The following is a 60,060-nucleotide window of genomic DNA, read 5'->3' as shown; positions in this document are numbered from 1 at the left end:
ACCATGGATCCCATCAAGAAGGATGCTCCTCCATCATTCATCTTCCCCTTGGCTGCTTCCAACAAGGACATTGTGCCTCTTGTTCTGCAAAACACAGGCATGTTGGTGTCTCTCTCCATCCACAAACCTTCTGATCCAGGCACATTTCCTTATCTCCGTTGCCTTTCCTGTTTTTCATCCTTAGACAGGCAACCTTTGAGCTTCCCAAAGAGCTCCCATTGGCTCCTCACCGGCACATTGGGGACCGCCAACGACAGGCAGTCTGAGGACAAAGTTCCGGGGATTCCTCCATCCGCATCCCATTGGCCGCCCCACAGGAAAAAGGTTACAGCCACATCAATAAGGTAGCCAAAGGGATGATGAGGTCAAAGGCATAGGACGATGGGAGTATGCCTAGCAAGGGACAAATATAAATATATATACAGTATGGGGAGATAAGGAAGAAACAATACAATTTGGAGGAAGGCAGGTCAGGTTGATTTCAACTTCACTGTGGTTTTTGTCTTCCTTAGCATCACACAGATTCTGCTGAATTGCGTTTGTGGGTTTGTTTTTAGGATGTTTGTTTTGTTTCATTTGAGGGGAGCATTTACACTGCAGAATCATCATCATCATCATCAACATTTAATTACTTATTAATCGCCCTCCATCTAAGATGCTCTAGGCGATTTACAAGCTAAATTGTAAAGGATAAAAATACATACATACAAATACAGCAGAGTCTCACTTATCCAATGTAAACGGGCCAGCAGAACGTTGGATAAGCGAATATGTTGGATAATAAGGAGAGATTAAGGAAAGTCTTATTAAACATCAAATTAGGTTGTGATTTTACAAATGAAGCACCAAAACATCATGTTATACAACAAATATGACAGAAAAAGTAGTTCAATACACAGTAATGCTATGTAGTAATTACTGTATTTACGAATTTAGCACCAAAATATCATGATATATTGAAAACATTGACTACAAAAATGCGTTGGATAATCCAGAACGTTGGATAAGTGAGTGTTGGATAAGTGAGACTCTACTGTAACTGTAATAGTAAAAATATTGATTTATTGTTTGTTCAAATTGTCATTTGTCCACTAGATGGCATTGGAAATTAACCAAAGACAAGACTCAATTTTATGAGGATGGGATCCAGCAAAGTGTAGTGCTTTGACTGTTGAACTGAAGACCCTTCCACACAGCTGAATAAAATCCCACATTATCTGCCTTGAACTGGAATATATGGCAGTGTGGACTCAGATATCCCAGGTCAAAGCAGATATTGTGGGATTTTCCGCTTTTATATTCAGAGTTATATATAGCAGTGTGGAAGGGCCCTGGGTCTCTGGAGATAAGGATTCGAATCCCTGCTCAGCCATGGAAGTCCATTGGTTGACTTTGAGCAAGTCACATTCTCTCAGCATTAGAGGAAGGCAATGGCAAACCTCATCTGAATAAATTTTGCCAAGGAAATCCCATGACAGGTTCTCTTAGGGGTCATCATAATTGAAAATGACTAGGTAAAGGTAAAGATTTTCCCTTGACATTGAGTCTAGTCGTGTCCGACTCTGGGGGTTGGTGCTTATCTCCATTTCTAAGCTGAAGAGCCAGCGTTGTCTGTAGACACCTCCTAGGTCATATGGCCAGCATGACTGCATAGAGCACCATTACATAATAATAATAATAATAATAATAATAATAATAATAATAATAATAATAATAATAATAAAGAAATAATAATAATTTTGCTGTAAGAAAATTGCACAGACAGACTACAAACAGAGGCACAACTGTGTGGCCCAAATGATCCATTGGAACTTATGCATCAAGTACCACCTGCCAGCAGCAAAGAACTGGTGGGATCACAAACCAGCAAAGGTCGTGGAAAATGAACACGCAAAGATACTGTGGGACTTCCGAATCCAGACTGACAAAGTTCTGGAACACAACACACCAGATATCACAGTTGTGGAAAAGAACAAGGTTTGGATAATTGATGTCGCCATCCCAGGTGACAGTCGCATTGATGAAAAACAACAGGAAAAACTCAGCCGCTATCAGGACCTCAAGATTGAACTTCAAAGACTCTGGCAGAAACCAGTGCAGGTGGTCCCGGTGGTGATGGACACATTGGGTGCCGTGCCAAAAGATCTCAGCCGGCATTTGGAAACAATAGACATTGACAAAATTACGATCTGCCAACTGCAAAAGGCCACCCGACTGGGATCTGCACGCATCATCCGAAAATACATCACACAGTCCTAGACACTTGGGAAGTGTTCGACTTGTGGTTTTGTGAAACGAAATCCAGCATGTCTATCTTGTTTGCTGTGTCATACAACATCGTTGTGTCAATAATAATAATAATAATAATAATAATAATAATAATAATAATATGCAAGGAAACCGATGAAACCATTGATCATATCCTCAGCTACTGTAAGAAAATTGCACAGACAGACTACAAACAGAGGCACAACTATGTGGCCCAAATGATTCATTGGAACTTATGCCTCAAGTACCACCTCCCAGCAGCAAAGAACTGGTGGGATCACAAACCTGCAAAAGTATTGGAAAATGAGCTCACAAAGATACTGTGGGACTTCCGAATCCAGACTGACAAAGTTCTGGAACACAACACACCAGACATCACAGTTGTGGAAAAGAAAAAGGTTTGGATCATTGATGTCGCCATCCCAGGTGACAGTTGCATTGACGAAAAACAACAGGAAAAACTCAGCCGCTATCAGGACCTCACGATTGAACTTCAAAGACTCTGGCAGAAACCAGTGCAGGTGGTCCCGGTGGTGATGGGCACATTGGTGCCGTGCCAAAAGATCTCAGCTGGCATTTGGAAACAATAGACATTGACAAAATCACGATCTGCCAGCTGCAAAAGGCCACCCTGCTGGGATCTGCGCGCATCATCCGAAAATACATCACACAATCCTAGACACTTGGGAAGTGTTCAACTTGTGATTTTGTGATATGAAATCCAGCATATCTATCTTGTTTGCTGTGTCATAATAAAATAATAATAATAATAATACGAAATCCAGCATATCTATCTTGTTTGCTGTGTCATAAAATAATAATAACAACAACAACAACAACAACAACAACAACAACAACAGCACTTTATTTTTCTATCCTGCCTACATCTCCCCACAGGGACTTGAGGTGGCTAACATGGGGCCACCAAGCCCAAAGAACAAACAGTAAAAAAAAAAAAAGCATAAACATCATCAAACAGGTAAAATAAACAAATTAAAACCACAAAACACAATATACTACAATAAAAACAATAAAACACAGATATGATGACCAGCAAAATCCACCACTTAATGGCAAAATAGATAAAATGGGAGGGCGGTCTGTGAATTGTAAACACTATTTGGTAGGGTGAATAGACAAAGTGCTGAAGTATTCTCCAGGAGATCTGGAGTTGGATAGGAAGTCTAGTTACTCCTGGAGCAGTACCTAGTGATCTACTAACATTTGCATGTTTTCAAACTGCTAGGTTGGCAGAAGCTGGGACTGACAGTGGGAGCTCACCCTGCTCTCCGAATTCGAACCACCAGCTTTTCAGTCAGCAAGTTCAGCAGTTCAGCGGTTTAATCCACTGCACAACTGGGGGCTCCTGAAAATGACTACACTGTAATAAATAACACAATGCTTACACTTTAATTACAACTTCTGTTATAGAGCTCTAATAAGCCTACGATAATGTAGTCTGAGCTCATTCAAAGCAAGACCTATAATCCACTTTAAACACCTTTGCAGAATCATATGAAAAGCGCTGTTGTATGTTTCTGGGCTGTATGGCCATGTTCCAGAAGTATTCTCTCCTGACGTTTCGCCCTCATCTATGGCAGGCATCCTCAGAAGTTGTGAGGTACCCCACAACCTCTGAGGATGCCTGCCATAGATGTGGGCGAAACGTCAGGAGAGAATACTTCTGGAACATGGCCATACAGCCCGGAAAACATACAACAACCCTGTGATCCTGGCCATGAAAGCCTTCGACAACACCATATGAAAAGCTTGGTCTCTCACTGAATATCAAGAAAACCAAAGTGCTCTACTAGCAGATCCCAACCAATCCCTCTGCAATGCCAGAAATAAAGCTTAATGGTGTAACGCTAGAAAACTTTGATGATTTCTGCTGCCTAAGCAGCCACTTCTCCACAAAAGCCAACATCAATGACAAAATACAATACCATCTGAGCTCTGCGAGTGCAGCATTTTTTTTTGAAAGGAGCAAAATGTGTTTGAGAATCGGGACATCCATAGGGAAACCAAGAGGTTTGTTTATAAAGCTATTGTCCTTCCAACTCTATTGTATATACATGAAATACATGGACCACCTACAAACGTAACTATCAACTTCTGGAATGATTCCATCAATGTTGCTGTCAAAAAAACCTTGCAAATATCTTTGGAAGACAAGCGGAAAAATATCAGCATTCTGGAAGAAACAAAGACCACCAGCATCAAAGTGATGATCTTCCTCCATCCACTTCACTGGACTGAATGCCATACTTCCTGACTGGAGGTCAGCTGTGACCAAGAGTGCTGTGGAATCCGAAGAGGCACAAATGGAGGGCGAAAGGGAGAAACGTGCCAAGAGGAAGGTTTGTCAAGCAAACCGTTGTCGGGACCACCTTCTGTCTGGAAATGTATATTCTCATTTTGTCATTGATATGCAGATCCAGAATAGGTCTCTCTACAGTCACTTATGGACCCAATGCCAAGACTCTAACCTTGGAAGACAATTTTTCTCAGCCAGGAAGGACGGCCACATTTTATGTGGATTTCTGAGCTTTGTCATTTAGCCAAGTTTAAGTACAGTAGAGTCTCACTTATCCAAGCCTCGCTTATCCAAGCCTCTGGATTATCCAAGCCATTTTTGTAGCCAATGTTTTCAACATATCGTGATATTTTGGTGCTAAATTCATAAATACAGTAATTACAACATAACATTATTGCGTATTGAACTACTTTTTCTGTCAAATTTGTTGTATAACATGATGTTTTGGTGCTTAATTTGTAAAATCATAACCTAATTTGATGTTTAATAGGCTTTTCCTTAATCCCTCCTTATTATCCAAGATATTAGCTTATCCAAGCTTCTGCCGGCCCGTTTAGCTTGGATAAGTGAGACTCTACTGTACTGGGAATTCGAAATGCCCTACAAATCCCAGGATCCCATATGATGTTTTCATGGAATAATAGTTTTGTAAGCAGTATAGCCCCGGTGGCGTAGTGTGTTAAAGCACTGAGCTGCTGAACTTGCAGACCGAAAGGTCGCATGTTCAAATCCTGGGAGCGGAGTGAGCGCCTGCTGTTAGCTCCAGCTTCCGACAACCTAGCAGTTCGAAAACATGCCAATGTGAGTAGATCAATAGGTACCGCTCCAGCGGGAAGGTAAAAGTGCTCCATGCAGTCATGCCAGCGGCCATATGGCCTTGGAGGTGTCCACGGACAACGCCGGCTCTTCGGCTTAGAAATGGTGATGAGCACCAAGCCCCAGAGTCAGAAATGACTGGACTTAACGTCAGGGAAAACCTTTACATTTAAGCAGGATAGGGTTATAAACCCCTAAAACCCATCCCAAGAAAATTGACCAGATGGTGCATTCAACACTTCTCTTTACTCAGCATTTCAGCTTCTGTTTTTAATCACTTCCCTCATTTTACAGAAGTTTCCTGTTTTGAAATCAAATAGAAGTGCGCTGGAATTTCACGATACTTTCCCACTGAAATGTGAATCAAAGCCCTTTATTTAAGGAGGTCTGTTCTCAATGGCAGAGAGCCGATTTAGTTGTACGAGTATTGTCCTAGGGCTCCAGGAGACCAGGGTTCAAATCCCTATTCAGGTTTGGAATACCACTGAGTGGCTTTGGACAAGTCACACTCTCTCAGCCTCAGATCAAGACTAGGGGAAAACCCCTCTGAACAACTCTTCCAACTCTGTCTTTCTATGATTCTATAAAATCTTACCCAGGAAACCCCGTGATAGGGTTGCCTTAAGTTTGCCTTAAGTTATTAGAAACTTGAAGGTAAAAAAATAATAATTGTCTGCCTCAAACAGACAAGAGTTCTTTCTCCCACCCTGGACATTATTCCACATATATATAAACCCCACTTGCCTAGTTTCCAACAGACCTCACAACCTCTGAGAATGCCTGCCATGGATGTGGGGGAAACATCAGGAGAGAGTGCTTCTGGAACATGGCCATACAAACCAGAAAACTCACAGCAACCCAATAACACAACCATTTTATTTGGGATTAAGAACTCACTATATGCCTTCTGGACATTTAGGAAAAGGTGCAAAGGTGACATTAAGACACTTCTTCCATTACTATAAGTAATAGCAAAGAGGTTGAATATCCCTTACCTGAAATGCTTGTGACCAGAAGTGTATAGGATTTGGGATTTTTTTTTTTCATGTTTTGGAATACTTGTATTTGCATAGAGAGAGAGATCTTAGAAATGGGATCCAACTTTAAACACAATTTTCATTTACTGTATATACTCGAGTATAAGCCTAGTTTTTCAGCCCTTTTTCTAAGACTGAAAAAGCCCCCCTCGGCTTATACTCGGGTGAGGGTCCTGGTTGGCTTATATTTGGGTCAGCTTATACTCGAGAATATATGGTACATTTATTATTTTTCTCTATTATTACTGGTATTATTACATTTATTATTTTTCTCTATATTGTTGCTACTATTACATTTATTTTACTCTATTATTATTATTATTATTATTATTATTATTATTATTAATAATAATAATAATAATAATAATAATATATTTAATATTTCACTCTGATCTTATTATTATTACATTTACTATTTTACTCTATTATTACATGTATTTTTCCTGTATTTATTATTATTATTATTATTATTATTATTATTATTATTATTATTGTTACATGTATTATTTTACTCTATTATTATTAAAAGGATACATAAGCACATTTACTTTGAAGAAGATGAGAATAATGATTTAATCAGAGTTGGACAGTCTTATCTTAAATGTGAGCTTTATGTAATAAAAATATTTAACCTACTGATGCCTCAATTAATGTAATGTTATTGGTATCTATTTTTATTTCTGAAATATACCACTCTCGGCTTATACTTGAGTCAATGTTTTCCCAGTTTTTTTGTGGTAAAATTAGGTGCCTTGGCTTATATTCGGGTCGGCTTATACTCGAGTATATACGGTATGTTTCATATACACTTTATACACATGGCCTGAATGCAATTTTATACAATGTTTAAAATTAATTTTGTGAATACAACAAAGTTTGTGTACACTGAATTATCATAAAGCAAAGATGTCACTATCCTAGCTATCTATGTGAACACATTTTTGGATGCTCATTGCTCAACCCATACTGAGTGGTGCTGTTTTCTATACTTGCCATGATTACTAAGTAGTTTTGTTGCTTGGTTTGCATTTACTTCTGTCAAATGTGCATCTTTTGGCTACATCTCATGACCTCTGTCTTAGCCCTGAGATTAGTATGAGGTGTCACAAGTCAAGTTTGTGATGTTAAGGCATGGGAAGAAGACCTTTTTTAGCAGAAGTGACAGCACAGTTTTAAGGAATGAGTCAGCTAAAAAAACAGAGGAGGCGATTGAGTTCTAGAAGGCAAAATCTATGATTCATCACAATTTTTCTTCTTCTTTCATCTAAAGGCTGATATTGTTAGTTTTGCTATGCTCTTTGGCCAGCTAACAATATCTCAGAATGGCCCAGAATCGTCCAATGATGTGAATAATCATGTCAGATAGCTTTGCTTTCTAATGTTGTGTACAATATTATTACAAACACAGGTTGGGCATGTCATATATGGAATTTTGATACCTGAAATATTTCAAAATTCAAAATTATTCACATGACTGGATGGGATAGTGACATTTTTGCTTCCTAATGGTTCCATGTGAGCAAACGTATGTACAAAATTATTTAAAATATTCTGTATGAAATTATCTGCAGATGATGTGCATAAGGTGTACATGAAACATAAATACATTGCGTGTTTAGACTTAGGTTCTATCTCCATGATATCACAGTGTGTATATGAAAGTATTCCAAAATCCTAGAAAATCCAAAATATGGAACAGTTCTGCTCCCAAGCATTTCAGATAACGGGGACTCAATTACCTTCAGGTTATATGTATTGGAGGCTGTGCCGCCGCGCCTAGGGCTATAACTCTTAGCGAAAGAGGCATGGACGTGACATCTTTCCCCAGGGGATTGCTTCTTGCCCTCCTTTAGGGAAACTGGAACTCCCGAGGACCAAAACACTGTAGATAACTCAAAACTGGTTTTATTGTTCACAAAAGGTTATCCCAATAAGCTGGAAGTTTCAAAGGGGTAAAGAAAAATATACATTACAGTCTTTGGTTGTCTTAAGTCCAAGGAGCTTTGCAGCTGAGAAGCTTTCCCAGGTCCCTCTTTCTCAATGGCTATGAATGCCGGAGCAATCCTCAGCCTCAGTCCAAATGGCCTTTGTTTGAAGACACAGTCTTCCTCTAATGCCAAAGAACTGATTTGAAGGCGCTTGAGACTCCTCAGTGTCATCCAGGTTGGCACTGAACATGAAGCATAAGTGTGATGTCTCATGGGCCATGTAGTCCTGTTCCTAGTATTATTGTGACAGATGAAGAGGAAAACTTGGGTTTCCCACCGTTTCAGCCAGAATTGGAGCCTTTGCACCTGCAGGATATTTGCCCTCCAGAAGTCAGCCAAACAAGCCTTGAGCAGAAATCTCCCCCTTTTTCTCGCCGAGATTATTATAAACAACAACGAGGCGCTCAAGAGGCGACTCGCCGGAGCGCTAGGATAGCTGCCAAGCAATTAGCTGATTAAGTCTGTTTCCCTTGGGAAACTTTAGGGAGTCATACATCTGGACACAGAATGGCTTTCGGTTCTGGTTCCCCAGAGAAGTGTTCTTTGGCGGGAAAACGAGATCCTATTTAGGTGTTTGCCCTTGTAGGAACCTTGCGGAGTCAATTCGTCAGCTCGTGGAGTGAGATCGTGTGTGGACATCGTACTCCAGTTCCCAGCTCCTGAATCAAGTTCCCAGCCCTGCCTTGTTCCACGGATTTCTATGGACTCATTTCTTGTTCCTCGTTTGCCTTGTTTCAAGTTGGACCTTGTTAAGTCTCAAGTCTTGCCTTGCCTTGCGCTTTAAACCACGGACCATGTCTTTCGGATTCAAGCCTTGTTTTCCATTCCTTCGGATTTACCTTAAGCCTCAAGACTATGGACAGTTCCCCACACTATTGCTTGCCAAATAAGTGTGTGTTTCGGTGAAGTGGATTATAACTTTGGGCTTTAATTTCATATATTGGACATTGTTTTCCTGGACTATATTTGACCTTTCCTGAAAGGTCTATTTCTGAACTATATTCTACACTTGTTTTTATTGACTTTATATATTCCCTTAATAAAGATATTAGATAGATTCTGGCCTCTGCGCGTGGTTATTGGTGCTCTGCAGCCTGGGTCCTGACAATAAGTCTCAAGGATAAGAACCTCAGAATTGGTGCTGAGAGGTAACTTAATCAAGGGCTTTTAGAGCCAAGTCTCTCTTTCACGTCCATCTGGTAGAAAACTTGATGGTGGAATGAAAAAGGAAACACTGTCCTATTCCAGGAAGAGGTGGAGCTGAGGGAGCAATATAACTGGTGCAAACAACATTGATTGACAGCTATAAATAACCAATCAGTCCAACTACATTTACAGGGTAAAAACAAAATCAGGCATGATTCAACAATTCAAATCTTGCAACTTACAGTTTGATGTATAAATGGCGCCACACGCGACGTCACAGAGGCATAGCATTTCATACTTGGTTGTCATTTCATTATGTAAAGGTATGCAAAAACAGGTGTTTCAAAATACAAATAAAAGTATCCAAAATTCAGAACACTTCTGATCTCATAAGTACAATGTATACTGTGTTCATTTTCTGATTATGAGCTTCCCAGAAGCAACCTTTGGATAACCGGGGAATTTTGAGAGTTGTGGTTTGGTTAAACACCAGCAGACTTTGGCAGAGAAGACTACAGGTCTTGTAAAACTACAACCGCCATGATTCCATAGCATTGTGCCATAGCAATTGAAGTGGCGTTGAACTGGATTAATTCTACAGTGTAGCTGCACCCCAGGGCTCAGCTCCTTCACACAGGCTCATAAAATGGGTCATAAAAGAAAAAGCAAGAGATTATGATTTCGCCCAATCCTCATGCTTACAATCTTGGCTCATGAACATGAATTTACACACTGAGTTATGCTACACTATGCTTCCTTTCTCTGCTTGTATGTTTGAATCTTGAAAGGCTACTATCAACATGCCTCTCGCATCGCTGCCTTTTTGAAAGCTTGTTGTGTTTTAGAAGAGTGTTTAAATTCTTGAGTGTGATGGCCCAAAAAAAAATACTCAAAAAGCTCTTCTTTACAAATAAAAAGTTTTGGATGTCAGTCAAAAAGGGGACATGCAAAGCTTTCAGTTTTGGTGCAGAGTGTGGTATAGACTACCAGAAATGAAAGCCTTTCACCAAAATTTTAATCTGCAGAAACTATTTCCCAGAAGTTCTCATTTGCAAATGAGAACTGGGGCATTTTTAGGTTTTCTTCTGTTTCTCAATATCAACTGGAAAAATACAGACAATAAAACTGGAGCAACCAACCTTTCTGTTGAGAACTGTTTCAAACAGAAAATAGCAACATGCAAACCTTCAGATGATATTGCATTGCTATTGGGTAATTTATGTTACTGCAAAATCTTGAGTTTGGAAGCTCAGTGTGTCTAGCTATCCCAGAAAGCAGAATTCGGATATGGATAGGTTAAAACCAGAAAGAATATCAGCGGAATCTGCGCTCCCAAAGACTGACATTTTGCAATTGTGAATACTGTTGTAGCCCAGCCTGAGATGGGGCCCATTCAGCCAGTGATTGTCCCTGCACCAGCTTTGCCAGAAGACTCTGGGTTTGGGCCTGAGATACAGCCAGTCTGTCCCAGTGGATTCTGGGACCAGAGACAGAATGGTTGCAAGCAGGCATTGTGAACCACATTCCTCCCAGCAGTCAAGGCCAGATCATCAGGTGTCACATGGACATTCTAGTTTGGAGGAGGATAATGATTTTGACAGGAGAGCAGCGATAACTCACTGGGGGAGGGAAGAAGAATGTTTGCAAAGAAGCCATCGGTTGTTTTTGAAGCACTCTAATGACTAGTTTTCTCATGAGAGCAAGACCTTGGGTTTTCCTTAAAATGCCTTGTTTTCTCTGCCACCGCCAAAGGTGGCAACTTTGCTTATTCAAGAAAGAAGGATCTTTGCTCCGTGTTCCTGTATCTTGCTTCATGTATCAGCCTTGCCGTGAATCCAGTGGAATATTCCAGTGACTTCGCTGTTTGACGTTTATTCCAGTCGAGACCTTTGCCTGGGGTTTCATCTTTGACTTTATACCTTGGAACTAACCCTGCATTCGAGTCCTGTTTTCCTGTTCCTTGTTTGTGTATCATCATTGACTTCATACCTGGAACCACCTTGGAATTAATCCTGCACTCCAGTCTTGGTTTCCTGTGGTTATCCTTGATTCATGTCTTGGGAATAATCCAGTTTTGGACTATGCTCTTATGGATTTTAACCTAGTTTACTGACTCAGAACTATATTTTGCTTTTACTTGCATATAATCATCAGTAAACAACTTGCTTGCTTATATTCTGGGGCTTCAGTGTAGTTTTAAGGTGCCTATGCAGCCTTAATACAATAAATACAGAGCATTTTTATTTCATTTGACAGCTATTCAAGAAACCCGCATCAGTTCCTGACTGGCTGAGAAGCCGTCCAGTTGGGATCTGCACTTTGGTTGGCTGAAGACACCTTCACTTGTTGGCTCTTGATGGTGGCAGGAAATTCAATAAACTGCCATTGGACTATTTGAAGTGTCAGTCCATTTAATGGTCTGCCCCTGAGAGGCATGTGATCTAAAGGAATATAATGTGGCAATATACAAAAGAGTCTGTGATGGGTTTAATGGGTTAGTTCTGGTGGGTACAATAGGGTGAGACCTCTGTACACAATGGATACTTGTGGGTGATCATTATTTCAATAGGTGAAGCTGGCCTGAGACATGGGTGCCCGATCCTTTACACAGTTTGATGAGATTCAATTGGAGCAGGAAATACTCTTATGTATATTCATTAATTTCCCTTCCTCTGAAGATGCCAACCACAGATGAAACACCAGAGGAAAATGCTGCCAGGAAACAGCCATAGGGCCCAAAAATTACACGACACCCCAATTTCCCCTCCGTCTCTCAATTTATTGTGAAGAGATTATGAAGATCGAGGCAGGGGTCTTGCGTGCAACTGGACATCATTCCAGAGATTATTTATGAAAAAGGATATGGAAAACAGAAGGCATAGCTTTCTGGATCTTGCAGAGCCATGGTTATCATTTCATATAATTTGATAGAATTCATGATTTGGGGAGTCCGATTTCTCAATATCATTACAACACCTCACCATAACATTGTCTGCTGAAGGCAAAATAAACCAGTACATAGTATTCTGCCCAGGACTTTAAATGCCATATCTATTAGTAGTATATTTCCTTTGCCCACATTCAGACTATCCACACTTTTTTTCGCCCTTTTTCGCTTTTTCGCATGAGCTCAGCCATGAAAACAATGGTGAGATGGTTCAGTAAGTTACGACTTCACTACTGATCACATGGCTGGTACCTCATTCTGGCTCGTCTTTGGCTACTTAACCTCAGAACGAGAAACTTCACCGGGTTTTAAAAAATTACATTAAAGCCTTAGAGAGAAGCACTTTCATTGTATGTTGCTTGTCCCTACAAAATAAAGATAGAATAGGGTTTTTGTTTTGTTAGTGTGGATGAAGCCAAAGATACGGAACAGAGATCTTATCCTTTTAATATGTAAGAACTGAATTTTCAGCAGGCCTAATGCTTTTGACAAAAGAAGCAGGAACTTTTCAAAGCTGTGTTGCAAATGCAAGAGAAAAAGAAAATGAATTGGTTGAAATGTTTTTTAGGAAATCATACAACCCCAGGATGCACATGACATTTTTTGCTGAATTTCACGTCGAAGCAGTAGTCATTGCAACACAATGGAAAAAGAACATAAGTACCAAGACATTGGTGGTCCGGGTATGGCACATACATACCCATGGGATTTTGATTTCTCTGACCTTTTGTTTAGCCAATGCCCAAAGTTTGACAGTCCTCAGAAATAGCTGATGGGAACAAAACATCAATGACATCATGGTGACTTCATTCCTGTTCCAAGAGGCTTATAGGAAATCAGAGAGGTCATGGGGAAAGTATATTTTGACAAAAATGGTCTTGGTGAAGGTGGGCAACAAATGAGCCTAGATGCACAAGGCTACATGTTTATTTGGAAGGAAAGCAGAATGGCAGTCTATGGCATGCAATACTTCACTTTCCATTTTTGCAGTCCAGGGGTTCATCCACAACTATAGAATATTATCATCATCAGAGGAAGCCTTTACCTTTGTTCTGTGTATTTGGATGTCATTTTTATTCCACTGTATTAAAAAGCATTGAATGTTTGCCTATCTGTGTATGTTGTAATCCATTCTGAGTCCCCTTGGGGAGATAGAGTGGAAAATAAATAAACTATTATTGTTATTGTTATTATTATTATTATTATTATTATTATTATTATTATTACTCTGCCTTTCTCCCCATCAGGACTCAAGGTGTTTAACAATCATAGTAAAGGTAAAGGTTTCCCCTGACGTTAAGTCCAGTCATGTCTGACTCTGGGGGTTGGTGCTCATCTCCGTTTCTAAGCCGAAGAGCTGGCGTTGTCCGTAGACACCTCCAAGGTCATGTGGCCAGCATGACTGCATGGAGCGCCGTTACCTTCCCACTGGATCGGTACCTATTGATCTACTCACATTGGCATGTTTTTGATCTGCTAGGTTGGCAGAAGCTGGAGCTAACAGCGGGCGCTCACTCCGCTCCCGGGATTTGAACTTGCAACCTTTCGGTCTGCAAGTTCAGCTGCTCAGTGCTTTAACACACTTCACCACTGGGGCTCCTAACAATCATACACCACAGTTAATGCAGTTTGATGCCTCTTGAACTGCCATGGCTCAATGTTATGGATTTCTGGGATTTGTAGTTTACTAAGGCACCGGTACCTTCTCGGCCGTGGCTCCCCGACTCTGGAACTCCCTCCCCAGGGAGATTAGGTTGGCTCCCTCTCTACCTTCCTTCAGGAAGCAACTGAAGACTTGGATGTTTCGGCAGGCCTTCGGAGATAGTCATTAATTAATCAGCCCCAGTGGGTTTTTAATAATTTATCCTGTTTTTATTACGGTCTTACCATTTATGTGTTTTAAATGAAATTTTTATCTTGTATTGTTTATATTGATATATTGTATTATTGTTTTATCTTTTTATATTGTGATTGTATTGTGTTGCTTATATTTTGTTCTTATGTTGTTTGGGCCACTGCCCCATGTAAGCCGCCCCGAGTCCCCGTGGGGAGATGGTGGCGGGATATAAATAAATTTTGGAGCACATTTGATACTAATTGAGAAATACATCGGAAACATACATTTGTAGACTTCAACATATGTCTTGGAAGAGGTAGACTTTAGTCCACAAAAAACTTGTTACCAACTTCTTTTTTGCAATACTGATATTCCAGACTTGCAAGGCTATCTTTTTAAATTCTGCACAGAGGACTTTACCACACCAGGCTGACAAAGGATAAAGGTGCCTTTGAATAATGAAATTATGCCTCCCCACAGTTGTACTGTACTTGGATCATGATTGGATCATCTGTATTTTAAATCCATAAATTGGATCATGCTTGGCTCATCTGTATTTTAAATCCATAAATGAATCCATCACTGCTGTTCTGTCCCTCTTTGGTGTGTGATAATTTTCCTGTATTACAAAGTGGACGAAATCCTTGTGAGAACACCAAAATTGTGTCATAGTGACAAGATGGAAAATGAAAAAGCAAAGAAACCACAGTACTCATGCACTGCGGGCTTTTTCACACAGCTATATAATCCAGAACATTAAGGCAGAAAATCCCACAATATCTACTTTGAACTGGTTTATCTGAGTCCACACTGCCATATATTCCAGTTCAAAGCAGAAAATCTGGGATTTTTTTTTCAGCTGTGTGGAAGGGGTAGGAAGCAAGGCTGTTCATGGAAATTCATATCAATAAAGTGCCAGCGTAGTACAATTTCCATGAGATGATGGCTCCAATATCAGTTTTTTTTTTCTATTTGCTTAAACAACACGATTGCCAGATGACAACAGGCCAGTATGATAAAATTCAGAGTCTTATGACATCTGAAAGAGGGAAGGGAGAACAAAGTGCACCTCAAAAGGCTATTTGTCTGTCCCTCACTGACTCCCAATGCAGCTTTATCTCAAAATGCTATCTCCTGATGAAACACCTAGGGTGTTTCTATCTACACTGTAAAACAGTGGCATGGGCAAACTTCGGCCCTCCAGGTGTTTTGGACTACCAGCTGTTAGGAATTGTGGGAGTTGAAATCCAAAACATCTGGAGCATGGAAGTTTGCTCATGCCTGCTGTAGATGAACGTAGTTTGACACCACTTTAACTGCCAAGGATGGCTCTTCCAACTCTAGGATTCTAAGCTGCAATATAATATGCTTGCCTGGATTTAAGTCCAATTCAGCTCAATGGGCCTAACATCTGAATATGTCTAAAAACCTTATAAAAAGTAGCATACAACAGAACTGATTAAAAACATGGAAGGACAGAAAATAAATTGGAATCTAAAAGTAAGTTATGCATCTCTAATGCTTGGGACCAAAGAGTTTGGGATTAGCTCTGTGTGTGTTGTATTTGTAAGCCGCCCCAAGTCCCCCTGGGGAGATGGAGGCGGGGTATAAAAATAAAATTATTATTATTTTATTATGACACAGCAAACAAGATAGATGTGCTGGATTTCATATCACAAAATCACAAGTCGAACACTTCCCAAGTGTCTAGGACTGTGTGATGTATTTTTGAATGATGCGTGCAGATCCCAGTAGGGTGGCCTTTTGCAGTTGGCAGATTGTGATTTTGTCAATGTCTATTGTTTCCAAATGCCGGCTGAGATCTTTTGGCACGGCACCCAATGTGCCCATCACCACCGGGACCACCTGCACTGGTTTCTGCCAGAGTCTTTGAAATTCAATCTTGAGGTCCTGATAGCGGCTGAGTTTTTTCCTGTTGTTTTTCGTCAATGCGACTGTCACCTGGGATGGTGACATCAATGATCCAAACCTTTTTTTTCCCACAACTGTGATGCCTGGTGTGTTGTGTTCCAGAACTTTGTCAGTCTGGATTCGGAAGTCCCACAGTATCTTTGCGTGCTCATTTTCCAATACTTTTGCAGGTTTGTGATCCCACCAGTTCTTTGCTGCTGGCAGGTGGTACTTGAGGCATAAGTTCCAATGAATCATTTGGGCCACATAGTTGTGCCTCTGTTTGTAGTCTGTCTGTGAGATTTTCTTACAGCAGCTGAGGATATGATCCATGGTTTCGTCGGTTTCCTTGCACAGTCTGCATTTTGGGTGATCGGCTGATTTTTCGATCTTGGCCTTAATTGCCTTTGTTCTGATGTCTTGCTCCTGGGCTGCAAGGATCAGGCCTTCTGTCTCCTTCTTCAGGGTCCCATTTGTGAGCCAGAGCCAGGTCTTCTCCTTATCAGCTTTTCCTTCAATTTTGTCAAGGAACTTTCCATGCAATGTTTTGTTGTGCCAGAGTACTTGTATTTACAGTATGTGCATAATGAGATAGATCCAGGGAAGTCATGCTCCCCCTCTATTCTGCCTTGGTCAGAACACTGTGTCCAATTCTAGGTACTGCAACTGAAGGGTGATGTTGACAAGCTGGAAAGTGTCCAGAGGAAGGTGACTAAAATGATCAAGGGTCTGGAGAACAAGCCCTATGAGGAGCGGCTTAAAGAGCTGGGCATGTTTAGCCTGCAGAAGAGAAGGCTGAGAGGAGACATGATGAGGGCCATGGATCAAGATGTGAGGAGAAGTCATAGCGAGGAGGAAGCAAGTTTGTTTTCTGCTGCCCTGGAGAATACAACGCAATGGAACAATGGCTTTAAACTACAGGAAGGAGATTCCACCTGAACATTAGGAAGAACTTCCTCACTGTGAGAGCTGTTCAGCAGTGGAACTCTCTGTCCCAGAATGTGGTAGAGGCTCCTTCTTTGGAGGCTTTTAAACAGAGGCTGGATGGCCATCTGTTGAGTGTGCTTTGAATGCAATTCACTTGCTTCTTGACATAATGGGGTTGGACTGGATGGCCCAGAGGTCTCTTCCAACTCTAGGATTCTATGGTTCTAGCTTGGAGATGGGACCTAAGTCTAAACATGAAATTCATTTATGTTTCATATACACTTTACACACATAGCCTTAAAGTAATTTTATGGTTTTATAGCGACAATAGAACCCATCTTGTAAGGTAAGTAGGGTCAGCTCTGGTTAGTATTTCACTGGAAGAGTGCCAAGGAACACCTGGCTATATTTTAGAGGAAGCAACTGAAAAAACTACCTCAGAGTATTCCTAGACCGAGAAAAACCTGTGGATCACTATAAATCAAGAGGTGACTTGAATGCACATGAGCACAAAAGGCATTTCAGCAAGTATTGCTTCTGATCTGATGATACAACAAACGCCTGCTGAAAATCCCATTTCTACACAGCCATGAAAATAATAATAATAATAATAATAACAACTTTATTTTTATACCCCGCCCCATCTCCCCGAAGGGACTCGGGGCAGCTTACATGGGGCCTAGCCCGATAAAACAATCAAATATCAATAACACAGCAATAAAACAATTATACCAATAAAAACATCAATATCAGTAAAAAAAAAAATCGCTAAAATCAACAAGAAGCATACAATATTAAAACAGGAGACTAATTCATAAAGTACAGGAGTCTTCTCCAATTTTAAATCTAGCATCCCTACCAGTGCAAGATGAAGATTAAAGTTTTGTTGTGAGCTAAGTTAGTTAAGTTAGTGAACAAAGTATTTCTGTGTGTGAAAAGAGTTGACAGGAAGAAAATAAAAGCATTTTAAATGTGCTAGAGAGGAGTTGCATGGATGCCATGCAATTCACAAAACAACAAATGAATGCGTCTTTAGTGTTAATTTACACTTTTAGAATGAATACAGTCTGACATAGCTTTAACTGTGATAGCTCAATGTTGAGGAGGTTGTCACATACGGTATTTTGCACATGTCATAAAATAAATATGACTCATGGAGGGAATCGCAATAACGTTTGTTAAAGTCGAATGCAGTAGGAAAAGAAGAAGATCACATAACAAATGAATTGATTCAATCAAGGAAGCTTCACCTGATTTGCAAGTCCCAAACAAAAGAAAACAATGGATGATTAGGAATCCTGAAGGTCTCTCACTGTTAAGAGTTGCCATAAGTCAACGTCAGCTTGATGGCAAATAACAACTGAATAAAATCTCCCTACTGTACTTCCCAGGAAAAAACTATTTTATTGCTGTAGACTTTTAAAACAGAAAGATTTTGCTTTTGGTTGTTTTATTACTTTAACAAAACTGTTTTAAAAGGCTTTCCCATTGCATTTTGTCCTTTTTATCCAGAGCTAAATTGGTTTTAATATTATGATTAGATCCATTATATTTTAACATTTTACTTTTTGTCTGTTTTTATTTGTGTTGGTCTTTAAAATTGAGCCAAGCTGGCTCCCAATCATGGGTGATAGAAGAGTGGGATATAAACAAAGAAATAACCATAAAAAGGCAACATGTTGTTGTTCTTGTTTTTTAAAAAAAATTTATTATTCTCAATTTTGCAGGACTCTGAATAACAAGCCTTTCATACCCTCTCACTCTAAAAAAGCTCTGCTGCAACCAATGTATAAGTATAATGCCATTTAATCCTCTCCGGTCAAGCAGACCTCCTGGAAATCAACTGAGTTTTACTTAAGAGTTAGGAAAATATTCAGGGCTGGCCCTGTTGACCTTACAGCTGAACAAAACTAATTCCAAAATACACAAAAGAGCATGTCTTAGGCCCCTTCCACACAGCTATATAAAATCCACCTTGAACTGGATTGTATGACAAGGTGGACCAGGGCCGGCCCAACACGGAGGCCACGTGATGCGGCCGCCTCGGGCGCAGGGCCCGGGGGGCGCCGTCAGGCTTCCCCCCTCCCAGCGGGGACCATGAGCTCGCTCGCCGGCGAACAGGAAGGCCTGTTCGGTGACGAGCGAGCTCTCATGGCCGGCTGGGATGGCCCTGGATGGCCGGCCTGTGCGCCCTGGCCCCGCCTCTCACGTTGCGTGAGAGGCGGGGTCGGGGTGAGCTGCGTGGGAGGCGGGGCCAGGGTTGGCCCTGCCTCCCACGCAGCTCAGCCTCACCCGTCTGGCCTTTTCCAGGTGGGCAGACTGCACCGGAGGTCCCTACAGGCCGCGATCGCGGCCTGCAGGGACCTCCGTTGCAGTCTGCCCGCCTGGAAAAGCCCAGGGCGCGCGGGGCAGGAGGCAAGGCCCCGTCTGGGCGGAGCCCTGCCTCCCGGCCTGTGCGCCCCGGCCCCGCCTCTCACGTTGCGTGAGAGGCGGGGTTGGGGTGAGCTGCGTGGGAGGCGGGGCCAGGGTTGGCCCTGCCTCCCACGCAGCTCAGCCTTGCCCGTCTGGCCTTTTCCAGGCAGGCAGACTGCACCGGAGGTCCCTACAGGCCGCGATCGCGGCCTGCAGGGACCTCCGTTGCAGTCTGCCCGCCTGGAAAAGCCCAGGGCGCGCGGGGCGGGAGGCAAGGCCCCGTCTGGGCGGAGCCCTGCCTCCTGGCCCGTGCGCCCTGGCCCCGCCTCTCACGCTGGGTGAGAGGCGGGGTCGGGGTGAGCTGCGCGGGAGGCGGAGCCAGCCCTGGCCCCGCCTCCCGCGCTGCTCGCCGTGACCCCGCCTCCCACGCTGCGTGAGAGGCGGGGCCAGGGAGCAGGAGGCGGGGCCAGGGAGCAGGAGGCGGGGCCCGCCGGCGCTGCGGTAGGCGTGGCCATGTGCCTCCCGCGGCACATGGCCACGCCTCCTGCGGCGCCGGTGGGGGGGGGGGGCGCAATTTCCCCCCTCGCTTTATATATAAATTTATCTCCGGCCGGCACTGAGGTGGACTCAGGAAAAGCAGATTTTGTGGATTATCTGCCTTGATATTCTGGGTTATATGGCTGTGTGGAAGGGCCCTTAGTGGCTAACAAAAGGCACAAATCTCATCACAGATGCTTCAGAGCTGCACTGGGTTCAAAGATGTCTTTTAAAAATGCCATACAAGAGAAAGAGAAAAAAAAAGGGGGGGGGGGGTTGTGATTCCAACACTTTCACTCCTCTGATTTTTCCCCAACAGCTTTTGTTGGTGGTTTCAAAGGCTTATAAGCCAGGCGATGGCGCAGGCTGGTTAGCAACCAGCTGCAACAAATCACTCTGACCAAGAGGTCATGAGTTCAAGGCCAGCCTGTGCCTGCGTCTTGTCTCTGTCTCTGTTCTATGTTATGGCATTGAATGTTTGCCTTTATGTGTGCAATGTGATCCGTCCTGAGTCCCCTTCGGGGTGAGAAGGGCAGAATATAAATGCTGTAAATAAATAAATATTTATTTATTGCTTCTTGGCAGGGGGTCCTGCTTCTTGGCAGGGGCTTGGACTGGATGGCCCATGAGGTCTCTTCCAACTCTACTATTCTATGATTCTATGAAAGAAATAAATAATATGTGCTTTGTGCATTTTTCTTAACTTGTCTGTTATTGAGAAAATGGAACCCTTACATAATGAATAATTATGAATGAATTTACATTAAACATTCTCCCTGCAGTCTCACATTGCCAGGACTGCCTTCCTCTGTTTCACAATTTTGATGTCGCCGAGCAGACTCTTCCTACTACGAACGAACCAGAATCGTTTCCACTGATAAAACTCCCATTTCATTGAGACATTTCCTGTTGCCTTTGAGAGGTTTTCCAGCTTTCAATCATAATACCTGGACTATCCACTGCTAGGCATCAATGCACAAATTGAGGGCAAAGCTTAGCCCACTGAACTGTTGATCAGTTGCAGATACTCATTGTGTTTACTGAACTATCTCTTTCTGCTCACCTGGACCAGGTCATTGAGTTAATCAAAGACTTTCACATATTGCCCTGCCACATTCCTGAAGAGCTGTCAAAGTGAATAAAAATTCTTTATGTCAGTACTTTGAGCACTAATTCTACTAATATCTTCACTGATAGCTTTCACCTTCACACCCGTCTGCGTTTCATTCCATCTTCTGTCTGCATTACAGGCCAGCCCTATGGACTTGTGATTTAGCTAAAATCACTCAACACATCCAGAAAATTGCTTTTGGGAGACAGTCTGTAAGTGCATCTACAGTCTAGAATTAATGCAGTCTGATTCCACTTTAACTGCTCTGGCACAATGCTATGGAATCTTGTGAGTTGTAGTTTTGTACAGACAAGAGGCCACTACAGCTAGAAATGTAATCCAAAGATATGCACTATACAACAGTAATTAAACCAAAATATAACCCATGTGTTACCAACACATATACATTCATAGAAAGTAAAACTCTATATTCAGAGTTTGTGAGTCCAATGCCCACCAGAGTTCATGTTCCACATGGAGGACTGCATAAATCTCTAATTGTGAGTCCCAATTTTAAACATCCAAGTAAGTGAATCCTTTTATGAAATCTAATGTTTTAAGAAAGTCCAAGGTTGGTCACCATCCACGACCGGTTTCGACTGTGTAGTCTTCCTCGGGTGGTGGTTATGCAGGTATGGAGAACCTGGAGTAGTCAATTTCATTCTTTGAGTATATAAATTCAATGTGTCATTATCAATAACTGAGTGGACCTACATATGAGTGGCTAGAAACACTTTGTCAAGAGTCAGACGCCAGTTACAAAACAGAGTTTATTCCGAAGATAAGCCAAAAAATAACATAAACACAGGAAATATCCTTGAAACACTTCACTTACCAGTGTTTCGAGAGTAGATTGGACAATAGTAACTCAAAAACGAGCCACGCTAATTTCCCATGCTGGCATTCAATAAAAAACTAAATAACGCTTCAATTCAGCTTTGGAAAACAAATAGAGTTAATTGCTGGAAAATAAACAAACTAGGAAAGCAGTAAAACTGCTTCCACGGTGCAGCTAAGCCGAGAGCCTCAAAGGGATGATGAATAGCCGTCGTCAGAAGAATCCAAGGTCAGGTCAGGAGGCAGCAGAAATTCCGAAAGACAAACCAGTAGTCAGAAGCCGGGAAAAGTAGTCAGTCAGAGGGCGAAGACAGAAGCCAGGTCAAATACCAATCCAGAGTCCGAAGAGGGTGCAGTCATCCAAACCAGGTCCACGAAAAGGCACAAAGATGGTATCAGCAGATCCGAATCACAGTCCAAGTCCAGCACAGAGATCCCAATGGCGCCTCAGCAACACCTTGCCACACGCAAAGTGCAGTGGCCAAACATTCCCATTTTATTCCCCTTCCTCCTGGGTGACCAAACACTCACACCCAAACACCAGGTGTCCCAAATCTACTCAGAGTCTGAACTCCACACAGCTAGAGCTCGTGGATCTGGAGTACCTAGCAATTCGTCGGAGTCCCAATCATCCTGCCCACACTTAGCCCCATGAACACTTAAAGAACCATCCTCCCTTCTCCAAGCATCCCAATTGGGATCAGCTCCTGCAGAAACCCCAGGTTCAGAAGTATCCATAGACCCCAAATCCCCAGACATCTCCGGTGGCTGTGCCCATTCAGTGCCCACTTCCCCAGCCACCACCTGTTCCTCAGCATCCATCTCCCCATCTGAATCTTCCTCAGAAGATCCCCCATATAGCTCTCTAAGTCGCTTCCTGCGCAACTCCTCCAGTGAACCCTCATCACGAGGGTTTTTTCTTCCTCTTTGAATTCCATCACCATCAACCATAATCCCCGAAGGCGCAGTCACAACACACTTGTACATGATAAAAATTACACATTACAAAATATAGTAACAGCATTGAAGACAGGCGCATATATACTCACATAAACTCTCCTACAAGGGTGCTCTGCTACTGGTTTGATTCCTTAGGCAAGCACAGAAGAAGCAAGTAGAACTCACTGTATATAGAGAGAATTTTAAAGGGGCCCTGCATAACTACCACCTGAGGAAGACTACACAGTTGAAACCGGTCGTGGATGGTGACCAACCTTGGACTTGCTTAAAACATTGGATTTCATAAAAGGATTCACTTACTTGGATGTTTAAAATTGGGACTCACAATTAGAGATTTACACAGTCCTCCATGTGGAACATGAACTCTGGTGGGCATTGGACTCAAAAACTCTGAATATAGAGTTTTACTTTCTCTGAATATAGAGTTTTACTTTCTATGAATGTATATGTGTTGGTAACACATGGGTTATATTTTGGTTTAATTACTGTTGTATAGTGCTTATCTTTGGATTACATTTCTAGCTGTAGTGGCCTCTTGCCTGTGCATTTCAGGGAATCCTTTCTTTGTATTGTAGTTTTGTAGGTCAATGCCCATCAAACCCTTCCAGTATTTCCTGTTGGTTGTAGGAATTCTGTGTGACAAGTTTGGTTCAATTCCATCCTTGGTGGAGTTCAGAATGCTCTTTGATTGTAGGTGAACTATAAATCCCAGCAAACGACAAAACCATCTCTCCCAAACCCACCAGTATTCTAAATGGGAACGTATGGGTTATTTGTGCCAAATTTGGTGCAGTGAATGAAAATACATCCTGCAGATAAGATACTGACATTGCAATTCATAACAGTAGCAAAATGACAAGTTAGGAAGTAGCAATGAAAATAATGTTATGGTTGGGGGGGGGGGGGGGTCACCACAACATGAGGAACTTGTATTAAGGGGTCGCAGCATTAGGAAGGTTGAGAGCCATTGGTCTCTATGGGCTTTCTCACGAGTAATCCAGAGAGACAGAACTCCTTCCTTTGCAAATTGCAAGCAGGGATCACGTGAGTGGTAGCGGGGGGGGGGAGAGGAAGGAGTAAGGGGGGTCACGAGGAGAAACCACGTGGGGTGAGTCAGCAAGGGGCGGGGCTTAGGAGGGAGGGAGATAAAAGGAAGCAGAGGATCCTGGAAGGAAGAGGCTGCGAAGAAGTTGGAGTTATTAAGGTCCAGGTAAGTGTCTCTTGTGTTTTCCATTTGTATTTTTGGTGGGGAGGGGAAGATACATAATTTGGGGCTGCAATTGCATATAGAATTAATGCATTTCGAATCTCTCCTTCCCCTTTAACCGCCATGACCCAATGCAATGGAAATTACATTGGTGAAACTACAACTCCCATCATGCCCTAGCCTTGGGCACTCTCCGTTCAAGTGGGGCTCAATCTGCATTCATTGCACAGCTTTGTAACATAGTTCCCATTTTGTAGCTTCTTGTAGGCCTGGGAAGGAAGGGCTGTATCTCTTTGACATTGGTGAAACTACAACACCCATCATTCCCTAGCCTTGGGCACTCAGTTCAAGTGGGACGCAGACTGCATTCATTGCAAAGCTTTGTAACATAGTGTCTATTTTGTAGCTTCTTGTAGGCCATTGTAACATAATGCCCATTTTGGAGCTTCTTGTAGGCCTGGGAAGGAAGTGCTGTATCCCTTTAACATTGGTGAAACTACAACGCCCATCATTCCCTAGCCTTGGGCACTCACAGTTCAAGTAGGGCTCAATCTGCATTCATTGCAAAGCTTTGTAACATAATTCCCATTTTGTAGCTTCTTGTGGGCCTAGGAAGGAAGTACTGTATCCCTTTAAGACTCAGGGTGGAGCTGAATTGCAAGGTTGCAATGCTGGCACTGTTTTGGCTCCCTATCCTGGGGAATGCTGGGATATGTAGTTTGAAGAGACATGCTTTGTATGTGGATTCTCTAGTTGAGAATTAAAAGGATGCATCTACACCAGGCCTGGGCAAACTTGGGCCCCCCAGGTGTTTTGGACTCCAACTCCCACAATTCCTAGCAGCTGGTAGGCTGCTAGGAATTGTGGGAGTTGGAGTCCAAAACACCTGGAGGGCCCAAGTTTGCCCAGACCTACTACCTGTGGAACATAAAAATATGAGTTGTTTCCAAATTAGGGGTTTTCTTGGTAAGATTTGTACACGGGGGCTTTGCTTTTGCCTTCCTCTGATGCTGAGAGAGTGTGACTCCATCAAAGTCATCCCATGCGTTTCCATGCCTACACAGGCATTCGAACCCTTGTCTCCAGAGTCATTGTCCGACACTCAAACCTCCATACATTGACTTTGCTGAGCTCCGAAGGTTATCTTTTACTTGAGGTTGACTTCAGGAATACATATACAGTAGAGTCTCGCTTATCCAACGTTCTGGATTATCTAACGCAGTCTGCCTCCCACCCAGATCCACAACTGTTTCCCTAGGCAACGAGGACTGAACTTTTTACAGATTTAACTTCCAACAATGTTGTTACTAAAAGTTCATCTTATGCTATTCTATCTTTATTTGTGGCCAATTTTTAGTAGTCATTGTTTTTGTTTTCAATACATTGCAATGTTTTGGTGCTAAATTCATAATTACAGTAATTACTACATAAGATTACGGTATATTTAACTGCTTTTTCTGTTGATTTGTTGTAGAACATGATGTTTAATTTGTAAAATCATAATGTAATTTGACGTTTAATAGGTTTTTCCTTAATCCCTCCTTATTATCCAACATTTTATTTTTAATTCATAATGTATTTTAATAGCTTTAACTGTTTTATGTGCCCATTTTATATTGGTTTGTATGGGCATCTAATTGTTGCCACTGTTGTAAGCCGCCCTGAGTCCCTTCGGGTGAGAAGGGCGGGATATAAATGTGAGAAATAAATAAATAATAAACATTTTTGCTTATCCAATGTTCTTCCGGCTCATTTATGTTGGATAAGTGAGATTCTACTGTGGTTGGCCCTGGATATTCACAGATTCAACCATTCAAACCTTATTTATTTACAGCATTTATATTCCACCCTTCTCACCCCAAAGGGGACTCAGGGCGGATCACATTACACATATAGGCAAACATTCAATGCCTTTTAACATAGAACAAAGACAGACAAACATAGGCTCCGAGCGGTCTCGAACTCATGACCACCTGGTCAGAGTGATTCATTGCAGTTAATTGCACTGGCTTGCTCTCCCGCCTGCGCCACAGCCCGAACCTTAGAAATAGTGAAAACAGAATTCCATAAAGGAAACCTTGATTTTGCCAGTTGTATAAGGAGAGCCATTTTCCTGCCCTTATTATAGATAACTGGACTTAAGCATCCACTTATTTTGGTATCTAAAGGAGATCCTGGAACCTCGGCCTAACAGATACTGAGGGTCAATTGTATTGTTTTCTTCTCCTTCGAAAATTGAATCCTTTCCAGATGTCTTTGACTACAATACCAAAAGCTATCATGCCAAATCTCCCCAGTCCATGACTCTGTGGTATATGATGATGGGAGCTGTAGTTGACATTCCTGGAGGAGCTGGAAGACACTAAAAAGGAGCCCAGTTGTGCCTTTAATTATAACAACAACAACACTTTATTTATATTCCACCCTATCTCCCCAATGGACTCAGGGCAGATTATAGTACACATATATGACAAACAGGACAGAACAGAACAGCCTTCAATGCCATCATCAGACATATTACATAGATAGTCAGTAGAGGCTATTAACATTTTAACAGTTTCCGGAGAATGTTAATAGGCTTTAGGGCTTGACAAGCTTTTCATGGGATCACAGTTGGACCATCCAGCCCAAGCCCTTGCCATGGAGGAAGGCACAGTCAAAGCCCTCCCAATAAATGGATACAGCATTGAAGATATTGCTGTATGGCCATCTGTTGGGAGTGGTTTGATTGTATTTTCCTGCATGGCAAGATTCTAAGATTCTATGCATTAAGGGTCATGAGTGACTCTACACCAGTGCTTTTGAACCTGTGGGTCCCCAGATGTTTTGGCCTTCAACTCCCAGAAATCCTAACAGCTGGTAAACTGACTGGGATTGCTGAGAGTTGTAGGCCAAAATACCTGGGGACCCACAGGTTGAGAACCACGGCTACACTGTTGAATTAATGCAATTTGATACCAATCAAACTGCTATGGAATCCTGGGAGTTCTAGTTTTACGAAGTCTTTAGCCTTCTCCCCAAACTACAACTCCCAGGATTTCATAATATTGAGCCATAACAATTAAAGTGGTCAGCTCAGCAGTTCTCAAACTTTGGTTCTCCAAATGTTTTGGACTTCCACTCCCAGAATTGCTGATCATTTGCCAAGTTGACTATTACTTCAGTGAAAGTTTGAACATAACTAACCTAGCAAAAAATCCTAATTTTCCTCACCCTAAAGTACCCAATCTCTCAGAAGGATTCTCTAAAATGTATTCATGGTGGTTAAACTAGGATTATATCCATATAATTGTATAGTGCATATTTGTTCCAAATCAGAGCCAGAGGTGAGGAACCCTTGATCCTTCCAAACGGCACTGCAAGTTGAAACCTAATCAGTGGCAAGGAATTGTGGGATATATAGTTCAATGCATTTGGAGAAACTCGCATCTGCACTGAAGTGCTTTGTTCCTTAAGTCTAGGTATTTGCTGACACATCTCCAGATGGTGAACATTGGAGTTTCGGTGAAAAATAAAAGTAGATCTTAGAGCAGACACAGATTGATTTAGATTACAATTATTATTATTATTATTATTATTATTATTGTTATTATTATTATTTCATCATTTCTATCCCGCCCATCTCACCCGAAGGAACTCAGGGCCGCTTACAAAACTGGCAGAATTCGATACCAATATACAACAATACAAAAGAATAAAACATAAGCAGTTAAAAACAGATTTAAAATAATACAAAATGCTTGAGCCATTCATCCACAAACCCTTGTACATAAACCTTAGTCCAGACCGAGTCGAAGCCAACAAAATTTATTCTTTGAATGCTTGCTCGCATAGCCAGAATCCCAGATTTATTTATTTATTACAGTATTTGTATCCCGCCTTTCTCACCCAATAGGGGACTCAGGGCGGCTTACAATAAAATCACATATATAAAACTAATACAATACATTACAAATCAATTAAAATTAATTCATTAGACATTCATAAAAGTGCACTTACAAATGTACTAATTGGTGCGTTCCGAGGCCATTAGCCCAAAATGAAGGTTTTGCCAGGTTCTGGCCATAAGTCACCTGTTGTAAATCAAGAGTACCAATTGAAGACAACCTATGAATTTCATAGGGTTTTCTTTCTTAAGGAACATCCAGTTCTCTTCTCTGAAATACAGCCCATGGCACCTTGCATTTCTTGGTTATCTCCCATCTAAATTCTAACCCTGCTTAGCTTCCAGGATCCAAATCCTAATTATATTATAACTTCTGTATGATGTGAATTTTTCGTTGTCTCTGTTTTGTGATTCTCCTTTACTCCACACTGGGAAAACACAAGAGATTAATAACGATAAAGATTATCGCACAGGAAATCCTACCAAAGCCCATCAGCAAATGGGATTATCTTTTGCTCTATATCAGGGCTAGGCAACATGATGGAAATATTAGCCAATCTCCTAGAATGAAAAACCCTCCCAAGAAACGTTTGGTAAGGGTCTATATCTACACAATTGTTCTTGCTCAATCCTAGACTTTGTGCAAGATTGCAAATATTTTTCAGGCAGAGCTGAAATTGAACCCTTTTTGTTTCATGTGGGGATGTTTTGTCAGGGCTTGTTTTGGTTCCTTTTGTTGAAGATGGTTAATCATGTGATGAGCGGGACAAAGATTTAGTCGAGTCTTGCCCTTTTAAAAAAGAAATGAGGAAGGTGGGATAATTTCCCAGGGTGGGGCATTTTACGAAGTGTGAATATCCAAAGAAGAAAATGTTGTATTTATTTTCTGTTCTGGTTTTGTCTCTTTTACTTTCCTGCGTTACGTCGTTCTTGGCCTCTGGCCATGTTTTTATTATGTGATGTTGTGTTTTATAATTCTGTATTAACTTGTTGTGATTAGATTGCACTTTATGTTATATTTTATTGTACATTGTTGGGCCTGGACCCCATGTGAGCCACCCCAAGTCCCCTCGGGGAGATGGGGTGGAATACAAGAATAAAGTTACTATTATTATTATTATTATTATTATTATTATTATTATTATTATTATTATTTTATTGTATGACACAGCAAACAAGATAGACATGCTGGATTTCATATCACAAAATCACAAGTCGAACACTTCCCAAGCGTTTAGGACTGTGATGTATTTTCGGATGATGTGCGCAGATCCCAGTAGGGTGGCCTTTTGCAGTTGACAGATCGTAATTTTGTCAATGTCTATTGTTTCCAAATGCCGTCTGAGATCTTTTGGCACGGCACCCAATGTGCCCATCACCACCGGGACCACCTGCACTGGTTTCTGCCAGAGTCTTTGAAGTTCAATCTTGAGGTCCTGATAGCGGCTGAGTTTTTCCTGTTTTTCATCAATCCGACTGTCACCTGCGATGATGATGATGATTATTATTCTTTCTTGTGGGTTATTTAGTATACATAGTATGGGAGGGAAGCAAACTTTCCATTTTTCTTACATTGTTGCACACTAGACCCTTGGTATCTTCTAGGATTTGGATCTTTGTGGATACCAAAATCTATGAATGCTCAAGGCCCATTATTTCCACCGGTATAATAAAATTGTGTCTCTTATATAAAAGGACAAAATCAGGGTTTGCATCTTGGACTATTTTCAAACCATGGATAGTTGAATCTGTGGATACAGAGAGCTGACAGTGTAATTAAAAGCCAAGTAGACCTCTTAGTCCTCACGAAGGGATCCAAATAAGGCCTAGGTCGGCAACTGTTGAAGGCTGTAAGTCTGTATTAACACATTATATCAGACATGGGCAAATTTTGGCCCTCCAGGTGTTTTGGAATTTAACTCCCACAATTCCTAACAGCTGATAGGGAGTTGAAGTCCAAAACATCTGGAGGACTGGAGTTTGCCCATGCCTGCCCTATATGCATTAACTTTGCATTTGTGCCTCCCAAAATGCTTTCTCTTTTAGGGAATCTGGAGTATTTTTGCCAATGAAGGACTTTTTCAAGAACTGGAAATAAGTAGAAGTTCCTGTTGGTTTCAAAGCTGCCCTCATCTGGGCCTAAATTTGTCCCATGTCGCCCCAAAATATGATGGAAATGTTCCTTGCATCTAGAGGGCATTTGGGGAAAATCTATGTTTGGGGGAAAAAATCCTACAAAATCAGATATGAAGTGCATGTGACCCGAGGCTACATATTGCCCAGCTTTGAACTAACAAATTAGATCAGTTAATGCTGAGTAAAGGGACATTCCTATCTATGCTTAGTAGTTCTGTTAACAAGTAAGCCTGGATAGATAACTACAGTGTTCCCTCACTTATTGCGGGTATTAGGTTCCAGGACCACGCGCAATAAGTGAAAATCCGTGAAGTAAGGACACTATATATTTATACATTATTTTAGTACTTACACACTATTTTAAGTCTTTATCAAACAATCATGTGTTGATAACTTGCCTCCTCCTCATCCTATGTTGCTTGGGCTCCTTTTCTCTCCCTTTGGCTTCTCCTTCCTCCCTTCCTTAGGCTGTAAATTGTAATTTTTTATGGTTTATAATATTCTTTTAGAGTTTATTGAAAAACTGCAAAACAGTGAACCGCAAAGTAGTGAGGGAACACTGTAATACATTTGGCCCTCTGAATTCAGGGATTTTGCATCCACAGAGTCAACCTTCCATGGCTTGAAAAATATTTGAACAAATCCCAAGCAGGCTGTGGCGCAGGCTGGCTAGCAGCCAGCTGCAACAAATCACTCTGACCAAGAGGTCATGAGTTTGAGGCCAGCCCGTGCCTGCGTCTTGTCTCTGTTCTATGTTAGGGCATTGAATGTTTTCCTTTATGTGTGCAATGTGATCCGCCCTGAGTCCCCTTCGGGGTGAGAAGGGCGAAATATAAATGATGTAAATAAATAATAAATAAATCTTGGTTTTGCCATTTTATATAAGTGGAGCTTCTGGTGGCACAGCGTGTTATAAAGCTGAGCTGCTGAACTTGCGGGCCGAAAGGTTGCAGGTTTGAATCCAGGGCCCGGAGTGAGCGCCTTCTGTTAGCCTCAGCTTCTGCCAACCAGCAGTTTGAAAACATGCAAATGTGAGTAGATCAATAGGTACTGCACCAGCACCCCATGCCGGCCACATGACTTCGGAGACTATGTTGGCTCTTCGGTTTAGAAATGGAGATGAACACCAACCCATAGTCCAGAGTCTGACAAGACCTTTACCTACCTATATAAGAGACACCACTGTATATGAAGGAATTGAGCATCCATTGATTTTTTGTTCCCATAGAGCAGGGGTCCCCAAACTTTTGAAACAGGGGGCCAGTTCACGATCCTTTGGACCGTTGGAGGGCCGGACTATAGTTGGCCACTGAGCAATAATAATAATGACAACAACAACAATAAAAAGAGGGTTGGGAGAGACCCTTGGGCTATTGAGTCCAATCCCCTTCTGCCTTTGTGCACCGAAAGCACAAGCAAAGCACCCCTGACAGATGGCCACCCAGCCTCAATGTTAATAATAATAATAATAATAATAATAATAATAAAATTACGATCTGCCACTGCAAAAGGCCACCCTACTGGGGTCTGCACACATCATCCAAAAATACATCACACAGTCCTAGACACTTGGGAAGTGTTCGACTTGTGATTTTGTGATACGAAATCCAGTATATCTAGTTTGCTGTGACATAAAATAATAATAATAAAGAGGGTTGGAAGAAACCCCTTGGGACATTTAGCCCAACCCCCTTTTGCCCTTGTGCTGTGGGGGCCGGATAAATGGCTTCGATGGGCCGCATCCGGCCCCCGGGCCTTAGTTTGGGGACCCCTGCCATAGAGCATCTTTGAACCAAACCAGCTGTAATAGTGGGAAAATAACAACCACGGCAGCCTGTGTTTGTGGCTAAGGAGATGTCACAGGCAATTCCTGTCTGCATTCTTGTTTCTTCCCCTCCTGAAGGTTTCTCTTAAGTCTCTCATTACAAGGAAGAGGCGGGTCTGGGAGGTCAGTCTGGCCTTGCTGCAGACTTCGCAGTTGAACTGGAGCATTGCCATGTAAACAAGGTCTTGATGTAATTCCCAAGAAACAACAAGGGTGGGGCAGCCGAGAACAGACAAAAGGACAAATTTATTCTCAGCTGTGCCTTTGGTTATAAAGCTCCAGTGCATGCCTTAGGAGGAATTATGCTAATGGATTCAGAAGAGAGAGAGACCAAAGGGATACTCTTTGGAGCAGTGGAAAAATGTCCGAATCACCAGATCTTGAAAAACAACATCCAGAATGCTCTTTGTGTATCCTTTCTGCTGTAGGGATAACAGGAATATCCTAGCCACAGAAGGCAATTTTGAACAAGTTGAGGGATCAAAGCTACTTAGTTTCAGCTAAGCAGGCATGGGCAAACTTCGACCCTCCAGGTGTTTTGGACTTCAACTCTTACAATTCCTAACAGCCTGCCGGCTGTTAGGAATTGTGAGAGTTGAAGTCCAAAACACCTGGAGGGCCAAAGTTTGCTCATGCATCTCATCCTAAAGTTTTTTGCCACCTGTTTCCCTCTTGTTGACATCTCTTTCCAGATATAGATCACCACTTCTGACTTCGATTTCTGGAGTTTCCTCCATGTTCTTGGTTCCCTTTCTTCATAGTTCTATTGAGGAAGCAGTTTCTTCTTTGATGAAAGTTTGAAACACAGTTTGTTCAAACATCAGGGCTTGAAAGGTCATCATTTTTCTGCACTCTAAATTTAGCAAGTTGGTTTTCCATCGTCATAGATTCTGTATCAAGTTCAACCATCTGGCTTGAAAAAGGAACAAATTCAAAAAGGAAACTGTCATATTTGCCATTTAGTGTAAGGAGGAACATGTGACGTTAATGAAACCCAGAGAAGTGAAATCCTTAATTGGGAAGGGCTGACTGTATTCTAGCTCAAGGTTCAAGTTCTGCTCTTTCATAGAGGACACAATTCTGGATGATTTCAATAGAACTAAAACCTCTTCTGGGAAAACATATCCTCAAGAATTTAATTCTGCCTCGACTTTGCAAGCAGAGTTTCCGCCCTTTAAAGTGCCCTGCATACAAAAATGAAGATAGGCTTTAGTGAGGAGGACACATTCTTGGAGATGTGGATCAGTCTCTGGAGTGGACTGACATTTCTTATCAAGGGCTAATAATGCTGAGTTAAATGGAAAAGAGGAAGAGCCCATTGCACACAGGCACAGCCCTGAATTTGTGTCCTGTTCCAGGACTCAAATTACTATACAGAAGTGTTTTGTATTTTGGAATTCATAGAATCAGAGTTGGAAGAGACCTCATGGGCCATCTTGTCCAACCTTCTGCCAAGAAGCAGGAAAATCACATTCAAAGCACCCCCAATCTCTGCTGAAAAACCTCCAAAGAAGAAATCTCCACCACACTCTGTGGCAGAGAGTTCCACTGCTGAACAGCTCTCACAGTGAGAAAGTTCTTCCTAATGTTCAGGGGGAATCTCTTTTCCTGTAGTTTGAAGCCATTGTTCCTCATCCTAGTCTCCAGAGCAGCAGAAAACAAGCTTGCTCCCTCCTCCCTATGACTTCCCCTCATATCTTGATCCATGGCCCTCATCATGTCTCCTCTCAGCCTTCTCTTCTGCAGGCTAAACATGCCAAGCTCTTTAAGCCGCTCCTCATAGGGCTTGTTCTCCAGACCCTTGATCATTTGAGTCGCCCTCCTCTGGACACATTCCAGCTTGTCAACATCTCCCTTCAATTGTGGTGCCCAGAATTGGACACAGTGTGAATCCAGGTGTGGTCTGACCAAGGCAGAATAGAGGGGGAGCATGACTTCCCTGGATCTAGACACTAGATTCTTATTAATGCAGGCCAAAATCCCATTGGCATTTTTAGCTGCTGCATGACATTGTTGGCTCATGTTTAACATGTTGTCTACGAGGACTCCCAAGATCTTGCATATCTATAATGATATGTCTTGGAGATGAGACTCAGATCTAAACATAAGATTCATTTGTGTTTCATATACCTTAAGTACAGTAGACTCTCACTTATCCAAGCCTTGCTTATCCAAGTTTCTGGATTATCCAAGCCATTTTTGTAGTCAATGTTTTCAATGTATCGTGATATTTTGGTGCTAAATTCGTAAATACAGTAATTACAACATAACATTACTGCGTATTGAACTATCTTTTATGTCACATTTGTTGTATAACATGATGTTTTGGTGCTTAATGTGTAAAATCATAAACTAATTTGATGTTTAATAGACTTTTCCTTAATCCCTCCTTGTTATCCAAGATATTCGCTTATCCAAGCTTCTGCCAGCCTGTTTAGCTTGGATAAGTGAGACTACTGTATGTCGGGTGAAGGCAATTTTGTAAACAAAACCAAGTTTGAATACATTGAACCATCAAAAAGCAAATGAGTTGCAATCTCAGTCATCCATGTGGGCAACTTTGGAGTATTTTGCATAAAAGATTTGCAGTTAAGAACTGGTCAGCCTGTTCCATGCTGGCTTGTTTGTATTAAGATTTCTTCAGAAGAGATTTGCCATTTCTTCTTGTCCTTTAAGAGAGGGTGACTTGTCCACATTCATCCTTTGGAGTCCAAAGTTTTGTAGGAATTCTATTCCTGGTCTCCCAGGGCCCTTCCACACAGCCATATAACCCAGAATATCAAGGCAGATAATCCACAATACCTGCTTTGAACTGGGTTATCTGAGTCCACACTGCCTTATAATCCAGTTCATTGTAGGTTTTATATAGCTTTGTGGAAGGGTCCTCAGGCTCCTTTTACAGTGCCATATAAAATCCAGATTATCTGCTTTGAACTGGATTATATGGTCTTGTAGAAAAGCCTTAAGAGTCCTAGTCCAACAGTCAAGCAATTAATATCTTCTGGATCACTCTGTGTTTGTGTCATACCAAATACTTCATGTGGCCTGTGATTGATGTCATTGATGACAGCTGTATCCATGAGATGGACATGCATAATGTCATTTTCCATATCGGACAATACGTGTCCTATGTTGCTGTTTTCTGAGCCTTGAAGTGTGCTTCTGTAGTGTTCTTGGGCTGAAAGTTCTCCATTTAGATAGGTGTTTGCTATTTACAATTTCACGTATCCACGCAAAATCCGGGAAAGTACTGTATATACTTGAGTATAAGCCTAGTTTTTCAGCCCTTTTTTTAAGTCTGAAAAGGCCCCCCTCGGCTTATACTCGGGTGAGGGTCCTGGTTGGCTTATATTTGGGTCATCTTATTCTCGAGAATATATGGTGCATTTATTATTTTTCTCTATTATTGTTGCTACTATTACATTTATTTTACTCTATTATTATTATTATTATTGTTACATTTATTATTTCACTCTGATATTATTATTATTATTGCATTTATTATTTTACTCTATTATTACATGTACAGTAGAGTCTCACTTATCCAAGCTAAACGGGCCGGCAGAAGCTTGGATAAGCAAATATCTTGGATAATAAGGAAAAGCTAAGGAAAAGCCTATTAAACATCAAATTAGGTTATGATTTTACAAATTAAGCACCAAAACATCATGTTCTACAACAAATTTGACAGAAAAAGTAGTTCAATATGCAGTAATGTTATGTTGTAATTCCTGTATTTACGAATTTAGCACCAAAATATCACGATATATTGAAAACATTGACTACAAAAATGGCTTGGATAATCCAGAGGCTTGGATAAGCGAGGCTTGGATTAGTGAGACTCTACTGTATTATTTTCCTGTATTTTTATTATTATTATTATATTATTTGTATTATTTTACTCTATTATTATTAAAAGGATGCATAAGCACATTTACATTGAAGAAAATGAGAATAATGATTTGATCAGAGTTGGACAGTCTTATCTTAAATTTGAGCTTTATGTAAGTATTCAAAAACATTTAACCTACTGATGCCTCAATTAATGTAATTTTAATGGTACCTATTTTTATTTCTGAAATTTACCACCCTCGGCTTATCCCAGAGTCTATTTTTTACTGGGTTTTTTTGTGGTAAAATTAGGTGCCTCGACTTATATTCGGGTCGGCTTATACTCGAGTATATACAGTATTCCCCGTGGATATGGCAATGGTACTCTGTTATTATCTCATTAATGTTTCTTTGATTTTTTTTTGCTTATTTAGAAACCCTCCCTTATTTCCTGTTGCTAAATTTGAAGATTTGGACCTGGGCGACACTGTTGCTACCTCTCTATCTTGTATAATAAACAGATGGAACAAAAGCCAGAACTGAGATGGATGGGATAATGGGTGTTGTAGTTCAACACATCTGCTTAAAAGAGACTGTTCTGGAACGATTTATATCCCTTTCAATAGATAGAGCTGGGAGGATAAACACTTGCAAGAAGCAGCAAGTTGGAACGGCCTCGTTCTAGTTAATATTAATAACCAACTTGAAAGATCCACTGCAAGCATAAACTTCAAAGTCCTTGTTTCTGTTGACTGTAGCAAAGTCACGAGTTGGCTGCTTTTTTAGATCGAGAGGCAGTCCCTACTTCCCCCCTGTTTATCTTTCGGATTCCTTGTTTCTGCACACATTATCTTGAAATGTAGGTTGCTTCTTTTTCTGGGTAGCTTCTTCTTCCCTGCCCTTTAACTGTTGCACAATTGAAGCCTTCAAAAACTTTGCGATCCACCCCATGATAGCCTTTTCTTTTGAGCTTTGACAAGTTGTGTATTGGTTTGGCTGGGATCACAAAACTGCATGCAAAAAAAAGCGCATCTATCCAATGAATCCTGGCTACAATTGACTGGGCATCATCTACTGTTTGGATTATAACTTCCAATATTAACTGTATTCATTAGGGCTGCTGGGAATTTTAGTCTAGCGATGCCTGAAGTCCTAATAATTTCAGAACTCTGATAGACAGAAACAAGGCTAATTGACAGTTTAGAAACAATTCTAAATTAGAACATACTGGAAAACAATTCAGCCGTTTGAAATTGAAGTCAGTGTGTATGACTTTATAAAGCCTTTGACAATACATAGTTTATGTAGGTTGCTTTGATTCTTTAGATCTGCTTTAGTTAGGATTAATAAATGGATTTAGACTATTAAAACAAATCATTTGTTGGGTTGTTGTATGTTTTTCGGGCTGTGTGGCCATGTTCCAGAAGTATTCTCTCCTGACGTTTCGCCCACATCTATGGCAGGCATCCTCAGAGGTTGTGAGGTATATGGAGAAACTATATATACCTCCGTATACCTGACAACCTCTGAGGATGCCTGCCATAGATGTGGGCGAAACATCAGGAGAGAATACTTCTGGAACATGGCCACACAGCCCGAAAGACATACAACAACCCTGTGATCCTGGCCATGAAAGCCTTCGACAACAAATCATTTGTTTTTACTTCAAGGATATACTGTCCTCACAATATCCCTGAAAGGTGGAATCTGGTCTTAGGTCACCCAGGTACATTATGGCAAAACTAGAATTCGACCATTAGAAAACCAGACGGGAAAAATTCAAATGGATAATAAAAGCATGTGTTAATAGGAAAGGAAAGAAAGCCATGCAAAACATATATCTACATCACTTCCATATTTGACAAAATAGGCAGCCCTTGAGCATTTTTCTCTTCTTTTCAATGGGGTTTGCTTTTACCTGCAGTTTTGCTTATCCACACAAATTGCAGGAATATGTCCCATATGAATAACAGGGTCATGTTTAATCTCTTAATTGATGCTTCTGTTGGTATTTTCTTTGCTTAGAGGCCCTCTCTTGTCTCTTGTTCTTACATGAGACAGGTATTTCAGCCCAGGTATTCTTGATCAAAATTCAACACTGTTGCTAGCAATTGAACAAGAACTCAAATTGGATCAAGATCCAGGTTGTATGCTCAACAGTAGATAGGATTTTGTATCACAGTATCTGTCTGAGATGTCCTCAAAGGTAAGAATCACAAGACCTTCCAGAAGTTGTACTGCATCTTGCAACATTCCTTGTCACTGGCTATATCTACTAGTGGGAGTTGCAGTTCAAAAGCCAATGGAAGTTGTATCATTCCCACTGCTGATTTGCAGTGTCACAGCAATGGTGACTTAAGAGTTGGGAGACCACAAATGCTGTCTAGTCCAACCTCCTGCTAGGCAGAAATACACAACTAAAGCATGCCTAAATAATATGCAACCTCTGCTTGAAGACTTTAAAGAAGATGTTAAATAAGAACTGGGCATGAATGGAGCCATCAAAGAGGGCATTCTAGGTTCCTGGCTTTGTAACTTTTGCTGGAAAGGGCATTTGAGAGCCAGTGATTTGAGCACCGAAGTACAACTCTATAGATCATGGTTCAAATCTACCCCCCTCCTTCAGCCATGGAAATCCCTTGAGTGCTCTTGGGCAAGACATACTCTCTCAGCCTCAAAGGAAGACTATGGCAGGCCCGATCTAAACAAATATTGCCAAGGAAAACCTTTGATATGTTTGCTTTAGGGAAGTGACTTGAAGGCACATAAGAACAAGGAACACCTGGACTTGCAACGGTAAGGCAGGCTTCATGACTGTAAATGTGGGTTGAGTCACAAGGGCTCTGTCTCTTTCAGGGAAGTTGGTGAGCGAGACAGTATCTTACTGCCTTTGTATTATACAGTAGAGTCTCACTTATCCAATGTTCCAGATTATCCAACGCATTTTTGTAGTCAATGTTTTCAATACATCGTGATATTTTGGTGCTAAATTCATAAATGCAGTAATTACTGCGTAGCATTACTGCCTATTGAACTACTTTTTCTGTCAAATGTGTTGTATAACATGATGTTTTGATGCTTAATTTGTAAAATCATAACCTAACTTGATGTCTAATAGGCTCCTCATTAATCTCTCCTTATTCAACATATTCGCTTATCCAACGTTCTGCCAGCCCGTTTATGTTGGATAAGTGAGACTACTGTATGTTGTTGCTATGCAATTGTTTGCAAAGATTATGGCTGGAGAGCAAACTGCCCTCCAAACCAAAGTTGTGGCTTTGAAAAGAAAACAAGTTACACAATTGTACTCTTGAGCCATAGTGTCTGTTCTTTTTCCCTATATCATGGGTTTCTGGACATTGCGTAAGAAAAAAAGTGTTACAGCAAATTTAAGCAAAGCTGGAGATGGATATAGTAGTTAGACACTCCTTGTTTCAGAAGTTTTTAAGAAAATTGGGTTGACAATAGATATTATTTATTTACAGTATTTATATTCTGCCCTTCTCACCCCGAAGGGGACTCAGGGAAGATCACATTATATACATATAGGGCAAACATTCAATGCCCATATACACATAGAACTGAGACAGAGACAAACGCAGAGGCAATTTAACCTTCTCCTGAGGGGATGTTCGATCCTGGCCACAGGGGGGAGCAGCTGCTTCATCATCCACTGTGACGGCACTTCCTCATTCCAACATCGTAAATTAGTTAAATTTGCCTCCCCACTTTATAAGTGGTACCTTATTTCCTACTTGATAGATGCAACTATCTTTTGGGTTGCTAGGTCAGCAACGAGCAGGGGCTATTTTTTTTATTTTTTAATTGACGGGTGCTCACCCCGCCACGGGCTGGCCTCAAACTCATGACCTCATGGTCAGAGTGATTTATTGCAGCAGGCTGCTCACCAGCCTGCGCCACAGCCCTGCTTTCAAATACTGAAATCAGAATAGTCTAATACAGGATTTACAATTTCTATGTGTGGTTGGTTGTGAATATTGAATGCTTAAGAAATCTGATAGAAAGAAAATGAAGTTGTTTAAAATGTGATGTTGGAGCAGAGTTCCGTGGATCTCATGGGCTGCCAAAAAAGACAAATAGATGGGTTCTTGAACCAATCAGGCCAGGAGCCTCCCTAGGAGCCAAGATGACTAAACCAGAGGCTGAGTATATCATGAGATGGCATGACGTGTTCCAATAAGAGAATAAAGATGAGTTCAATTGAAAGCAGCAGGAAAAGAGGAAGAGTGCATCGTAATCAGGGAAGCCCTGGCCCTGAGTTTGCAAGATCTGACGAGAACTGTTGATAATTAACACTTTTGGAAGTCATGGAATCCTAGAGTTGTAAGAGAGAGGGCAATCTAGTCCAAGCAAAACATTCCTGACAGATGCCCATCCACATCTGCTTAAAAAACTTCCAGAGAAGACTCCGCCACATTCCCAGGCAACATGTTCTACTATCAAACAGCTCTTACTATCATGCCCATGTATTGGTGTCCTTCTCAGCCTAGTAACCAAAAAGTTTCATTGCCAGAGTTTTATTTTAAGAAAACTGTTTTATGCAGTTGCCAATTAGAGTGATGTCAAGCATCTGAATCAAACAATTGCTCTCATGTAAGTTTTGCAGAATAAGAAAATGCAGAATGAATGTGTATTTTTAAAGTGTTACTGTATTTTGATGCTGATCTTCAGATTATTTTCTGAAGCAAGTTTTTGAGTTGCACAGAGTTCTTCAGGGCCGGTTTGCTGTCATTCGGTTCTGTTTGTACCCCTGCAAAATAGTCTCTACCTCAAGTAAAAAGTTTTCATCTGTTTTTTCTTTCTTTCTGGGAACTGGATTAGGTATTTAATGCTGTTTCAGGTTCTCTTGTTTCAGGTTGTGTTTTCTGTAGAGTTTCAGGAAACAAGGCACTAAAAACTAGTCCTGTATTTATGGTCAGGATTGTACTCCATTCACAAGTTCTCATCCAGGTTTTTTAGCCAACACCTAAAAGTGCCTCAGTGTGATGTAGTGGTTTGAGTTGTAATTTTCGGGACCAGTCCATCATAAGTTAGCTATAACCTAAAGGCACACCACAAAAAGCTGTTAGATAATGCATGTGAGATAATGGGCAGATATGTGATGAGTTGTAGATAAGCCGAACAACCGGTTGTTGAAGGTGGCTGTGCCTTAGGTCAGATGTGTAGAGCCACATGGGGATTATGGTTTGAGCAGCAACAGCTCTGTATGAAAGCCTTTCAGGAGTAAAGGCTTCTTTGGGATCTCCAATTCCAGGGACTGATCCATTAATCTGATGGCCTGAATCCTCTTTGCAGAAGGAATCCCAGTGTGAGAGCACTGCTTTGTAATATGGTCATACACACATTTTAGTTCTAGGACAAGCATTTCCCTCCCATCATGGTGAAAATGTTCCATAGGTAGAACATTTTGGATTTAAAATACCTTTTCAAAATGTTTAAAAATTTTCTTTGACACATAGGGGATGGCTTACATGTAGCCTACGCATCACACTTTCCCATCCCTGTCTAAAATGCTTTGACATATTTCCTGTCTGGACACTCAAGAAATTAGGAGTCTAGGTTAAGCATCACATATCTGGAATTAGTATAGTGTCAAAAAAGTGTCCATATGGGTGGCTGAGATAGTCACACCTTTGCTATCTGATGGTGCTCCCTAGTTAGAGAACTGTTATAAGATCATGGCTTGTCGATATAGGATTGCAGTGGCTTTCTGTCATGTCAGCTTTGACTTATGGTGACCCCAAAAATGAAAAAGCTTTATGTCACCCTACCCTTAACAGATCTGCTTAGGGTAAGCATAGGCAAAATTTGGCCTTCCAGGTGTTTTTGAAATACAACTCCCACAATTCCTAACAGCCTTCCAGCTATTACGGGGCCAGGCTGTGGCGCAGGCTGTTGAGCAACCAGTTGCAACAAATCACTCTGACCAAGAGGTCATGAGTTCGAGGCCAGCTCGGAGCCCCGTGTTTGTCTTGTCTTTGTTCTATGTTAAGGCATTGAATGTTTGCCTTATATGTGTATTGTGATCCGCCCTGAGTCCCCTTCGGGGTGAGAAGGGCGGAATATAAATACTGTAAATAAAAAAATATTAGGAATTGTGGGAGTTGAAGTCCAAAACATCTGGAGAGTCAAAGTTTGCCCATGCCTGGCTTCGTGTTTGCCAAACTCAAGACAGTGGCATTCTTGCTTTCACCATGTGAAAAGAGATCTTTCTCTTTTCTCACTGTCTTACTGATCATTGTCTTTTCTACCCTGTTTCCCCGAAAATAAGACATCCCCTGAAAATAAGACCCAGTAGAGGTTTTGCTGAATTGCTAAATATAAGGCCTTCCCTGAAAGTAAGACCTAGCAAAGTTTTTGTTTGGAAGCATGCCCGCCAAACAGAACACCAGAGCATGCAGGATTGGTCAATGTATGTACCATAGATTGTTGTACATTGAAATAATGGTAGTAATAAGAAATTCTTGATAGGATTCAAAGTTTGGTTATGCTAGTTTGTGATGACAACCACTGTACAGTATATAATAAATGTTCATTTTTTTGTTCAACAATAAATGTGAATTCTTCATGGAAAAATAAGACATCCCCTGAAAATAGGACCTAGTGCATCTTTGGGAGCAAAAATTAATATAAGACACTGTCTTATTTTCGGGGAAACACGGTAGTAAATCTAGTAGCCATTTATTTGCTCAACAGTCAGCCCTCTATAGTTGTTAATAATAACAACAACTTTATTTTTATACCCCACCACCATCTCACAATTGGGACTCGGGGCAGCTTAAACATGGGGCAAGTGCCCCCTAGATACAAATACAAATGATCTATCAAAAACAAAAACATAGATAAAATAAAAAAAACAAAAGTAACAAAATAGTTAAAAACACAGTTCCAATAAAACATAAGAATAGCCAACAGCTGTGTGCAGCAAAATTGCCATAATGCAATTTGCTGTGGTTAGTGGTGCAGGACTCTGCACTAATATATAGATAAACTGCAAACTATGTTTTTTTTTTTTACTTGAGATAATCCTTTCTTAGGAATCTCTTAAGTCCTTCAACACAACACAATGGGCTACCTTTGTTGGCAAGTGACCGTAGAATCATGTTGAAGGACATTCAAATGCCTAGGTCTTCTGACAGAAATCACACTGGAGGAGGTAGAGATTCCTAGAGCAAACATATATGGTAAAATCTGCAAATTTTCAAATACACAAAAATGAAACTGCAAACACAGAGGACCAGCTATTGTGCTAATTTTTTTTTGCAGTCCACGGTATCCACTGAACTCTTCTCCAGCACTCTGATTCCAATGAGTAGGTTTTTTTTTCTTGTTCTACTGTTTAGCTTTCCCAACCTTGCACAGACATACAAAATAACCCATCTTCCACCTTCTCTCTCAAGGATCCATCTCCAAAATGTGGCGGTCTGTAGCAGCTCTGTGTTTTCTGGTGGCCCTTGCCAGCGCCCGGAGCGTCCCTTACTTCCCTCCTCTCTCCCACGACATGGTGAACTACATCAACAAGCTCAACACCACTTGGCAGGTGAGCAAACCTTGGACTGGATAATGGAGTTGGAAAGAAGAAGCAGGGCATAATAGAGGAAGGTCTTCATCTATTGGTCCATAGAGGTATTGTGTGACAAATGTTTCAATTCAACTACATCATCACTTGCTGGGGTGTAATGGGCTGTGAAATTGATGGTCCATGAGAAGGAGACCCTTAGCCATATACTTTCTTCCTGGAACTGAAGCATTTTATTTTCCTTTGACACAACCAACTTCTTGCCTCTCCTGCCCTGAGTTTGAATGCAAAGCTTGGAAAATATATATTTTACCAGCCTTCTGGCTGATGGAATTCTGGTAGCAGTCCTCCAAAAAAAATAAAGTTTAAACTGGCAAGAATTAAATGCCTCTTGTTCCTGTGCTGCTATTCTATTTCTCACAGATGTGTTCTGTATGTACAAGAAGGGACAGGTTAAGAGCAGTTACCATATGGCAGATGGTGTCTTTCATAGTAATGGGGTAGTTTTCAGGATTTACCCTGTTTCCCCCAAAAAAAGACCTCCCCTGAAAAGTAAGGCTTAGCAAAGTTTTTGTTTGGAAGCATGCCCACCAAACAGAACACCAGAGAAGGCAGGATTGGTAAATGTACATACCATAGATTGTAGTACATGAAAATAATGGTAGTAACAAGAAATTCTTGATAGGATTCAGAGTTTGTCTGGTTATGCTGGTTTGTGATGACAACTACTGTACAGTATATAATAAATGCTAATTTTTTTGTTCAACAATAAATGTGAATTCTTCCTCATGGAAAAATAAGACATTCCCTGAAAATAAGATCTAGCGCGTCTTTGGGACAAAAATTAATATAAGAGACTGTCTTACTTTCGGGGAAACAGGGTAGTAGAAACTTTACAAAAGAGCTGTTCAAGCAACCTTCTGGTCTCAAACAAAAGCTTTTGGTTTAGGTTGTCACTAAGAGTCCATTCTAAGCAACACAGTTAATTTGAAGTTTTGGTTTGCCAGTTGACTGGCAAATATTGATGTATCTTTTGCCTCTATGACTTCTTACAAGGATGCAGTAACTAGGGTGCCTCAAGGGCATGAAAAATATTTACACCACAGGCCCATGTGATGTTTGCACTATTGTCAAAATTTGGAGTGGGGAAGAGATAGAATGATCTCAAGGCCTTTAGCTCTCCAAGCCTTGTAGCTTTTCTAGGATCTACCCTGTGGAATTAATGCAGTGATACCACTTCATGGTTCAAAATTATGGAATCATGGGAGTTGTTGTTTTGTAAAGTCTTTAGTTTTATCTGCCAAAAAGTGCTGGTGCCTCACCAAACTAGAATGCTCAGGGTTCTGTTGTATTGGGTTCTGGCAGTTAAAGTGATGTCAAACTGCATTGATTCTTAGGTTTAGATGCACTCTTTGTTGTTCTTCTCGGGATGTGTTCTAACTTCCAAAACTGAACACAGTATTTTAGACATCTAGCCAAAGCAGAATTGAGTGGGACAATGACTTCCCTTGACTTGTACACTTCATGTGCCCATTAAATCTTTGGACTGAAGATCCCAGAATGATTTTTGACAGTTTTAGTCCAAAATCTAATGCCCAGAATCAGTCATTCGCTTCTTGTCAATCATGTTATATATTCTTGGCTGGACAACTTGGATATCCTTTAAAACTTCCCTTTTTCTGTTCTTTCCTTTTTCCGTGAAGGCTGGGCACAATTTCCACAATGTTGACATGAGTTATGTGAAAAAGTTGTGTGGCACATATTTGCACGGCCCCAAGTTACCTGAAAGGTAAGGCGTTTATTCTCTTTGCTGCTAATATTGCAGTTAACTTTGGACTTTTGAGACAAAATAACTGTCTAGTTTTTAGCTCTCAAGGTTGTCTTTCTGATAACAGTAATCTCCTGAAAGAATAGGGGGAGAAAACCAATGGCTTAGCGGAAAAGCAAATGCTTTGCACTTAAAAGAGCACAGGTTCAATCCCATGCATCTTTGGATAGGCATGGAAATATTTCTGCTTTAAACCCCCCAAGACCATTATTCTTATAAACTGCACCATCCCACACTTGGATTCTCCTTTGACTGCCATGATGCCATCCTGTGAAATGTTGAGATTTGACATTTAGGGAGAGTTAGTTAGAATTCTAAGCCGAATTGCTTTTGTGTGGTTGTCTCAAGCTTTGATCTGCTGGATCTTTGGACTTTCGGCTCTTGGAATTCCTGACCATTGGCTGACAGGGCTTTTGGAACTTGAAATCCAAAATATTTGGAGGGTTAAACCTCAAGTGCCTTCCCAAACTATGAACCCCAGGATCGCATAGTATGCAGCCATGATAGTGCTATAGTTCTGTAACATGAAAGAATCAAAAGAGCAGGCAACACAGAGCATTTAGGGCAATTGTTGTGGTTGCAGTTGGAGAGATGTGCCAAGGAGGGATTTACTAGGGAAACAGATTTTACAGAATTTAGCCCCACTTGAGCTATTTCAGGCCCAGTATGGACTTTATTTCCCAAAAGAGAAGTGACTTGTGTTTGGCAAGGAGACAAGCCACAAGAAAATTGCCTCCAGAACCCTAAAAAGATACAATGGACATTTTGAACACTAAATAAATAAAGTTACAGTCTTCCAAGTTACAGTGACGATTGCCCATCTCTGTTGTAGACAGTACTGAGTCAGAGAGACTGACTTGATTGATGTAAGGTAACTTGCTGTGGTCCCCAGAAGGAGTAGGCTTGTTTTCTGCTGCTCTGTAGACCAGATTGGAAGCAATAGATTCAGATTACCGGAAAGGAGATTCCACCTGAACATTAGCAAGAACTTCCTGACTGTAAGAGCTATTCAGCAGTGGAACTCTCTGCCTCGGAGTGTGATGGAAGCTTCTTCCTTAGAGGCCATCTGTCAGGGGTTACTTTGATTGTGTTTTTTTTCCTGTATGGCAGGGGGTTGGACTAGATGGCCCATGAGGTTTCTTCCAACTTGATTATTATATGATTCTAGGAACTGTTAAGTGGCTAGAGGTAGCAGTGGATATGTCCTGTTTCCTTTATAGTTTTCCAAGGGACATAAACACAGTGGAGATACGTAGTTTATTGGGGCTGGGCTGTGGTGCAGCTGGCTAGTAACCAGCTGCTATAAATCACTACTGACCAAGAGGTCATGAGTTCGAAGCCCAGGTCGGGTTAAGCCTCCGACCATTAATAGCCCCGGCTTGCTGTTGACCTATGCAGCCCTGAAAGACAGTTGCACCTGTCAGTTAGGGAAATTTAGGGACACTTTATGCGGGAGGCTAATTTACAACACCATAAAACTGCCAGCAAAACACGAGGAAAGGAATGAGGAAGTACAGCCACTACTGGATGGTGAAGCAACAGCTCCCCCTGTGGCCGGAATCGTGAAGCTGGAAAAATGTTAAAAAAATGCCTCTGAGTCTGTCTAATGTATGTTGTTTGTCTGTTGGCATTGAATGTTTGCCATATATGTGTTCATTGTAATCCGCCCTGAGTCCCCTTCGGGGTGAGAAGGGCAGAATATAAATACTGTAAATAAATAAATATTGTGTAATAGGGCTCTGATCCAGGAAGAACTGGTTTGGGTCCCCCTTGGACCAGAAAACATACTAAATGACATTGGGCCAGGCATCTAACAGATTTTTCCAAATCGGAAAAAGGATTGGTAGTGAATGCCAATGTATATCACCTGGAGCTCAGTATGGGAAGCATCTGGTGAAATAGATCTAATCAATTTCAATCTGTGGTAGAGGATCCTCCACTACTAAGTCACTTTTCCTTGTGATGCTTGGCCTTACGTCAGAAAAGAGGAGTGTTTGAAGACACTCTTTTTCGACCTAGTTGTCTCTGATGTGTCATCCAAAAGTCTCATCATCCCCAACCAGCCTGAGATGCACACCTATGGAGTATTCCATTGAGAAAAGCTGTTCTAAACACATCTTCACTAGATGGATCTTAGGGCCTTTGAAAGAGGAGAAGCTCAGGAAGGCTTGGATTGGCAGAGCTTAGATAGACAGGTGTCTGAGAGTCTTGCCAAAGCAACAATTCACTTAACCAACACTCTCCCTTTTTCTGCTCCCAAAACCAACAAGGTTTGCGTTTGCAGATGATGTGGAATTACCAGATAGTTTTGACTCACGGAAACAATGGCCAAGTTGTCCAACCATCAACGAGATCAGAGACCAAGGTTCTTGTGGCTCTTGCTGGGTAAGTTGGACTCTGAAGAAAATTGGTTTGCAGACAGTAGGATCTCCAATTTCATGGGGAGGTTGGCATGTACAATACACGTGAAGAGAACCTATTCACCAAACCAGCAAATAATCAATTTCGAAAAAAGGTAAAGCTGCAAATGTGGAGGGCTGGCTATCATTTTATGTCTTAGTATCCCATCCTTCTCTCAACATGAGTACATGAATGTACATATATTTTAGATTGTACACCTTTGCAGGATGTTGTACAGTGCCGTGTATATTGATGGCACTATATTAATATACCATCATTGTCAATTGATGGTCATCAAATGTCAAGGATTCATTTAGCAGTTTATTTGATCTGAGCCCTCAATCAGTGACTTCCACATCAGTGAGGATAGTGAATCTGATTCAAATTTGACTCTGAACATAAAAGCCACTATCAAAGGCAGCAGACTCTGTATACAAAACAAAGCCTTGGATATATGAATATATAGGTTAAATGTCCCTTATCCAAAATCCTTGGGATCTTAAGTATTTCAGATTTTGGGGGATTTTAGAATACATCTATTTGTATGTCTGTACAAGAGATATCTTGGCGAGGGAACACAAGTGTAGACACAAAAATTCATTTGTTTAATATAAACCTTATGCACAGAGCTGAAGGTACTTTTACACACAAAACTTTTGATAATTTTGTGCATTAAACAATGTTTGGGAACATAAAGCCATCAGAAAACAAGAGTTCTCACTATCTCAACCTCCTCGTGAGCAATGTTGGATGTTGGAATTCTGTTCAATTTGTAATATCAATCTATATACAGTAGAGTCTCACTTACCCAAGCCTTGCTTATCCAAGTTTCTGGATTATCCAAGCCATTTTTTGTAGTCAATGTTTACAATATATCATGATAATTTGGTGCTAAATTCGTAAATATAGTGATTACAACATAACATTACTGCATATTGAACTGCTTTTTCTGTCAAATTTGTTGTAAAACATGATGTTTTGGTGCTTAATTTGTAAAATCATAACCTAATTTGATGTTTAATAGACCTTTCCTTAATCCCTCCTTATTATCCAAGATATTCACTTATTCAAGCTTCTGCCAGCCCGTTTAGCTTGGATAAGTGAGAGACTACTGTATATAAAAATGTTATGTTCATTTTATTTTGGAGTAAACAACAAAGCCACTGAACCAAATCACACCAAATTTGGCCACAAAAGACATAGTCATCCAAAATATGTCTTTCAACTAAAAAAAACAAGAAAAATAAAGTCCTAATTAGAGGAAGAGGAAGAACTGTTTTTTCCCATTGCTGCCAGTTAGAAGGGCAAGCTCCGCCCACTTGTCTCCTAGCAACCCACTCAGCCATTTAATGGCACCCAGGGCCTCTTCAATCAGGCCTCTTCCACACTGCCTATAAAATACAGATTATCTGATTTGAACTGGATTGTATGGCAGTGTAGACTCAAGGCTCTACCACACACCTATATAACCCTGAATGCCAAGACAGGATAATCTGCTTTGAACTGGATTAACTTGAGTCCACACTGCCATATAATCCAGTTCAGTGTGGTTTTTATACAGTTGTGTAGAAGGGGCCTCACATAATCCTGTTCTAAGCAGATAATATACGATTATAAATATAATATGTAATAATTACTGTGGTATAATTATACAGAGCAATATAATATCTAAAATCAGGACAGTAAATAAAGAGCAACACTCAGAAGACAGGAGAATTCCAGACAGGAAACAATCAGGGCCAGCTAACACCTCCCAACAAAGGATTCCCTCAGGCTTTGAAGCTGCAGGACCATTAAATGCTAATCAAGGTAACTAATTGCAGCATTCATACTTGCTGCACTGAGACTTCATTGCTATTCGACCTGGCCAAACAAGAATTCCACAAGGTAGAAAGCGGCCAGGCTTGCAAGCAGCAAGGGTATTCAGTGCTGTCCAACCTGGCCAACCAAGATTTCCCCTAGATAGAAAACCCTCAGGTTTTGAAGCCACGAGGCTACTCCATCCCATTCAACCTGCCCAAGGAAGGATGCTCCTATGTAGAAAGCGGCCAGGCTTTGAAGCAGTGAGGCTATTCAGTGCAATTCCAATTGCCCACAGCAACGTGTGGCAGGGCACAGCTAGTATAATAAATTTTTCTTTAAAATCAATAATATAAATAAATACTTTAATCTCCATGAATTGCCACCTGCAGGCATTTGGTGCAGTGGAGGCCATTTCTGACCGGGTTTGCGTCCACACCAACGGCAAGGTGAATGTGGAGATCTCTGCAGAAGACCTTCTCTCCTGCTGCGGCTTTGAATGCGGAATGGGGTGAGTTGCTGCCTCATTGTTCCCCTTTAGAAATCCAGGTTCCTTTTGATGGAGAGGATTCCCCATTCAGGACTGGAGAGCTCATCTCACTTTTGTTTCATTTCAAGGGGACTTTAGATACAGACCTCATGGGAAAGGGGCTCATAGTAATGATGCTGTGTGACTCTTAATTGCTTTTGTTTTGTTGGCAAGAGGTTCAGAGGGGACAAGATAGCGATGTTCAAATACGTAAAAAGATATATTTAATCTGGCTATAAAGTAAAGCTGCATATTATGTGGGGGATCCATTCCAAACGTTTCATGTAATACAATTTTCCCATAAACTGGAACCTTATTTTTGTGTTTTGAACATCTGGCTGAAGAATATCATAGAAGTGTTTTGGAGAAGTATTCTCTCTAAGCTCCAGTGTGATTCTATAGCCAAAATTCTGGTAGTTTTCAGCCACTTCTAAAAATTTCTATGCTTTTTCTGCATGAAACCTCTTGACAGTGGAGTCTAATTTTTCCTTCCTTGCAGATGCAACGGAGGCTACCCATCTGGAGCATGGAAATACTGGACTGAGAAGGGCTTGGTGTCCGGTGGGCTTTATGATTCCCACGTGGGTGAGTCACCTTCCTTCCCAAAATTGTATCTGGAAAGGATCAGTTATGTACATTACCTTGTCATTTAGGATTTTTTGCCCAGATTGATTATTGTGGCTATCCAGTTTGCTGGGTTGTTGTGTGTTTTCCGGGCTGTATGGCCATGTTCCTGAAGTATTCTCTCCTGATGTTTCGTCCACATCTGTGGCAGGCATCTTCAAAGGTTATTAGGTCTGTCCAGGGTGGGAGAAAGAACTCTTTATCTGCTTGAGACAAGTGTGAATGTTGCACATTGGCCACCTTGATTAGTATTGAATGGCCTTTCAGCTTCAGAGTCAGGCTGCTTCCTGCCTGGGGGATGCTTTGTTGGGAGGTGTTAGCTGGCCCTGATTGTTTCTTGTCTTGAAATCCACTTTTTTTACTGTTGCTCAAGGTGATCAATTTACAACATTCAAACTTGCCTCAAGCAGACAAGAGTTCTTTCTCTTACCCTAGACATTCCACAGATATAATCCTCACTTGCCTGGTTTCCAACAGACCTCACAACCTCTGAGGATGCTTGCCATAGATGTGGGTGAAACGTCAGGAGAGAATGCCTCTGGACCATGTCCACACAGCCTGGAAAATTCACAGCAACCCAGTGATTCCAACCATGAAAGCCTTCGACAACATACCCAGTTTGCTACTTGCTAAGTTGACTCACAGACAAATCCCATTCGCACCTTGCGCTGGACTCCTTCACCTGTTAGATTCTTTAAATCTTGCAACAGTGGCCAAGACCTGATTTTCTCCTCTAGCCCCCCAATCCAACAGTGATACCAAATAACTCATATCTTCATGGAGATCCTACCCAAATTATGACTGGGAGTGACATTTTCTGCCACCATTTTGAGATGGATTCTGTAACCATACTGAGAAGCATTCTGATATATGTCAGGGTATTGGCGACCCCGACTTGATTGATGAGCTAGGTCCCACCTTAACTCACCCATCAGACCACTTTGCAAATGGCGAAAATGGCACTGACAAAGAATGACAACTTCACTGATTTATCTCTGCCGAAGGCACTAAGGCTTTATTCACAATATTTACATTGCTTACTGTCCAAAGCTATCCAGACACATGTTGCATTCACACAGACAAACATGGAGAATGTCACTCTCTTTCAAAAGTCCATTCACTGTGCACAAAGCACCTCCTTTGCATTCCACAGTCTGTGATTCATCTTCCTGTCAAGTAGCTCAAACAGAAGTCCTTGCCATTTGCCCTTCCAGCAATCAATCAGGGCTGGCCAGAATTAATCTCATGGCTGCTGGAATGCTTGCCAGAACGAAACACACAATCCAACAGCAAACAATAGATTGAACATTTTACTCTATATCAACAAAAACACTAATAAAGATAGTGGGATTAGGGAACGTTAATAAATTCTGTGTGAGAATGGAGGCATTTCCCCAGTTTTGGGGACTTTCTGTATGGTTTGCAGGCAAAAAATTACGGTATTGGAGTTTTGCTGGAAAAGAGGAAACTGTTACCTTAACTCACTAGTTCATCGCCTGCTGTGATAATTTGGTCATTTCTTACTGTAAAAGTATATAAAATTGATCCAAAAATATTGACGTTCTGGTTTCCACTGGGCAGGCTGCCGGCCATACTCTATCCCGCCTTGTGAGCACCACACCAACGGCACTCGTCCCCCCTGCTCCGGTGAAGGCGGAGAGACCCCCGAATGTGTCAAGAAGTGTGAAGATGGCTACACACCTGCATACAAGCAGGACAAGCACTACGGTAGCGAACGCTTACAAAATCCAAAAAAAAAAAAAAAAAGAAAAGAAAAGAAAGAAATCCAAAACACTCAAGCATAAGGGATACTCAACATGTAATGAAGCTTAATTCGAGTTAAAACTCTTGTTAGGTGGCTTCATTTCTGTGAGTTAAGTTTTCATATAGGAAACTAGATTTTCTGCTTAAAGCATAGGTGATAAATGGCTTCTCTGCTTTAAGAATGTTTTCCATAAGACTAAAATTAAAGCAAAAATATATCAATCTGTCTATTAATGACATATCATCAAGTTAAGACACAGATTTGAATTCTTAGCCAAGCGAAAGCAGTTTCATTGGGTGCCAAAATGAACAGAGTGTGCATTAAAGGTTTTTTCTATTCCTTGTGATAAAAATGAGTCAAGAAAGGGTCTTTGGGGGGGGGGAGCAGCTGCAATTAAATATTTCCCTGTAGCTAACCTGAGATGTAGAGAAGCTTTAAGAGGAATGCGGTTGTGTGTTTTCCGGGCTGTATGGCCATTTTCAAGAAGCATTCTCTCCTGACGTTTTGCTCACACCTATGGCAGGCATCCTCAGAGGTATACCTCACAACCTCTGAGGATGCCTGCCATAGGTGTGGATGAAACGCTAGGAGAGAATGCTTCTGGAACATGGCCATACAGCCCGGAAAACATACAACAACCCTGTGATCCCGGCCATGAAAGCCTTCGACAACACATTACGAGGAATGTTAAGTGGAAGCAGAGAGAGGTGGAAACTTCAAAACTGAGTTTAAATGGTTTCAGTGCTTTCTGATTTTATTTTTCCTTCTTCTTTCCAGGAGTTACCTCCTACGGCATCCCTCGCAGTGAGAAGGAAATAATGGCTGAGATCTACAAGAACGGGCCAGTGGAAGGAGCCTTTGTTGTGTACTCTGACTTCCTCATGTACAAATCAGGTAATTCGGTCTTTGGATAACACTTTTTTAAAAACTAGCCATATTGAAGTTGCAGAGAAATATCATGGAAAAAATTCAAGATGTGGCTTCAGGCAGGAGAGGGGCATGGGAAATGTGGAGGATGAGGAAGAAGTAGTTATTGACCTACACACTTCTGCTTTGGTCAGGAATCCCCAACAATACAGGATGCAACCATGAATTCCCAAAATAAACATTGATTTTGGCAGTTTATTTAAGAAACATTATATCACTACGCCATTGTGTATAATGGGACTTCGGCATCCACGGATTTTTGGTATCCACAAGATGTTGTGGAATCAAACCCCAGCAGATACTCAAGGCTGATAATATGTGCCCAATGCATGGTGCATCTATTTTAAAAAAGTAAAACTTTGTTTCCAAAGACATTTCAGTTTCAGAGCATGTTCCAGGCAATTACCATGTATACTTGAGTATAAGCCGACCCGAATATAAGCTGAGGCACCTAATTTTACCACAAAAAAACTGGGAAAACATTGACTCCAGTATAAGCCAAGGGTGGCAAATTTCAGAAATAAAAATAGATACCAATAAAATTACATTAATTGAGGCATCAGTAGGTTAAATGTTTTTGAATATTTACATAAAGCTCAAATTTAAGATAAAACTCTGATCAAATCATTATTCTCATCTTCTTCAATGTAAATGTGCTTATATATCCTTTTAATAATAATAAATAATAGATGTAATAATAATAATAAATACAGGAAAATAATACAAGTAATAATAAATAGAGTAAAATAATAAATGCAATAATATGAGAGTGAAATAATAAATGTATTAATAATAATAAAAAATAGAGTAAAATAAATGTAATAGTAGCAAAAATAATAAATGTAATAATACCAATAATAATAGAGAAAAATAATAAATGTACCATATATTCTGAAGTATAAGCTGATCCAAATATAAGCCAACCAGGACCCTCACCCAAGTATAAGCCGAGGGGGGCTTTTTCAGTCTTAAAAAGAGGGCTGAAAAACTAGGCTTATACTCATGTATATACAGTAAGCTTTATATCGGCCTTATAAAATCAGACCTGAATCCTCTCCTGCACGCTTAAGAGTTTATAGTGACTGCCAAGCCTTCATCTTATGAAATCCTGGTGGAGGAGTACTTAGGATTTTCTAGCAAACTTCCTTGAATTATAGGGGAGCTACTTGCTGGAGTCCTTATGGACAACAAGTTAAACATGAGCCAACAATGTCATGCAGCAACTTAAAAAGCCAATGGGATTTTGGCCAGCATAAATAGGAGTCTAGTGTCTAGATCCAGGGAAGTCATGCTACTTCTCTATTCTGCCTTGGTCAAACCACACCTGGAATCACACTGTGTCCAATTCTGGGCACCGCAACTGAAGGGAGATGTTGACAAGCTGGAATGTGTCCAGAGGAGGGCAACTAAAATGATCAAGGGTCTGGAGAACAAGCCCTATGAGGAGCGGCTTAAAGAGCTGGGCATGTTTAGCCTGCAGAAGGGAAGGCTGAGAGGAGACATGATAGCCATATATAAATATGTGAGGGGAAGTCATAGGGAGGAGGGAGCAAGTTTGTTTTCTACTGCCTTGGAGACTAGGATGCAATGGAACAATGGCTTCAATCTACAGAAACGGAGATTCCATCTGAACATTAGGAAGAACTTCCTAACTGTGAGAAGGAGCCCCAGCATGTGGTGGAGGATCCTTCTCTGGAGGCTTTTGAGTAGAGGCTGGATGGCCATATGTCTGAATGTGATTTTCCTGCTTCTTGGCAGGGGGTTGGACTGGAGGCCCATAAGGTCTCTTCCAACTCTATGATTCTATGATACCTAATGCATACATGGTTATTCTTATCTGATGTTTATGTGACCTGCACATAATAAAATCAGTGCTTTAAGGGACACTTACAAGAATGTTTAAAAGGAAGTTCTCAGGGCCCAGCACAGTAGGTAACCATAAACTTTGGTTATTTGCCCTGGGCACATAATATACTGGAGGGGCAGCATTTCTAGCAAAATAGAGGTTATCACATTTACAAAGGACGTCGTCACACAGAGGAGACATGATGAGGGCCATGGATCAAGATGTTAGGGGAAGTCATAGGGAAGAGAGAGCAAGCTTGCTTTCTGCTGCCCTGGAGACTAGGACACAGAACAATGGCTTCAAACTACAGGAAAGGAGATTCCACCTGAACATTAGGAAGAACTTCCTCACTGTGTAAGAGATCTGTTCAGCAGTGGAACTCTCTGCCCCGGAGTGTGGTGGAGGCTCCTTTGGAGGGTTTTAAACAGAGGCTGGATGGTCATCTGTCAGGGGTGTTTTATTTATTATTTATTTATTTACAGTATTTATATTCTTCCCTTCTCACCCCGAAGGGGACTCAGGGCGGATTACAATGAACACATATATGGCAAACATTCAATGCCAACAGACAAACAACATATATAGACAGACACAGAGGCATTTAACATTTTTTTCCAGCTTCACGATTCCGGCCACAGGGGGAGCTGTTGCTTCACTGTCCACTAGTGTCCACATTCCTTTCCTCGTGTTTTGCTGGCAGTTTTTTTTTTATGATGTTGTAAATTAGTTAAATTAGCCTCCCGCATAAAGCGTACCTAAATTTCCCTAATTGACATATGCTGTCTTTCGGGGCTGCATAGGTCAACAGCAAGCCGGGCTATTTAATGGTCGGGGGCTTAACCCAACCCGGGCTTCGAACTCATGACCTCTCATAGAATCATAGAATCATAGAATAGTAGAGTTGGAAGAGACCACATGGGCCATCTAGTCCAACCCCCTGCTAAGAAGCAGGAAATCGCATTCAAAGCACCCCCGACAGATGGCCATCCAGCCTCTGTTTAAAAGCCTCCAAGGAAGGAGCCTCCACCACGGCCCCGGGGAGAGAGTTCCACTGTCGAACAGCTCTCACAGTGAGGAAGTTCTTCCTGATGTTCAGGTGGAATCTCCTTTCTTGTAGTTTGAAGCCATTGTTCCGTGTCCTAGTCTGCAGGGCAGCAGAAGGGTCAGTAGTGATTTATTGCAGCTGGTTACTAGCCAGCTGCGCCACAGCCTGGCTTTGAATGCAATTTTCCTGCTTCTTGGCAGGGGGTTGGACTGGATGGCCCACCAGGTCTCTTCCAACTCTAGGATTGTATGGAGAATCCCAAGTATATCATGAAATGACAGATTCTAAGATGTCATAGTTTGTAGCATTGCTGGTTAAACAAAGAGTTGTAATTCATATGGCAGGTGCCTGGCATCTCACCTGAATACATCACCGGAGGTGGAGTAGGAGGGTTGAGTAGGGACCTCATTTGGATTATTATTTCATTCGAGAGTTGTAGGATTCAATTTTTTCACCCGCTCCTTGCTGCTTCTTGCAGGTGTCTATCAACATGTTTCTGGAGAGGAAGTTGGTGGCCATGCCATCCGTATCCTGGGCTGGGGCGTTGACAATGGCACCCCTTACTGGTTGGCAGCCAATTCCTGGAACACAGACTGGGGTGAAGACGGTATGATACAATTGGCTAGAAGGTTCATTGAATCTCATTGGTTTAGTGGGTTGCAATTATCAATAAGATATGGGTCTTCTATAGAAATTCTCATCTGTGTCTCATCTGTAGAATTGATTGAAAACCTCACTGAAACGTAGATGCAGCTGGTTCCTTTTGCCTTTTTTCGTGTCCACAGTGACTTGAGAAACTTATACATTAATCCAGTCTGTTAAAGTCGAACATGCAGCTTTTGGAGGGCCATCAGTCATACTTCTTGGGGTTGATGTGTGTTTTCTATATGGCCATGTGTCAGAAGCATTCTCTCCTGACATTTTGCCCACATCTATGGCAGGCATCCTCAGAGGTTGTAAGGTATAACCGAAAAAATCGAAGTAAGGAAGGTTTATATATCTGTAGAAGGTCCAGGGTGGGAGAAGAAGGCCATTGTGAAAGTTTTAATTAATCACCTTGATTAGCACCAATGGCCTTGCTAGATTCATGTCCTGGCTTCTTCCTGCCTGGGGGAATCTTTTGTTCAGAGGTGTTAGCTGCCCCTGATTGATTCATGTCTGGAAGTCACCTGTTTTCAAAGTGTTGTTCCTTATTTACTGTTCTGATTTTAGAGTTTTTTTAAATAGTGGTAGCCATATTTTGTTCATTTTCATGGTTTCTTCCTTTCTGTTGAAATTGTCCACATGCTTGTGGGATTTCAGTGGCTTCTCCGTGTAGTCTGACATGGTGGTTGTTAGAGTGGTCCAGCATTTCTATGTTCTCAAATAATAATACTCTGTGTCCGGGTTTGTTCAGCAAGTGCTCTGCAATGGCTGATTTCTCTGATTGAGTCAGTCTCCTTGATTCGTGTCTGGGCAATGCTGCTTTCAGTGGTCCCTAAGGAGTCTTGTCCACAGCTGCATGGCGGTTGTTTTTTTTCATGTCAGGAGTGACTTGAGAAACTCCAAGTCGCTTCTGGTGTGAGAGAATTGGCCATCTGCAAGGGTGTTGCCTAGGAGACACCCTGATGTTTTGATGCATGTATACGGTAGACTCCTGCAGAGGTGAAAGGATTCTTCTTGTCCTTCACTGAACATATTCGTTGTTGGATTTTCTTGGTGGTTCTGTAGATAGTTTGCACCTCACAATCTCTGAGGATGCCTGCCATAGATGTGGGTGAAACGTCAGGAGAAAACATGGCCATACAGCCCAGAAAACACACAACAACCCTGTGGTTCTGGCCATGAACGCCTTCGACAACACATTGTCAAACTTCTTCCTTTGAGGTCCCAGACTTGAGGAAACGTTCTCAAGATGTTCCTCTCACCTTCTCCTAGGTTTCTTCAGGATCCTCCGTGGACAGGACCACTGCGGAATCGAATCTGAAATTGTCGCTGGGATCCCCAAGACGAGCGAATATTGGAAGATGCTGTGAAGACGTTGCCCTTCTGAATCCAGCTGATTGATCTGCAAATAATCAAGTTGATTTTTATCCTGTGGAAACGGAAGCAGTGGTGACAAAAACTGCCACACTCCTCAGACATTTTAGATTTCAGATTTTTTTAAAAAAATAAAGCCTTTTAAAATGTTTTAAAAACCATTACTCAGTGCTATTGTCTCCAGGAGGCAGGAAGAACGAGGCGGCACAAAGTGGGGCAACTCTATAGAGTCATTGAGAAACGAAACCAGAAGGATGCAATTGAATCAGAGCTAGCTGATTTAATAATTTTGAGTAAATATTTCTCGGTATTGTTGAGAAATATTCTTCCAAGTGTCCTATAGAATTAACAGGGTGATTGGACTGTTGGGGGGACACAACCCTAGGTGAGCCATAGCATGGTGCCAAAGAGGATTTTCAAGGCAAAGGATTGGAAGCAGGCTAAAATGACTGATTGTTGATGATTTATGTGCTGAGACCTTTATTGGGTCATATTGATGATGAGACACGGGGGATAGCAAAGAGATAAGACATTTGAGACAATGATGAACTATCTTACGCTTTGCTTCAGCCAATAAGATGGTTCCCAGACTTGGATCCATCATATGTTTTGGACTCCAGCTCCTGCTTATTGGCCAAGCTGGTTGTGGTTTTGGGGAAATGAAGTCCAAAACACCCAGAGGATCCAAAATTGGGAACCTCTGTGCCAATTCCTCTTTATTTCTTGCTGATTCTCTATCCATGTTCCTAGGCAGCTAGGGGCAAATTAGAGTCTCCGTGTTTATACTGACTAACCCCAACAAGGCTCCATTGTATTTGCTTCTGGAAACTTCAGATCTGTGCTTTGGCTTTTATTGGAGTGTTGTGCCACCATGTGGCTAGTAATTTGAGGCTTCGATCATTATAAATGGGATTTAATCATGGATAGCAAATTATGGAGCCCACTCTGTGTTCCTAGATAAGCTCTAAGTGTCATACATTATTTTGTTGCATTTCTCAAGTCTTTACAATAACTGCACTGGCTGAATTTGCACATGGATAGTCATTGATTCAGTAAAATATATAATAATAATTTACAATTGCAAATCATCAGTACAGGAATGATGATAGTGGTGATCAATGCATGCAGACCAGACGTTTGGATCTGGACTTGGTCATACTAAAAGCAGACCCATTCGTCTAAATCCAAGTCTCTTTATTTTAAATGAGAGACCCACTGAGGTCAATGGCTCTACTGTGAGTTAGACTCCACCTGGATCTGACACATAGGCTCCGTTATTTCACTATCTCCCAGCTTCGAATGTACTCATGAAATGCACAAAGCCTTTAAACTTGCGGTTGTTGCAAAAGCAGCCAAATGTTTACCAGTACGACTTCAGTTGGGTTTTTTTTCTTCATCTCTCCAATAAAGAGTTGAAATCTCATTGCCAGTCTAATGTGTCTTTTACTGCCCACTGGTGGCCAGGAATAGTTGTGTCCCTGTTTTTCTTGATGAGCAAACTTACCGGTTGTTAGGAATTGTGGGAGTTGAAGTCCAAAACACCTGGAGGACCCATTTTTAACCATGCTTGCATTAAATCAACCTAGTAACAAACCAAAGTTGAATCAACCCCTTATAACAGTGCTTCTCAATTTGTGGGTCCTCAGATGTTTTAGCCTTCAACTTCCAGAAATCCTAACAGCTGGTCAACTGGCTGGGATTTCTGGGAGTTGTAGGCCAAAACACCTGGGGACCCACAGGTTGAGAACCACTTTCTTATAAGATATACAGACATACATAAAATGTAATACAGTAGAGTCTC

General features: G+C 41.3%; 1 protein-coding gene and 1 long non-coding RNA gene across 3 annotated transcripts; both read left to right on the top strand.

Annotated features, from left to right (window-relative positions):
• The first annotated feature begins 24,114 nt into the window (after positions 1-24,114).
• Positions 24,115-59,682, top strand: ctsb (cathepsin B). Of its 2 annotated transcripts, none has more exons than XM_062969638.1 (10): positions 24,115-24,261; positions 43,358-43,497; positions 45,180-45,265; positions 47,575-47,689; positions 49,897-50,015; positions 50,533-50,618; positions 52,239-52,385; positions 53,200-53,316; positions 56,719-56,847; positions 58,158-59,682. In XM_062969638.1, exons 2-10 carry the CDS (start codon positions 43,372-43,374, stop codon positions 58,253-58,255), a joined length of 1,023 nt encoding a protein of 340 aa, XP_062825708.1. In that variant the 5' UTR covers positions 24,115-24,261; positions 43,358-43,371; the 3' UTR covers positions 58,256-59,682. The 2 variants fall into 2 exon arrangements, with proteins under 2 accessions (XP_062825708.1, XP_062825710.1); XM_062969640.1 differs by lacking the exon at positions 24,115-24,261 and adding an exon at positions 38,710-38,732.
• Positions 45,272-47,028, top strand: LOC134295972 (uncharacterized). Its single transcript, XR_010002506.1, has 2 exons — positions 45,272-46,556; positions 46,595-47,028. It is a non-coding gene; the product is annotated as an uncharacterized LOC134295972 (long non-coding RNA).
• Positions 59,683-60,060: the final 378 nt, after the last annotated feature.

Source organism: Anolis carolinensis, chromosome 1 (genome assembly GCF_035594765.1).
Source record: "Anolis carolinensis isolate JA03-04 chromosome 1, rAnoCar3.1.pri, whole genome shotgun sequence".
Classification (NCBI taxonomy): Eukaryota; Metazoa; Chordata; class Lepidosauria; order Squamata; family Dactyloidae; genus Anolis; species Anolis carolinensis.
This window is presented reverse-complemented; position numbering and strand designations above follow the sequence as displayed.

Coding starts and splice junctions, on each gene's coding strand:
- ctsb (XM_062969638.1), top strand. CDS start 43,372: ATGTGGCGGTCTGTAGCAGCTCTGTGTTTTCTGGTGGCCCTTGCCAGC. Junction 50,016..50,532: donor GGCTTTGAATGCGGAATGGG/GTGAGTTGCTGC, acceptor CCTTCCTTGCAG/ATGCAACGGAGGCTACCCAT. Junction 56,848..58,157: donor CACAGACTGGGGTGAAGACG/GTATGATACAAT, acceptor ACCTTCTCCTAG/GTTTCTTCAGGATCCTCCGT.